This window comes from Rhinoderma darwinii, chromosome 3 (genome assembly GCF_050947455.1).
Source record: "Rhinoderma darwinii isolate aRhiDar2 chromosome 3, aRhiDar2.hap1, whole genome shotgun sequence".
NCBI classification, from domain to species: domain Eukaryota; kingdom Metazoa; phylum Chordata; class Amphibia; order Anura; family Rhinodermatidae; genus Rhinoderma; species Rhinoderma darwinii.
Window position 1 is genome coordinate 327,205,534 of NC_134689.1, and position 72,089 is coordinate 327,277,622.

Here is a 72,089-nt window from a genome sequence, read left to right on the forward strand (position 1 = left end):
GAACCCATAGCCAAATTTATTGATTTTTTATTTAAAACCATGTGTTCCAGCTACCTTCTTACATCAGGGATTCTGGTGATGTTTTGCAGAGACTAGAGGGGGTCACCTTGGAGTCAAATATATATTTGGTTTCCTGCGATGTCCCTCTACACCTGCATCGATCACCAGCATGGATTGGTGGCACCTAGATTTTTTCTATTGATGCAGCGGCACCATGTTGAATTTGTGAATTTTATCATGCAATTGCTGGAATTCGCACTGAATCATAATTTTTTTTTTAAGGACAGATATTTTTTTACAGACAAGAGGAGTGGCTATGGGTGCAGCATGTGCTCCATCTTATGCAAACCTTTTCCTGGGCTATTGGGAACGAGAACAGATTCAGGATTGTACTGAAGCAGGATCCGTTATATCATGGATGCGCTTTATAGACTATGTCCTCTTCATCTGGCAGGACACTTTGGAATCCCTGGAATGTTTCATTCAGCAGCTTAATGATAGTGAATTGAATATTCGTGTTACTCATGTTATCAGTCAAACATCTATTGACTTTTTGGATATTGGTATTTCAGTCGGTCATGACCACATAATACATACAACTATACATCGTAAAAAAAAACTAGTGTGAATTCAGTACTGCATGCGAGATCTGCCCATCCAGCTAATGTTATACGAGCTATACCTACCGGCCAATTTCTGTGGGCTAGAATAATCTGTGAGCTAGAAATCCTTAGAGCTAGAAAGACGTTTTTTCAAACGAGATTATAAACAACATGATATAAGACAAGGATATATAAGAGCTAGAAATGAAAACCAGGCTCAATTATTTGTGCCAAAAGCTCGTAAGCAAAATACTGGTGAGGTGAGATTGATCACTAACTTTCATACACGTTGGAATGAAATTATGCAGATTTATAAAAAATATTGGCCTATCTTGAGGCAAGACCTGGATCTTAATAGATTCTTGTCTTTGCAACCTAAAGTGGTGGCCAAAAGGAGCCAGACTGTGGGTGATATCTTGGTACATAGCCACTAGAGATGAGCGAACTTATCAAAAGTTCGGTTCGGCTAGTTCGCCGAATTTCACAAAAAAGTTAGATTCGGACCGAACTAGTTCGGACCGAACCTGTCACTTCCGTGCGCCGAGCATGCTACTGTCCAGGGTGCTGATAGAGTTAATGGGCTGCACTAACTCTTTCAGCAACCTTGACAGTACATGCTCGGCGCGCGGAAAATACAATTTAAATGTAATAAAAAATTTTAAATAATACGTTCGTACTTACTTTCCTCCTGTCCGGCCTCCAGCGATGACGTTTCATCCCTTTCGCCGCTGCAGCCAATCACAGGCTGTAGTGGCGGTCACGCACCTCAGGATGACGCTTTATCCCACGTGACCGCCTCTGCAGCCAATCACAGGCTGCAGCGGCGACATGGATGAAACATCATCGCTGGAGGCCGGACAGGAGGAAAGTAAGTATGAACGTATTATTATTATTATTTTTTTGGCATGTATGTATGTTGCCATGTATGTATGTTGTCATGTATGTATGTATGTATGTATGTATGTATGTATGTTGTCATGTATGTATGTATGTATATATGTGCATGTATGTTGGCATGTATGTATATATGTGCATGTTTGTATGTATATTTGCATGTATATATTTGCATGTATGTATGTATGTATGTATGTATGTTTGCATGTGTGTATGTTTGCATGTATGTATGTTTGAATGTATGTATGTTTGCATGTATGTATGTTGTCATGTATGTATGTATGTATGTATGTTGTCATGTATGTATATATGTGCATGTATGTTTGCATGTATGTTGGCATGTATGTATATATGTGCATGTGTGTATGTATATTTGCATGAATGTATGTATGTTTGCATGTATGTATGTTTGCATGAATGTATGTTTGTATGTATGTATGTTTGTATGTATGTATGTATGTATGTATGTATGTATGTATGTTTGCATGTATGTATGTTTGCATGTATGTATGTTTGCATGTATGTATGTTTGCATGTATGTATGTTTGCATGTATGTATGTTTGCATGTATGTATGTTTGCATGTATGTATGTATGTATGTATGTTGTCATGTATGTATGTATGTTGTCATGTATGTATGTATGTATATATGTGCATGTATGTTTGCATGTATGTTGGCATGTATGTATATATGTGCATGTTTGTATGTATATTTGCATGTATATATGTTTAGACAGAACCGATAAAAACAAGGGGACATATACCCCAGGTATTTTTCATTACTACGTATATCCGCTTCTCTTGGACACAGCTGGGTCTTTGATGCTGGGAGAGCATGGTGTGTTGTTGTTTGGCATAGCAAGCAGGGTAGCCCGCTCTATGAACTATCAAGGCGTCACAAATAGGCTTCTACCTGGCTATACATGTTGTGCCTCATGACATACACACTATCCCTCTATGTTTCACACACTTGCACCCCATTATCCATTTATTTCTATTGAGGCACTTCACTCATTACTGCCCCCTATATTTCACTTATAGTATTACACTTGCACACACACTATTCATTTATTATTTCTTACTACACATCCCATGCACCACACACCACTCCCCTCAAGACCTGTGGGAGTGGCTATTATTATTTAAAGCACCTGCTCACTCCTCCATCAGCGTTTCTGCCCTGGCTGTGTCCATTTGTAAGTATGGCCTTTTTCGGTGGTTTTGTATATGTCCCCTTGTTTTTATCGGTTCTGTCTGTACATCAGGAACATTCTGTTCCATTTAAGGAATTAGGGACTCGCAAGTCTGGGGATCCTTGTCGTGGATTGCGAGCTTGCGTCCTTTTGGCCAAAATGATTACTAATACCCCAGGTATTTTTCATTACTACGTATATTCGCTTCTCTTGGACACAGCCGGGTCTTTGATGCTGGGAGAGCATGGTGTGTTGTTGTTTGGCATAGCAAGCAGGGTAGCCCGCTCTATGAACTATCAAGGCGTCACAAATAGGCTTCTACATGGCTATACACGTTGTGCCTCATGACATACACACTATCCCTCCATGTTTCACACACTTGCACCCCATTATCCATTTATTTCTATTGAGGCACTTCACTCATTACTGCCCCCTATATTTCACTTATAGTATTACACTTGCACACACACTATTCATTTATTATTTCTTACTACACATCCCATGCACCACACACCACTCCCCTCAAGACCAGTGGGAGTGACTATTATTATTTAAAGCACCTGCTCACTCCTTCATCAGTGTTTCTGACCTGGCTGTGTCCATTTGTAAGTATGGCCTTTTTCGGTGGTTTTGTATATATGTTTGTTTGCATGTGTGTATGTTTGCATTTATGTATGTTTGTATGTATGTATGTATGTATATATGTGCATGTATGTTGGCATGTATGTATATATGTGCATGTGTGTATGTATATTTGCATGTATATATTTGCATGTATGTATGTTTGCATGTATGTATGTTTGCATGAATGTATGTTTGTATGTATGTATGTATGTTTGCATGTATGTATGTATGTATGCTGTCATGTATGTATGCATGTATGTATGTTGTCATGTATGTATGTATGTATGTATGTATGTATGTTGTCATGTATGTATGTATGTATGTATGTATGTATATATGTGCATGTATGTTTGCATGTATGTTGGCATGTATGTATATATGTGCATGTTTGTGTATATATTTGCATGTATGTATGTTTGCATGTATGTATGTTTGCATGTATGTTTGTATGTATGTTTGCATGTATGTATGTATGTTTGCATGTATGTATGTTTGCATGTATGTATGTTGTCATGTATGTATGTATGTATGTTGTCATGTATGTATGTATGTATATATGTGCATGTATGTATGTTTGCATGTTTTTATTTTTGCATGTATGTTTGCATGTATGTTTATATATATATGTGCAGGTATGTAATTATGTTTGCATGTATATTTGTGCATGCTTGTATGTATGTATCTTTGCATGTTTGTTTGTATGTATGTATGTATGTTTTCATGTGTGTGTATGCATGTATGTATGTATGATAGTTTGCATGTATGTATGTATATATGTGTGTATGTTTGCATGTATGTATAATTGCATGTATATATGTGCATGCTTGTATGTATGTATGTATGTTTGTATATATGTATGTATGTATGTTTGCATGTATGTTTGTTTGTATATATGTCTGTATGGCCATGTATGATACTGTCTGCTGGCGCCCTGTATCTAAGTCAACTTCGCGGCAGGCTTCTATACATGGTATAACAGTCAGTATCACACATTAAACTGAATCTAAGCCTCCGACATGTTTTATTTCATTTTTTACAGGTTTGGTGTTTGGACTACGTCGGTTTCGAGGACTACTTAGATGACGGGTTTTTTTTCTACAATAAAATGGTTAATGAGGCTTGTGTTGGGGGTGCTTTATTTCAATAAAATATTTTATCTATATCTTTGTCTTTTTCTTTTCAAATTTTATTACTACCACTTTAGTAATGGCCGCTGTCTGAGTGACAACATCCATTACTAAGGCGACGCTTAGTGTTAGCCGGTGCAGAGGCTAACACTAACCACCATTATTACCCCGGTACCCACCACCACCAGGGGTGCCGGGAAGAGCCAGGTACGATCCAGTACCCGACCATCTGTTGTGATGGTCGGGCTCTGGGGCGGCCGCAGGCTGGTATTATGAGGCTGGGAAGGGCCAAAAACAGTGGACCTTCCCACCCTTGTAATGCTAGGCTGCTGCTGCGTTGTTGTGTCTGGCTGGTTATAATAGTGGGGGGGACCCCACGTCATTTTTTATTTTTTTTTTAAAAGACATGGGGTTCCACCCAATTTATCATAACCAGCCACATACAACACAGTGTTATTAGCCTGGGAATGGACAAAACCAGTGGCCCTTCCCACCCATGTAATGCCAGACTGCTGCGGCCTTGTATATGGCTGGTTATTAAAAATGTGGGGGACCCGTCTATTGTTAAATTTGTTAAATTAAAAAAAAAAAACGACGTGGGGGCCCCCCCCATTTTTATAACCAGCCCGATACAACACAGCAACAGCAGCAGCAGCCTAGCATTACAAGGGTGGGAAGGTCCACTGTTTTTGGCCCTTCCCAGCCTCATAATACCAGCCTACGGCCGCCCCAGTACCCGACCATCACAACAGAAGTTCGGGTACTGGATCGTACCAAGCTCTTCCCGGCACCCCTGGTGGTGGTGGGTACCGGGGTAATAATGGGTGGTTAGTGCTAGCCTCTGCACCGGCTAACACTAAGTACTGCCTTAATAATGGACGCTGTCAATCAGCCATCTGCCATTATCTAGGCACTAATAAAGTTTAAAAAAAAACACAAAGACAATTCTTTTTTATTGAAATAAGAAATCCCCAACAAAACCCTCGTTAACCATTTTATTAAAATTAGAAAAAACGTAGATCTACGCAGTAGTCCAACGAATCGAAGATGTAGTCCAATCGGTACATCAAAATCTGCAACAACATAAAAAAACAGTTATCAATGTGAACAATACCAATACTTCTACTCACCTACACACATATATACACGCACACACAAACAAACAACCATACACAAACACACACACATATATACACAAACACAACAAGATATACACACACACACACACACACACACACACACACATACACAAACTCACACATATCCAAACAAAAACACACATATCCAAACACACACACATATACACAAACACACACATATACACAAACACACACATATACACAAACACACACATATACACAAACACACACATATACACAAACACACACATATACACAAACACACACATATACACAAACACACACATATACACAAACACACACATATACACAAACACACACATATACACAGTTATACACAAACACAACAAGATATACACAAACACACACACATATACATGAACTAACACATATACACAAACACATATACAAACAAAAACACACATACCCAAACACACACATATATACAAACAAACACACACATATACACAAATACACACATATACACAAACACATATACACAAACACACCCATATATACACACAAACACACACACATAAACAAGCACCCATATACACACATATACACAAACACACACATATACAAAAACACACACACACACACACACAAACATCTACACACAAACATATACACAAATACACCCATATATACACACCCATATACACAAACATATACACAAACACATATACACAAACACACCCATATATACACAAACACACATAAACACACACACACATATACACAAACACACATATAAAAACAAAAACAGACAAAGACACATACCCAAACACACATATATACACAAACATACACAAACACACACACTGTTTCTTTTAAATGCTGCTGGGGAACCTGCTCGATCCACTATATAAGGCTGCGCTACAGTGCAGCATTTAAAAGAAACAGGATCCTGACCTGTCCATAGAGTTTAAGGCAGCACAGAGTATTTCAGGAGATGAGCGTGCGGATCTTGTGTGGGGTGGTGACTTGCCAATCATGTGAAGGTGTTATTGAGGACAGGAGTGGAGGAGAGGTAACAGACTGAGCTACGTAAATGTAAGAGCAGAGTTCACAGCAGCACAGAGTATTTCAGGAGAGGAGCGTGCAGATTCTGTGCTGCTGTGAACTCTGCTCTTACCATTACGTAGCTCTCAGTCTGTTACCTCTCCTCCACTCCTGTCCTCAATAACACCTTCACATGATTGGCAAGTCACCACGTAATGGTAAGACCAGCGTTCACAGCAGCACAGAGTATTTCAGGAGATGAGCGTGCGGATCTTGTGCGGGGTGGTGTCTTGCCAATCATGTGAAGGTGTTATTGAGGAAAGGAGTGGAGGAGAGGTAACAGACTGAGCTACGTAATGGTAAGAGCAGAGTTCACAGCAGCACAGAGTATTTCATTAGAGGAGCGTGCAGATTCTGTGCTGCTGTGAACTCTGCTCTTACCATTACGTAGCTCTCAGTCTGTTACCTCTCCTCCACTCCTGTCCTCAAGAACACCTTCACATGATTGGCAAGTCACCACCCCGCACAAGATCCGCACGCTCATCTCCTGAAATACTCTGTGCTGCTGTGAACTCTGCTCTTACCATTACGTGGTGACTTGCCAATCATGTGAAGGTGTTATTGAGGACAGGAGTGGAGGAGAGGTAACAGACTGAGAGCTACGTAATGGTAAGAGCAGAGTTCACAGCAGCACTGAATCTGCACGCTCCTCTCCTGAAATACTCTGTGCTGCTGTGAACTCTGTTCTTACCATTACGTAGCTCAGTCTGTTACCTCTCCTCCACTCCTGTCCTCAATAACACCTTCACATGATTGGCAAGTCACCACCGCGCAAAAGATCTGCACGCTCATCTCCTGAAATACTCTGTGCTGCTGTGAACTCTGCTCTTACCGTTACGTGGTGACTTGCCAATCATGAAGGTGTTATTGAGGACAGAAGTGGAGGAGAGGTAACAGACTGAGAGCTACGTAATGGTAAGAGCAGAGTTCACAGCAGCACTGAATCTGCACGCTCATCTCCTGAAATACTCTGTGCTGCCTTAAACTCTGTGGACAGGTCAGGATCCTGTTTCATTTAAATGCTGCACTGTAGCGCAGCCTTATATAGTGGATCGAGCGGGTTCCCTAGCAGATTTTAAAAGAAACAAGATCCTGACCTGTCCACAGAGTTTAAGGCAGCACAGAGTATTTCAGGAGATGAGCACGGCCGGCCACGGGCAGCCGTTCGTTTTTCCGAGCCGTGCTCCCATTATGCACACGACCGTAAAAACACCCGTTATTGCGGGTCGTAATTACGACCCGCAATAACTGTCTCATAGACTTCTGTTACCCACGGGTACCTTCCCTGTAATGGCAGGGGGTAGGGAGACGGACAAGTGAGCCCTAATCTACCCACCACTCTGTCCCTGCCTACTTGCAATGACCCGCCCTAGGCGACGGGGTACAACTGGGCGGCGGTCCCTGCGCTCAGTAAGTGCACGACAAACACGACAAACATACAAAGGAACACGAGCAAGGAAAAGGGGCAGTTGCCCACGGCAACACCGTGAGCAACCAGAGTGGTGAACGAGCCGAGTCAAGCCAGGAGTGTGCGAGGTACAAAACGAAAAGCAGAAGAGTAGTCGGTGAGCCAGGGTCTGTATGGAGCAGGATCAAAAATAGCAGGAGCTGTAGCTGGGCCAGGAAACCACAAGGAAAGAATCACAAGCACCGAGGGACAGGAAGGGCAGGCTTAAATAGACCGAGGGCGGGAGCTAGCTGAGTCTGGCCAGGTTACGATAGGCTCTCCCACTCCTAAGCCTGCCAGCCTGAATGGTGGAAGCAGGAGTCAGTCTCAGGGATGTATTCTCAGGTGCTGACTGATTAGTTCTGGGAGTTAACCCCGAAGCTGTGCCTGGCAGATCCTTTACAGTACCCCCCCTTTTATGAGGGGCCACCGGACCCTTTCTAAGTGGACCTGGCTTACTGGGGAAATGCAGGTGGAACCTCCTGACCAATACCCCAGCGTGAACATCCCGGGCGGGTACCCAAGTCCTCTCCTCGGGCCCGTATCCTCTCCAATGGACCAGGTACTGGAGGGAGCCTTGGACCATCTTGCTGTCCACAATCCTGGCCACCTCGAATTCCACCCCCTCAGGGGTGAGGACGGGAACAGGAGGTCTCCTCGAGGGAGCCAAGGACGGGGAGCAGCGTTTGAGGAGGGAGGCATGAAACACGTCGTGTATCCGAAAAGACGGGGGTAACTCCAGCCGGAAGGAGACCGGATTGAGGACCTCAATGACCTTATACGGCCCAATAAACCGGGGAGCAAACTTCTTGGACGGAACCTTGAGACGCAAGTTCCTAGACGACAACCACACCAGATCCCCGACCATAAACAGGGGGTTAGCAGAACGTTTTTTATCAGCCTGAGTTTTTTGTACGCTCTGGGACACCTCTAGGTTTTTCTGAACCTGGGCCCAGACTGTGCACAGTTCCCGATGAACGACCTCTACCTCGGGATTGTTGGAACTACCAGGTGAAACGGAGGAGAACCGTGGATTAAACCCAAAATTACAAAAAAAAGGAGAGACCCCTGACGAGTTACTGACCCGGTTATTAAGGGAAAATTCGGCGAGGGGAATGAAAGAGACCCAATCAAATTGACAGTCAGAGACAAAACACCTTAAAGGGGTTGTCCGAGATACCAACATTTTTTCAAAAACTGTGTCATACATTACCCCTTATACAGACAACCTAAATAAAGCATTATTTAAAAAAAAAATTCTACTTCGCACATTTCTGCTTTGAGTTTAGCACGGTTTGTTTACATGCAGTTCAGCTCTGGTTTGTTGATCTTTCCTTGTTATGAAACTTTTTTCCCGTGCACGCTCATTGCAGGCTGCAATGAGCGTGCACGTACCTTCCAAGAGTTCACGTGAGCTGTCCCTGCTCCTCCCCGCTGACCTCCTTCACTGCACTTGTCTCCTTGCTGACATTCTTGAAGGATGATGAGCAAATGTTACCCCCCCATTATGTTTTTCACATTGATGTTTTCTTTCTCTTTTCAGGTCTATAAACCTCTTCGTGTCTCCCTCACCCTCGTCCACCCTCTTCTATCCCATGTCTCTCTCCACTAAGGCCATGTTCACACAGAGTTTTTTTGCAAGAGGAATATCTGCCTTAAAATTCCGTCTTGAAGTTTGCGGCAGATTTACCTCTCCCTGCACATTGATTTTTGCGTCGTTTTTCCCGGCGTTTTTTGTGCGCTGTTTGCGTATTTGTTTGCCGCTTTGTTCGGGGCGTTTTTCGCTTCGTTTATCTTGGCGTTTTTTGCTTGTTTGTTTGCGTCTTTTTTTGCGATGTTTTTTGCTGTGTTTTCCATTGCGTTTATCGTAGCCTTTTTCACGTCGTTTATCATTTCTTTTTTTGCGTCGTTGTTTGCGCCTATTTTTGCTGCGTTTTTCGTTGCGTCTTTCGTGGCGTTTTCCCAGTTGATTTTCGCTGCGTTCTTTGCCTGTTTGCGGCGTTTCTCGCGTCTTTTTCTGCGATGCTTTTCGCAGCTTTTTCCGTGGCGTTTATCGTAGCCTTTTTTGCGTCGTTTTTCGCGTCTTTTTTTTGCGTTTTTTTTTCTGCGTTTTTCATTGCGTCTTTCGTGTCGTTTTCCCTGTCGTTTTTTGTGGCGTTCTTTGCCTCTTTGTTTGGGGCTTTTTTCGCGGCTTTATTTGTGATGTTTTTCGCGGCATTTATCGTAGCCTTTTCGGCGTTTTTTTTTTGCGTCTGTTTTTTGCGGCGTTGTTTGTGGCTTTTTTTGCTGCGTTTTTTGCGTCGTTTTCCGTGGCGTTTTTCGCCCGCGGCAATTGAGCGCCGCAGGCATAAAACAACGCGAAATACGCTTTCTCTGCCTCCCATTGAAGTCAATGGGAGGTCAGAGGCGTAAACGCCCGAAGATGGAGCATGTTGCTTCTTTTTCCCGCAAGGCAGTTTTAATGCTCGATTTTAATGCTTGTTAGAACAAATTGCAGCATAAATCACGCACCAAACACGCTTGTTTGGTGCATGGTTTTCACGCATGCATCTACTTGAGTGTAGGTGCATGATAACGCACCAATAGAGGACATGCAGTATGTTTCACGCAGCGGACTCTCGCTGCGTGAAAACGGCCCCATTTAAATAAATGGGTCGCGTGTGCTGTGCGTGGTTTCGACGTGGTGTGAATGGGGCCTTATGCGCGTGTGTCAAGTCTGTGTGCTGTGCTTTGAAAAAACGCACAACACACGCAACCCATTTATTTCAATGGGGCCGTTGACACATGTGTGACTTTTCACGCAGCGAGAGTCCGCTGCGTGAAACATACTGCATGTCCTCTATTGGTGCGTTATCATGCACCTACACTCACATTGAAGTCAATGCATGCGTGAAAACCACAAACAGCACACACGTGTTTGGTGCGTGATTTACACAGCAATTTGTTGTAAAAAAGAAGAAAAAAATGGGCTGGCTTTGTGAGTGCGTGACTAACACATGGCAATCGAAAAGCACACTGATGCATAAGGGCGGATTTAAACGAGCGTGTGCGTTTTGCGCACACAAATACGGTGGCGTTTTGCGTGCGGAAAATGCACTTGACAGCTCCGTGTCATGTTCATACGGATGCGCGGCTGCGGTTTTCGCGCAGCCGCCATCATTATGACACTCTGGATGTTTGTAGCACGTGGTGCTTTTCTGTTTACATTCATTATTTTACTGCTGTTGCGCGAATCACGCTCGTCCCACGGAAGTGCTTCCATGGGGTGCGCCTGATTTTCACGCACCTATTGACTTCAATGGGTGCGTGATGCTCGAAAAACGCAGAAATATAGAACATGTCGCGAGTTTACGCAGCGGACTCACGCTGCGTAAAATTCACGGACTGTCTGCACTGCCCCATAGACTTGCATAGGTCTGTGCGACCCGCGTGAATACCACGTGGGTTGCAAGGACGTATAGCACGTTCGTGTTAATCCGCCCTAACGCAAACACACGGATGGGATTGACGCAAGTTTTTCACGCACGGAAAATACACACGCTAGTGTGCATGAAGCCTTACTAATGGACGCTGTTAGACAGTGGCCATTAATAATGAACTAATAATACATTTTTAAATAAATGAGAAGGACATAGAAAAAATATTGTAATAAAATAACACACACAACACTGGTTAACGATTTTATTAAAAATAAAAAAGGTGTCATTGAAGTAGTCCTTGAACTTGATGTAGTACCAAGGACCCAACCTGTAAAAAACACCTAATAACTAAGAAAAAAAAAAAAAGAGGGATGCTTAGATACACTGCTCATGTGTGATACTGTTAGACCATGTATCTAAGCCTACCACAAGGTAGCCTTAGTAACATTACCCAAGCAGACAGTGTCACACATGGGCCATGTATCTAAGAATACCACATGTTAGGCTTAGATACAGGGCTCCAAAACACTAATCTTAGGGTATGTTCACACGGCAGCGTCCGTAACGGCCGAAATTAAGGGGCTGTTTTCAGGAGAAAACAGCCCTGTCGTTTCAGCCGTAACGGCATGTGCAGGCGCTTGAACGCCGCGTCCATTACGGACGTAACTGTAGCTGGTTTTCCATGTAGTCCATGGAAAACGGCTCCATTTACGTCTGAAGAAGTGACATGACACTTCTTTGGCGCGGGCGTCTATTTACGCGCCGTCTTTTGACAGCGACGCGTAAATATACACCTCGTGTGAACAGACAAATTTCTTTCAATGGCCAGATGTTTGCCAACGATTTCAAGCCGTAATTTCGGACGTAATTCGGGGGTTAATACGCCCGAATTATGTCCGTAAATAGGCCATGTGAACATACCCTTATACAGGAATAAAAAGAATGTCATCTGGGGTCCTGTATCTAAGCCTACATTGTGTTAGGCTTAGATACAGGCTCCATGTGTGACACTGTTTGTTAGACCCTGTATCTAAGCCTAACAATGTAGGCTTAGATACAGGACCCCAGAAGATCTTATCTAGTTCAGGACGGGGCACCGTTTAGCCATTTTTAGCACGTTAGTTAAATGGCTATAACTTTTTTATTTGTTGGGCTAACGACGTTATTTTGCGACGTTTTTTCCGTAGACAATGCAGGTTTATTTTTTTATCGTTTTTATACACGCCTTTTTTGCCATTTTAGAATTTTCATTCATAATGTTTGAAAATAGTAAAAAAATAAGCTTTTTTACGTTTCAGCTATTTTTTTTTGGTAATAACATAGTTTTACCCTAAAATAGACCTTTTATTTGTGATCGTCATTGTCTACCGTAAATTTCTATATATTACATGTCTATATTAGGGTAATTGGGTCAGCGCTAGCGTTACAACAATGATTGACAGGGGGAACGGTATTTTTTGGGGTGGGTATTTTATGTGTATTTATTATTTAATTTTTTTTTTGTACTTTACTATTTTTTTATTATTATTGTCTGTCCCTCAAAGGTCAAAAAAGACCTTTGGGGAACATTATATTTTTTTTTACACCATCTTTTCCACTGTAACTGGAGCTGCACAGCAGCCCCAGTTACAGGGGAAATCAGCCCTCTCATAGTGACTATTGTCACTAATAGGGCTGTGCTGGGTCTAGTAAGAACCAGCAGCAGTCTGCCACTAACGGTACCCGGTGATCATGTGACCAGTCACATGATCACCGGGAGGAATAGAGACAGCGCCGCTGCTGCTGTCTCTATTCCTATACACAGCGTTCATTGAACGCTGTGTAAGAAGACATCGGAGAAGACAGAAGCAGCGAAAGCTGCTTCTATCTTCTCCTCCGGGTCCCCGGCAGTCACTGACAGCCGGAGACCCGACATTCCCGCAGGTGCCGTCCCTCTTCACTTTTTTCACTGTGAACACCCATAGGCGCGCTCACAGTGAAAAAAAGCTGCATAGGCTGGGCGGGCACCCGCAGAAACGACACGTCTCCAGTGACGTGTCGTGTCCCATCTGAGGTCTCGCTGGGGCGAGACCATGTGATCGGGACACGACACGACAGTGGAGGAGGAAGAAAACGTGACGTCAGAAGACAGGTGATCGGAAGAAAAGAGCTGCCAGAACGGAGAACAGAAGCAAGATTGCACAGGTAAGTATATTAGGGAATATTTAATGTGTGTATTGTGTGTTTAACTTTTAAATAAAAATTTATCTCGGACAACCCCTTTAAGTATTGTTCTAGAGATTGATTAGTCCTCTCCATTTGGCCATTGGTTTCAGGATGGAAGGCAGAGGAGAAGGACAGATCAATCCCCAACTTCATACAGAAGGCTCTCCAAAACAATGAAACAAATTGTACCCCTCTGTCCGAAACAATATTAACAGGGACCCCATGGAGACGCAGGATGTGTTTGACAAACAAGGTAGCCAATGTTTTGGCGTTGGGTAGTTTCTTGAGGGGCACAAAGTGGCACATCTTACTGAAGCGGTCCACCACCACCCACACCACCGACTTGCCTTGGGATGGAGGCAAATCGGTGATAAAATCCATGGAGATATGTGTCCAAGGTCTCTGGGGAATGGGCAACGAACGCAGTAAGCCCGCTGGTCGGGACCTGGGAGTCTTGGACCTAGCACAAACCTCACAAGCGGTGACGTAGGCCTTAACGTCTTTAGGCAACCCAGGCCACCAATAATTTCTGGTAATGAGGTGTTTGGTACCCAGGATGCCTGGATGGCCAGATAGTGCGGAGTCATGATTTTCCCTAAGTACCCTTAGCCGGAATTGCAGGGGAACAAACAGCTTGTTCTCAGGAAGGTTCCCGGGAGCTGCACCTTGATCAGCAGCAATATCAGAGACTAAATCAGAATCGATCGAGGAAATGATTATACCTGGAGGCAAAATACAAGCAGGATCTTCCTCCGATGGAGGGCTGGCCATGAAGCTACGCGACAGTGCATCAGCCTTAATATTTTTAGACCCAGCCCTATAGGTAACCAAAAAATTGAATCTGGTAAAAAATAACGCCCATCGAGCTTGTCTCGGGTTTAGCCTCCGGGCAGATTCTAGGAAAACCAGATTCTTGTGGACGATAATGACCGTTACCTGGTGCCTAGCCCCCTCCAGGAAGTGGCGCCACTCTTCAAATGCCCATTTAATGGCTAAGAGTTCGCGGTTGCCAATATCATAGTTACTTTCAGTTGGCGAAAACTTCCTGGAGAAGTAGGCACAGGGGCGGAGATGGGTGAGGGACCTGGTACCCTGGGACAAGACAGCCCCACTCCCACCTCAGATGCGTCAGCTTCCACGATAAATGGCTCCATTTGGTTGGGCTAAACCAGCACCGGGGCCGAGATAAAGCACTTCTTAAGGACCTCAAAAGCCTGGACAGCCTCAGGAGGCCAGTGGAGGAGATCAGCACCTTTGCGAGTGAGGTCCGTAAGGGGCTTAGCGATGACCGAGAAGTTAGCAATAAATCTCCTGTAATAATTAGCGAACCCCAAAAAACACTGTAACGCCTTCAGGGAGGCAGGTTGGACCCATTCCGCCACAGCCTGAACTTTGGCGGGGTCCATGCGGAATTCATGAGGAGTGAGGATTTGACCCAAAATTGGAATCTCCTGTACCCCAAACACACATTTTTCGGTTTTGGCAAACAGTTTGTTTTCCCGAAGGACCTGGAGCACCTTCCTGACATTCTCAATGTGGGAGGACCAGTCCTTGGAAAACACCAGTATGTCATCAAGGTACACTACCAGAAAAATCCCCAGGTAATTTCTCAAAATCTCATTTATGAAATTCTGGAAGACCGCAGGGGCATTACACAACCCAAAGGGCATGACGAGGTATTCGAAATGGCCTTCGGGCGTGTTAAACGCAGTCTTCCACTCATCCCCCTCTTTGATGCGAATAAGGTTATACGCCCCCCGTAGATCCAATTTAGAAAACCATTGGGCCCCCTGAACCTGATTAAAGAGATCAGGAATCAAAGGAAGGGGATAATGGTTCCTTGCCGTGACCTTATTCAGGCCACGGTAGTCAATGCATGGCCTAAGACCACCATCCTTCTTCCCCACGAAGAAGAAGCCAGCAGCTACCGGAGAAGAAGAGGGACGAATGTAACCCTTGGCCAGGGATTCCTGGATATACACTCTCATGGCTTCACGTTCGGGACAAGAAAGATTAAATATCCTACCCTTAGGAAGCTTAGCTCCTGGTACCAATTCGATAGCGCAATCGTATTCTCTATGAGGAGGTAACACTTCGGAGGCCTCCCTAGAGAAAACATCAGCGAAGTCCTGAACAAACTCGGGTAGCGTATTCGCCTCCTTAGGGGGAGAAATAGAATTAACAGAAAAACATGACGTACAACATTCATTACCCCATTTTGTTAGCTCCCCAGTATTCCAGTCAAACGAGGGATTATGCAACTGCAACCAGGGAAGACCTAGAACCAAATCGTACGATAATCCCTGCATCAACAGTACAGAGCATTGCTCCAAATGCATGGAGCCAACAAGGAGTTCAAAAACAGGGGTATGCTGTGTAAAATAACCATTAGCAAGAGGAGTGGAGTCGATACCCACTACCGGGACAGGTTTAGGCAAATCAATCAGAGGCATAGCAAGGGACATAGCAAATTCCACAGACATGATATTAGTAGAGGACCCTGAATCCACGAAGGCACTGCCGTTAGCAGACCTACCACCAAGAGACCTGAAAGGGAAGCAAGATCTTAGTACGTTTCCTATTTACGGGAAATACCTGTGCGCCCAAGTGACCTCCCCGATGATCACTTAGACGCGGAAGTTCTCTGGCTGCAATCTTACGCTTAGGACAGTTGTTCACTTGATGCTTTTCGTCCCCACAGTAGAAGCAGAGACCATTCTTCCTGCGGAATTCTCTACGTTGTTGGGGGGACACAGAGGCCCCGAGTTGCATAGGTATCTCTGAATCTTTCAGGGAGGAACGAAGCAACGGAGCTTCGGGAGGCATCATGGGGGAGTCGGAGGAGAAAACACATAAACGTTCACGTTGTCGTTCCCTGAGACGTCGGTCAAGTCGTACCGCTAAAGCCATAACCTGGTCTAGGGAGTCAGAAGAGGGATAGCTAACTAGCAGGTCTTTCAGGGCATTCGACAGACCCAACCTAAACTGGCACCTTAAGGCAGGGTCATTCCACCGAGAAGCTACGCACCACTTCCGAAAGTCAGAGCAATACTCCTCAACAGGTCTCTTACCCTGACTTAAGGTCACCAGCTGACTCTCGGCAAAGGCAGTCCTGTCAGTCTCGTCATAAATAAGTCCGAGAGCAGAAAAGAAACAATCAACGGAGGAAAGTTCAGGGGTGTCAGGAGCCAAGGAGAAGGCCCATTCTTGGGGCCCTTCCTGGAGCCGGGACATAATTATACCCACCCGCTGGCTCTCAGAACCTGAGGAATGAGGCTTTAAACGAAAGTAAAGCCTACAACTCTCCCGAAAGGAGAGAAAAGCCCTCCGGTCCCCTGAGAACCGGTCGGGCAACTTGAGGTGGGGTTCAAGAGGTGCGGTGAGGGGAACTACCAGGGTAGCATCAGGCTGGTTGACCCTCTGAGCCAGGGCCTGGACCTGTAGGGAGAGACCCTGCATTTGCTAAGCCAGGGTCTCACGGGGATCCATAGTGGTGTCAGGGACCAGGGTAGACTAGGTATGGGCTTGTGATTATGTAATGGCAGGGGGTAGGGAGATGGACAAGTGAGCCCTAATCTACCCGCCACTCTGTCCCTGCCTACTTGCAACGACCCACCCTAGGCGACGGGGTACAACTGGGCGGCGGTCCCTGCGCTCAGTAAGTGCACGACAAACACGACAAACTTACAAAGGAACACGAGCAAGGAAAAGGGGCAGTTGCCCACGGCAACACCGTGAGCAACCAGAGTGGTGAACGAGCCGAGTCAAGCCAGGAGTGTGCAAGGTACAAAACGAAAAGCAGAAGCGTAGTCGGTGAGCCAGGGTCTGTATGGAGCAGGATCAAAAATAGCAGGAGCTGTAGCTGGGCCAGGAAACCACAAGGAAAGAATCACAAGCACCGAGGGACAGGAAGGGCAGGCTTAAATAGACCGAGGGCGGGAGCTAGCTGAGTCTGGCCAGGTTACGATAGGCTCTCCCACTCCTAAGCCTGCCAGCCTGAATGGTGGAAGCAGGAGTCAGTCTCAGGGATGTATTCTCAGGTGCTGACTGATTAGTTCTGGGAGTTAACCCCGAAGCTGTGCCTGGCAGATCCTTTACAGTACCCCCCCTTTTATGAGGGGCCACCGGACCCTTTCTAAGTGGACCTGGCTTACTGGGGAAACGCAGGTGGAACCTCCTGACCAATACCCCAGCGTGAACATCCCGGGCGGGTACCCAAGTCCTCTCCTCGGGCCCGTATCCTCTCCAATGGACCAGGTACTGGAGGGAGCCTTGGACCATCTTGCTGTCCACAATCCTGGCCACCTCGAATTCCACCCCCTCAGGGGTGAGGACGGGAACAGGAGGTCTCCTCGAGGGAGCCAAGGACGGGGAGCAGCGTTTGAGGAGGGAGGCATGAAACACGTCGTGTATCCGAAAAGACGGGGGTAACTCCAGCCGGAAGGAGACCGGATTGAGGACCTCAATGACCTTATACGGCCCAATAAACCGGGGAGCAAACTTCTTGGACGGAACCTTGAGACGCAAGTTCCTAGACGACAACCACACCAGATCCCCGACCATAAACAGGGGGTTAGCAGAACGTTTTTTATCAGCCTGAGTTTTTTGTACGCTCTGGGACACCTCTAGGTTTTTCTGAACCTGGGCCCAGACTGTGCACAGTTCCCGATGAACGACCTCTACCTCGGGATTGTTGGAACTACCAGGTGAAACGGAGGAGAACCGTGGATTAAACCCAAAATTACAAAAAAAAGGAGAGACCCCTGACGAGTTACTGACCCGGTTATTAAAGGGGTTGTCCGAGATACCAACGTTTTTTCAAAAACTGTGTCATACATTACCCCTTATACAGACAACCTAAATAAAGCATTATTTTTAAAAAAAATTCTATTTAACACATTTCTTCTTTGAATTCAGCACAGTTTGTTTACATGCAGTTCAGCTCTGGTTTGTTGATCTTTCCTTGTTATGAAACTTTTTTCCCGTGCACGCTCATTGCAGGCTGCAATGAGCGTGCACGTACCTTCCAAGAGTTCATGTGAGCTGTCCTTGCTCCTCCCGCTGACCTCCTTCACTGGACTTGTCTCCTTGATGACATTCTTGAAGGATGATGAGCAAATGTTCTCCCCCCCATTATGTTTTTCACATTTATGTTTTCTTTCTCTTTTCAGGTCTATAAACCTCTTCGTGTCTCCCCTCACCCTCGTCCACCCTCACCCTCGTCCACCCTCACCCTCGTCCACCCTCTTCTATCTCATGTCTCTCTCCACTAAGGCTATGTTCACACAGAGTTTTTTTGCAGGAAGAATATCTGCCTCAAAATTCCGTCTTGAAGTTTGCGGCAGATTTACCTCTCCCTGCACGTTGATTTTTGCGTCGTTTTTACCCGTTTTTTGTGCGCTGTTTGCGTATTTGTTTGCCGCTTTGTTCGGGGCGTTTTTCGCTTTGTTTATCTTGGCGTTTTTTGCTTGTTTGTTTGCGTCTTTTTTTGCGATGTTTTTTGCTGTGTTTTCCATTTCGTTTATCGTAGCCTTTTTCACGTCGTTTATCATTTCTTTTTTTGCGTCGTTGTTTGCGCCTATTTTTGCTGCGTTTTTCGTTGCGTCTTTCGTGGCGTTTTCCCAGTTGATTTTCGCTGCGTTCTTTGCCTCTGTTTGCGGCGTTTCTCGCGTCTTTTTCCGCTATTTTTTTCGCAGCTTTTTCCGTGGCGTTTATCGTAGCCTTTTTTGCGTCGTTTTTCGCGTCTTTTTTTGCGGTTTTTTTCTGCGTTTTTCATTGCGTCTTTCGGGTCGTTTTCCCTGTCGTTTTTCGTGGCGTTCTTTGCCTCTTTGTTCGTGGCTTTATTTGTGATGTTTTTCGCGGCATTTATCGTAGCCTTTTCGGCGTTTTTTTTTTGCGTCTGTTTTTTGCGGCATTGTTTGTGGCTTTTTTTGCTGCGTTTTTTGCGTTGTTTTCCGTGGCGTTTTTCGCCCGCGGCAATTGAGCGCCGCAGGCATAAAACAACGCGAAATACGCTTTCTCTGCCTCCCATTGAAGTCAATGGGAGGTCAGAGGCGTAAACGCCCAAAGATGGAGCATGTCGCTTCTTTTTCCCGCAAGGCAGTTTTAATGCTCGATTTTAATGCTTGTTACAACAAATTGCAGCATAAATCACGCACCAAACACGCTTGTTTGGTGCATGGTTTTCACGCATGCATCTACTTGAGTGTAGGTGCATGATAACGCACCAATAGAGGACATGCAGTATGTTTCACGCAGCGGACTCTCGCTGCGTGAAAACGGCCCCATTGAAATAAATGGGTCGCGTGTGCTGTGCGTGGTTTCGACGTGGTGTGAATGGGGCCTTATGCGCGATTTACACTAGCGTGAATCAAGTCTGTGTGCTGTGCTTTGAAAAAACGCACAACACACGCGACCCATTTATTTCAATGGGGCCGTTGACACATGCGTGACTTTTCACGCAGCGAGAGTCCGCTGCGTGAAACGTACTGCATGTCCTCTATTGGTGCGTTATCCTGCACCTACACTCACATTGAAGTCAATGCATGCGTGAAAACCACAAACAGCACACACGTGTTTGGTGCGTGATTTACACAGCAATTTGTTGTAAAAAAGAAGGTAAAAATGGGCTGGCTTTGTGAGTGCGTGAATAACACATGACAATCGAAAAGCACACTGATGCATAAGGGCGGATTTAAACGAGCGTGTGCGTTTTGCGCACACAAATACGGTGGCGTTTTGCGTGCGCAAAATGCACTTGACAGCTCCGTGTCATGTTCATACGGATGCGCGGCTGCGGTTTTCGCGCAGCCGCCATCATTATGACACTCTGGATGTTTGTAGCACGTGGTGCTTTTCTGTTTACATTCATTATTTTACTGCTGTTGCGCGAATCACGCTCGTCCCACGGAAGTGCTTCCATGGGATGCGCCTGATTTTCACGCACCTATTGACTTCAATGGGTGCGTGATGCTTGAAAAACGCAGAAATATAGAACATGTCGCGAGTTTACGCAGCGGACTCACGCTGCGTAAAACTCACGGACTGTCTGCACTGCCCCATAGACTTGCATAGGTCTGTGCGACCCGCGTGAATACCACGCGAGTTGCACGGACGTATAGCACGTTCGTGTTAATCCGCCCTAACGCAAACACACGGATGGGATTGACGCAAGTTTTTCACGCGTGGAAAATACACACGCTAGTGTGCATGAAGCCTTACTAATGGACGCTGTTAGACAGTGGCCATTAATAATGCACTAGTAATACATTTTTAAATAAATGAGAAGGACATAGAAAAAATATTGTAATAAAATAACACACACAACACTGGTTAACGATTTTATTAAAAATAAAAAAGGTGTCATTGAAGTAGTCCTTGAACTTGATGTAGTACCGAGGACCCAACTTGTAAAAAACACATAATAACTAAGAAGAAAAAAAAAGAGGGATGCTTAGATACACTGCTCATGTGTGATGCTGTTAGACCATGTATCTAAGCCTACCACAAGGTAGCCTTAATAACATTACCCAAGCAGACAGTGTCACACATGGGCCATGTATCTAAGAATACCACATGTTAGGCTTAGATACAGGGCCCCAAAACACTAATCTTAGGGTATGTTCACACGGCAGCGTCCATAACGGCCGAAATTACGGGGCTGTTTTCAGAAGAAAACAGCCCTGTCGTTTCAGCCGTAACGGCATGTGCAGGCGCTTGAACGCCGCGTCCATTACGGACGTAACTGTAGCTGGTTTTCCATGTAGTCCATGGAAAACGGCTCCATTTACGTCTGAAGAAGTGACATGACACTTCTTTGGCGCGGGCGTCTATTTACGCGCCGTCTTTTGACAGCGACGCGTAAATATACGCCTCGTGTGAACAGACAAACATCAGCCCATTGCTTTCAATGGGCAGATGTTTGCCAACGATTTCAAGCCGTAATTTCGGACGTAATTCGGGGGTTAATACGCCCGAATTACGTCCGTAAATAGGCCGTGTGAACATACCCTTATACAGGAATAAAAAGAATGTCATCTGGGGTCCTGTATCTAAGCCTACATTGTGTTAGGCTTAGATACAAGCTCCATGTGTGACACTGTTTGTTAGACCCTGTATCTAAGCCTAACAATGTAGGCTTAGATACAGGACCCCAGAAGATCTTATCTAGTTCAGGACGGGGCACCGTTTAGCCATTTTTAGCACGTGTTAGTTAAATGGCTATAACTTTTTTATTTGTTGCGCTAACGACGTTATTTTTGCGGCGTTTTTTCCGTAGACAATGCAGGTTTATTTTTTTATACACACCTTTTTTGCCATTTTAGAATTTTCATTCATAAAGTTTGAAAATAATAGTAAAAAAATAAGCTTTTTTACGTTTCAGCTATTTTTTTGGTAATAACATAGTTTTACCCTAAAATAGACCTTTTATTTGTGATCGTCATTGTCTACCGTAAATTTCTATATATTACATGTCTATATTAGGGTAATTGGGTCAGCGCTAGCGTTACAACAATGATTGACAGGGGGAATGGTATTTTTTTGGGGTATTTTATGTGTATTTATTATTTAATATTTTTTTGTACTTTACTATTTTTTTATTATTATTGTCTGACCCTCAAAGGTCAAAAAAGACCTTTGGGGAACATTATATTTTTTTTTTACACCATCTTTTCCACTGTAACTGGAGCTGCACAGCAGCCCCAGTTACAGGGGAAATCAGCCCTCTCATAGTGACGATTGTCACTAATAGGGCTGTGCTCGGTCTGATTAGACCCAGCAGCAGTCTGCCACTAACGGTACCCGGTGATCATGTGACCAGTCACATGATCACCGGGAGGAATAGAGACAGCGCCGCTGCTGCTGTCTCTATTCCTATACACAGCGTTCATTGAACGCTGTGTAAAAAGACATCGGAGAAGACAGAAGCAGTGAAAGCTGCTTCTATCTTCTCCTCAGGGTCCCCGGCAGTCACTGACAGCCGGAGACCCGACATTCCCGCAGGTGCCGTCCCTCTTCACTTTTTTCACTGTGAACACGCATAGGCGCGCTCACAGTGAAAAAAAGCTGCATAGGCTGGGCGGGCACCCGCAGAAACGACACGTCTCCAGTGACGTGTCGTGTCCCATCCGAGGTCTCGCTGGGGCGAGACCATGTGATCGGGACACGACACGACAGTGGAGGAGGAAGAAAACGTGACGTCAGAAGACAGGTGATCGGAAGAAAAGAGCTGCCAGAACGGAGAACAGAAGCAAGATTGCACAGGTAAGTATATTAGGGAATATTTAATGTGTGTATTGTGTGTTTAACTTTTAAATAAAAATTTATCTCGGACAACCCCTTTAAGGGAAAATTCGGCGAGGGGAATGAAAGAGACCCAATCAAATTGACAGTCAGAGACAAAACACCTTAAGTATTGTTCTAGAGATTGATTAGTCCTCTCCGTTTGGCCATTGGTTTCAGGATGGAAGGCAGAGGAGAAGGACAGATCAATCCCCAACTTCATACAGAAGGCTCTCCAAAACAATGAAACAAATTGTACCCCTCTGTCCGAAACAATATTGACAGGGACCCCATGGAGACGCAGGATGTGTTTGACAAACAAGGTAGCCAATGTTTTGGCGTTGGGTAGTTTCTTGAGGGGCACAAAGTGGCACATCTTACTGAAGCGGTCCACCACCACCCACACCACCGACTTGCCTTGGGATGGAGGCAAATCAGTGATAAAATCCATGGAGATATGTGTCCAAGGTCTCTGGGGAATGGGCAACGAACGCAGTAAGCCCGCTGGTCGGGACCTGGGAGTCTTGGACCTAGCACAAACCTCACAAGCGGTGACGTAGGCCTTAACGTCTTTAGGCAACCCAGGCCACCAATAATTTCTGGTAATGAGGTGTTTGGTACCCAGGATGCCTGGATGGCCAGATAGTGCGGAGTCATAATTTTCCCTAAGTACCCTTAGCCGGAATTGCAGGGGAACAAACAGCTTGTTCTCAGCAAGGTTCCCGGGAGCTGCACCTTGATCAGCAGCAATATCAGAGACTAAATCAGAATCGATCGAGGAAATGATTATACCTGGAGGCAAAATACAAGCAGGATCTTCCTCCGAAGGAGGGCTGGCCATGAAGCTACGCGACAGTGCATCAGCCTTAATATTTTTAGACCCAGCCCTATAGGTAACCAAAAAATTGAATCTGGTAAAAAATAACGCCCATCGAGCTTGTCTCGGGTTTAGCCTCCGGGCAGATTCTAGGAAAACCAGATTCTTGTGGACGATAAGGACCGTTACCTGGTGCCTAGCCCCCTCCAGGAAGTGGCGCCACTCTTCAAATGCCCATTTAATGGCTAAGAGTTCGCGGTTGCCAATATCATAGTTACTTTCAGTTGGCGAAAACTTCCTGGAGAAGTAGGCACAGGGGCGGAGATGGGTGAGGGACCTGGTACCCTGGGACAAGACAGCCCCACTCCCACCTCAGATGCGTCAACTTCCACGATAAATGGCTCCATTTGGTTGGGCTGAACCAGCATCGGGGCCGAGATAAAGCACTTCTTAAGGACCTCAAAAGCCTGGACAGCCTCAGGAGGCCAGTGGAGGAGATCAGCACCTTTGCGAGTGAGGTCCGTAAGGGGCTTAGCGATGACCGAGAAGTTAGCAATAAATCTCCTGTAATAATTAGCGAACCCCAAAAAACACTGTAACGCCTTCAGGGAGGCAGGTTGGACCCATTCCGCCACAGCCTGAACCTTGGCGGGGTCCATGCGGAATTCATGAGGAGTGAGGATTTGACCCAAAATTGGAATCTCCTGTACCCCAAACACACATTTTTCGGTTTTGGCAAACAGTTTGTTTTCCCGAAGGACCTGGAGCACCTTCCTGACATGCTCAATGTGGGAGGACCAGTCCTTGGAAAACACCAGTATGTCATCAAGGTACACTACCAGAAAAATCCCCAGGTAATTTCTCAAAATCTCATTTATGAAATTCTGGAAGACCGCAGGGGCATTACACAACCCAAAGGGCATGACGAGGTATTCGAAATGGCCTTCGGGCGTGTTAAACGCAGTCTTCCACTCATCCCCCTCTTTGATGCGAATAAGGTTATACGCCCCCCGTAGATCCAATTTAGAAAACCATTGGGCCCCCTGAACCTGATTAAAGAGATCAGGAATCAAAGGAAGGGGATACTGGTTCCTTACCGTGACCTTATTCAGGCCACGGTAGTCAATGCATGGCCTAAGACCACCATCCTTCTTCCCCACGAAGAAGAAGCCAGCACCTACCGGAGAAGAAGAGGGACGAATGTAACCCTTGGCCAGGGATTCCTGGATATACACTCTCATGGCTTCACGTTCGGGACAAGAAAGATTAAATATCCTACCCTTAGGAAGCTTAGCTCCTGGTACCAATTCGATAGCGCAATCGTATTCTCTATGAGGAGGTAACACTTCGGAGGCCTCCCTAGAGAAAACATCAGCGAAGTCCTGAACAAACTCGGGTAGCGTATTCGCCTCCTTAGGGGGAGAAATAGAATTAACAGAAAAACATGACGTACAAAATTCATTACCCCATTTGGTTAGCTCCCCAGTATTCCAGTCAAACGTGGGATTATGCAACTGCAACCAGGGAAGACCTAGAACCAAATCGTACGATAATCCCTGCATCAACAGTACAGAGCATTGCTCCAAATGCATGGAGCCAACAAGGAGTTCAAAAACAGGGGTATGCTGTGTAAAATAACCATTAGCAAGAGGAGTGGAGTCGATACCCACTACCGGGACAGGTTTAGGCAAATCAATCAGAGGCATAGCAAGGGACATAGCAAATTCCACAGACATGATATTAATAGAGGACCCTGAATCCACGAAGGCACTGCCGGTAGCAGACCTACCACCAAAAGAGACCTGAAAGTTAAGCAAGATCTTAGTACGTTTCCTATTTACGGGAAATACCTGTGCGCCCAAGTGACCTCCCCGATGATCACTTAGACGCGGAAGTTCTCTGGCTGCAATCTTACGCTTAGGACAGTTGTTCACTTGATGCTTGTCGTCCCCACAGTAGAAGCAGAGACCATTCTTCCTGCGGAATTCTCTACGTTGTTGGGGGGACACAGAGGCCCCGAGTTGCATAGGTATCTCTGAATCTTTCGGGGAGGAACGAAGCAACGGAGCTTCGGGAGGCATCATGGGGGAGTCGGAGGAGAAAACACATAAAAGTTCACGTTGTCGTTCCCTGAGACGTCGGTCAAGTCGTACCGCTAAAGCCATAACCTGGTCTAGGGAGTCAGAAGAGGGATAGCTAACTAGCAGGTCTTTCAGGGCATTCGACAGACCCAACCTAAACTGGCACCTTAAGGCAGGGTCATTCCACCGAGAAGCTACGCACCACTTCCGAAAGTCAGAGCAATACTCCTCAACAGGTCTCTTACCCTGACTTAAGGTCACCAGCTGACTCTCGGCAAAGGCAGTCCTGTCAGTCTCGTCATAAATAAGTCCGAGAGCAGAAAAGAAACAATCAACGGAGGAAAGTTCAGGGGCGTCAGGAGCCAAGGAGAAGGCCCATTCTTGGGGCCCTTCCTGGAGCCGGGACATAATTATACCCACCCGCTGGCTCTCAGAACCTGAGGAATGAGGCTTTAAACGAAAGTAAAGCCTACAACTCTCCCGAAAGGAGAGAAAAGCCCTCCGGTCCCCTGAGAACCGGTCGGGCAACTTGAGGTGGGGTTCAAGAGGTGCGGTGAGGGGAACTACCAGGGTAGCATCAGGCTGGTTGACCCTCTGAGCCAGGGCCTGGACCTGTAGGGAGAGACCCTGCATTTGCTGAGCCAGGGTCTCACGGGGATCCATAGTGGTGTCAGGGACCAGGGTAGACTAGGTATGGGCTTGTGATTATGTAATGGCAGGGGGTAGGGAGACGGACAAGTGAGCCCTAATCTACCCGCCACTCTGTCCCTGCCTACTTGCAACGACCCGCCCTAGGCGACGGGGTACAACTGGGCGGCGGTCCCTGCGCTCAGTAAGTGCACGACAAACACGACAAACATACAAAGGAACACGAGCAAGGAAAAGGGGCAGTTGCCCACGGCAACACCGTGAGCAACCAGAGTGGTGAACGAGCCGAGTCAAGCCAGGAGTGTGCGAGGTACAAAACGAAAAGCAGAAGCGTAGTCGGTGAGCCAGGGTCTGTATGGAGCAGGATCAAAAATAGCAGGAGCTATAGCTGGGCCAGGAAACCACAAGGAAAGAATCACAAGCACCGAGGGACAGGAAGGGCAGGCTTAAATAGACCGAGGGCGGGAGCTAGCTGAGTCTGGCCAGGTTACGATAGGCTCTCCCACTCCTAAGCCTGCCAGCCTGAATGGTGGAAGCAGGAGTCAGTCTCAGGGATGTATTCTCAGGTGCTGACTGATTAGTTCTGGGAGTTAACCCCGAAGCTGTGCCTGGCAGATCCTTTACATTCCCGTTTAAAAAATAGAACATGTTCTATTTTTCTATTTTACGGGCCGTGCTGCTATAATTATAATGACAGCACGGTTCGCAAAAGCGGCCGGCTGCCCGTGGCCAGCCGTGCCCGGCCGTGCTCGTAATTACGAGTCGTAATTACGAGCACGGCCCAGTCAAATTAAAAAATAGAACATGTTCTATCTTTTTAACGGCACGGGCACCTTCCCGTGAGAAAACGGGAAGGTACCCGTGGCTAACAGAAGTCTATGGGCTATTTTGGGTCGTAATTACGACCCGTAATAACGGGTGTTTTTACAGTCGTGTGCATGAGGCCCCGTAATGACGGGTGGCTACATGTGTGCACCCGTCATTACGGCAGCGTTGCTAGGCGACGTCAGTAAATAGTCACTGTCCAGGGTGCTGAAAGAGTTAACTGATCGGCAGTAACTGTTTCAGCACCCTGGACAGTGACTACCGATCACAATATAGAGTAACCTGTAAAAAAAAAGACGTTCATACTTACCGGGAACTCCCTGCTTCCTCCAGTCCGGTCTCCTGGCCATTGCCTTGGTGACGCGTCCCTCTCGACATCCAGCCCGACATTCCTTGATGACGATGCAGCCCATGTGAGCGCTGCAGCCAATCACAGGCTGCAGAGGCCTCTGCAGCCAATCACAGGCTACAGAGGCCTCTGCAGCCAATCACAGGCTGCCGCGTCAGAAAAGAAGGTCGGACTGGAGGAAGAAGAGGGACTCGTCACCAAGACAACGACCAGGTACGTATGAAATGCTTTTTATTTTATTTTTAATCAGCAGCCTCTTTTCTCTATCAGTGATTGATAGAGACAAGTGGCTGCCGATTTGTATAATATTTTTGACCGGGTTCGGTCAAAACGGGTTCGGCCGAACCCGGTGAAGTTCGGATTCGCTGCGAACCGAACTTTTCCGGAAGTTTGGACCGAAACCGGGTTCGGTTGTCCCGGTTCGCTCATCTCTAATAGCCACTATGTGGCTCCAAGATCTGGCTTCATTTTTTATTCACATTGCCCTAAGGCCTCATGCACACGAACATATTTTTTTCCTCACGTAAGTACTGGCGTAAATACGGGTACTTTGTCACACGTATTTGACCCGTATTCCACCAGTATTTATGGACCCGTGCCCGTAATACCAGTTTTCTCTGCAAAATTGCATTGCACTAATGGGCAGCCCCATCGCTCTATAATTGGTGGATAGAGAGAAGGGGCAGCCATTTCAGGCAGAGTTTCCGCAGCGGAACGCAGCGATTCTAAGTAAAAGAAGTTCATACGTACCCCGGCCGTTGTCTTGGTAACGTTTCCCTCTTTTGACATCCAGTTCGACCTGCCTGGATGTCGCGGCAGTCCATGTGACCGGTGCAGCCTGTGATTGGCCTGTGATTGGCTTCAGCGGTCACATGGGATGATACGTCATCCCGGGAGGCCGGACTGGAGGAAGAAGCAGGTAAGTTAACTTTTAATACTATTAACTCCAGCGGTAGTCACTGTCCCGGGTGCTGAAAGAGTTACTGCAGATCAGTTAACTCTTTCAGCACCCTGGACAGTGACTGTCCCCTGACGTCGCCTAGCAACGCTCCCGTAATTACGGGTGCACACACGTAGCCACCCGTAATTACAGGAGCCCCATAGACTTCTATGGGCCTGCCTGTGCCGTAAGTACGGCCTGAAATAGGACATGTTTCATATTTTTCAACGGCCCGGGCACCTTCCCATAAGCAAACGGGAAGGTACACGTGTCCATTGGAAGTCTATGGGCCCGTAATTACGGCACGTAATTATGGGCGTTTTTACGTTCGTGTGCATGAGGCCTAAATGGGGCTCGTTACCATGTGGACATTTTTCCATTTGTCAATATGTGGTCAAGACAGATTGTTTTACCAATTCCATCATGATCGTAACTACAAAATTGTGCATCATATAAATTGTCGTACATCTTCAGTGGTTTATTACCTCACATGTCCCTGTGGACTTATTTATGTTGGCCTCATGTCGAGGGAATTGAGAGTTCGAATTCAAGACCATATTGGAGATATTAAAAGGGCACATGCATTATCTCCGATGGAAAAAGATAAAATAAGGAAGCTGAAACCAGTAGCGAAACATTTTAGAGAATTCCATCATGTCCAATGGAATAAACTACAAGTGAGGGGCATTGATCATGTTACCTGGGATCCAGAGGAGGGAACCTGATGCAAAAACTACTGTGGATTGAATGTAAATGGTTCACTGTACTTAGATCTCACCAATGAGGCTAAATGAAAGATTGGCGTTTTCATCATATTTGTGAGTAGTATATGATCCTCCGTGACATCTGCTTATTAAATAATTTTGATAAAACATTAATATTTTGATATAACATAATAATATAATATATATGGGATTATTGTTTAATAAATGTTGTGATTCTTTAATAGAACCACTTCTTTTTGGGTGGGCAGGACTTTGAGAGGTTGGTTTGTGTGTTTTTTTTAGGGTATACTGACAAGGGGCCATTTTTGAGTCTAACACGCAAAGTTTTCTCTATAGGGCTGTGGATATCAGTGTGGATGTTCTTATGAGTCTTATATTTTCATTATTATGAGTTATGGACTGTCCCTGAACATTATATATTCTAATTTTCATCCTATTATGCTTTATAATTTTTTCTTAGTATGGAATAGGAATAAGTGATCTACACCATACAGGACCAAAAGATGATGATGGATAATGCGGATGATTCCATCAATCAACATATATCTCCATCAAGATTATAACAATATTTTTATGTTATATTATTAATACCCACTTGTATTGGTATTGGAATTGTTTATTTATCTAATATATATTTTAGAAAGTTTGTTTGAAACCCGATTTTTCATTGGTTTAACCCCTTCCCCCTTTAGCCACTTTTGACCTTCCCGAGAGAGCCTCATTTTTAAAATCTGACATGTTTCACTTTATGTGGTAATAACTACGGAATGCTTTCATTTATCCAAGCGATTCTGAGACTGTTTTCTCGTGACACATTGCGCTTTAAGTTACTGGCAAAATTTGCTCAATATGTTCAGTATTTAATTGTGAAAAATTTAGCGAAAAATTGCAAAAATTAGCATTTTTCTCAATTTTAATGTATCTGCTTGTAAGACAGGCAGTTATAATACACAAAATTCTTGCTAATTAACATCCCCCATGTGTCTACTTTAGATTGGCATCGTTTTTTGAACATCCTTTTATTTTTCTATGACATCACAAGGCTTAGAACTTTAGCAGCAATTTCTCACATTTTCAAGAAAATTTCAAAAAGGCTATTTTTACAGGGGCCAGTTCAGTTGTGAAGTTGCTTTGAGGGCCTTATATATTAGAAACCCCCAAAAAGTCACCCCATTTTAAAAACTTCACCCCTCAAAGTAATCAAAACAGCATTTAGAAAATTTCTTAACCCTTTACACATTTCACAGGAATTAAAAGCAAAGTAGAGGTGAAATTTACAAATTTCATATTTTTTTGCAGAAATAAATTTTTAATACAATTTTTTTTATAACACAGAAGGTTTTACCAGAGAAATGCAACTCAATATTTGTTGCCCAGTTTCTGCAGTTTTTAGAAATATCCCACATGTGGCTCTAGTGTGGTAATGGACTGAAGCCCCGGCCTCAGAAGCAAAGGAGCACCTAGTGGATTTTGGGGCCTTATTATTGTTAGAATATATTTTAGGCACCATGTCAGGTTTGAAGGGCTCTTGCGGTGCCAAAACAGTGAAAATCCCCCAAAAGTGACCCCATCTAGGAAACTACACACCTCAAGGAAATTATCTAGGGGTATAGTGAGCATTTTGACCGCACAGGTTTTTTGCAGAAATTATTGGAAGTAGGCCGTGAAAATGAAAATCTATTTTCAAAGAAAATGTAGGTTTAGCGATTTTTTTTCTCATTTCCACAAGGACTAAAGGAGAAAGAGCACTGCAAAATTTGTAAAGCAATTTCTCCCGAGTAAAACAATACCCCACATGTGGTAATAAACGGCTGTTTGGACACACGGCGAGGCTTAGAAGCGAAAGAGCGCTATTTGGCTTTTGGAGTTCACATTTAGCAGGAATGGTTTGCGGAGGCCATGTCACATTTACAAAGCCCCTGAGGGGACAAAACAGTGGAAACCCCCCACAAGTGACCCCATTTTGGAAACTACACCCATTGAGGAAATTATCTAGGGGTAAAGTGAGTGTTTTGACCCCACAGGTTTTTTGCATAAATTATTGGAAGTAGGCCCTGAAAATGACAATCTAAATTTTTTCAAAGAAAATGTAGGTTTAGCTAATTTTTTATCATTTCCACAAGGACTGAAAGAGAAAAAGCACTGTAAAATTTGTAAAGCAATTTCTCCCGAGTAAAACAATACCCCACATGTGGTAATAAACGGTTGTTTGGAGACACGGCATGGCTGAGAAGGGAAAGAGCGCTATTTGGCTTTTGGAGTTCACATTTAGCAGGAATGGTTTGCGGAGGCCATGTCACATTTACAAAGCCCCTGAGGGGACAAAACAGTGGAAACCCCCCACAAGTGACCCCATTTTGGAAACTACACCCATTGAGGAAATTATCTAGGGGTAAAGTGAGTGTTTTGACCCCACAGGTTTTTTGCATAAATTATTGGAAGTAGGCCCTGAAAATGAAAATCTAAATGTTTTCAAAGAAAATGTAGGTTTAGCTAATTTTTTATCATTTCCACAAGGACTGAAAGAGAAAAAGCACTGTAAAATTTGTAAAGCAATTTCTCCAGAGTAAAACAATACCCCACATGTGGTAATAAACGGTTGTTTGGAGACACGGCATGGCTGAGAAGGGAAAGAGCGCTATTTGGCTTTTGGAGTTCACATTTAGCAGGAATGGTTTGCGGAGGCCATGTCACATTTACAAAGCCCCTGAGGGGACAAAACAGTGGAAACCCCCCACAAGTGACCCCATTTTGGAAACTACACCCATTGAGGAAATTATCTAGGGGTATAGTGAGTGTTTTGGCCCAACAGGTTTTTTGCATAAATTATTGGAAGTAGGCCCTGAAAATGACAATCTAAATTTTTTCAAAGAAAATGTAGGTTTAGCTAATTTTTTATCATTTCCACAAGGACTGAAAGAGAAAAAGCACTGCAAAATTTGTAAAGAAATTTCTCCCGAGTAAAACAATACCCCACATGTGGTAATAAACGGCTGTTTGGACACACGGCAGGGCTTAGAAGCGAAAGAGCGCTATTTGGCTTTTGGAGTTCACATTTAGCAGGAATGGTTTGCGGAGGCCATGTCACATTTACAAAGCCCCTGAGGGGACAAAACAGTGGAAACCCCCCATAAGTGACCCCATTTTGGAAACTACACCCATTGAGGAAATTATCTAGGGGTATAGTGAGTGTTTTGGCCCAACAGGTTTTTTGCATAAATTATTGGAAGTAGGCCCTGAAAATGACAATCTAAATTTTTTCAAAGAAAATGTAGGTTTAGCTAATTTTTTATCATTTCCACAAGGACTGAAAGAGAAAAAGCACTGTAAAATTTGTAAAGCAATTTCTCCCGAGTCAAACAATACCCCACATGTGGTAATAAACGGCGGTTTGGACACACGGCGAGGCTTAGAAGCGAAAGAGCGCTATTTGGCTTTTGGAGTTCACATTTAGCAGGAATGGTTTGCGGAGGCCATGTCACATTTACAAAGCCCCTGAGGGGACAAAACAGTGGAAACCCCCCACAAGTGACCCCATTTTGGAAACTACACCCATTGAGGAAATTATCTAGGGGTAAAGTGAGTGTTTTGACCCCACAGGTTTTTTGCATAAATTATTGGAAGTAGGCCCTGAAAATGACAATCTAAATTTTTTCAAAGAAAATGTAGGTTTAGCTAATTTTTTATCATTTCCACAAGGACTGAAAGAGAAAAAGCACTGTAAAATTTGTAAAGCAATTTCTCCCGAGTAAAACAATACCCCACATGTGGTAATAAACGGTTGTTTGGAGACACGGCATGGCTGAGAAGGGAAAGAGCGCTATTTGGCTTTTGGAGTTCACATTTAGCAGGAATGGTTTGCGGAGGCCATGTCACATTTACAAAGCCCCTGAGGGGACAAAACAGTGGAAACCCCCCACAAGTGACCCCATTTTGGAAACTACACCCATTGAGGAAATTATCTAGGGGTAAAGTGAGTGTTTTGACCCCACAGGTTTTTTGCATAAATTATTGGAAGTAGGCCCTGAAAATGACAATCTAAATTTTTTCAAAGAAAATGTAGGTTTAGCTAATTTTTTATCATTTCCACAAGGACTGAAAGAGAAAAAGCACTGTAAAATTTGTAAAGCAATTTCTCCCGAGTAAAACAATACCCCACATGTGGTAATAAACGGTTGTTTGGAGACACGGCATGGCTGAGAAGGGAAAGAGCGCTATTTGGCTTTTGGAGTTCACATTTAGCAGGAATGGTTTGCGGAGGCCATGTCACATTTACAAAGCCCCTGAGGGGACAAAACAGTGGAAACCCCCCACAAGTGACCCCATTTTGGAAACTACACCCATTGAGGAAATTATCTAGGGGTAAAGTGAGTGTTTTGACCCCACAGGTTTTTTGCATAAATTATTGGAAGTAGGCCCTGAAAATGAAAATCTAAATGTTTTCAAAGAAAATGTAGGTTTAGCTAATTTTTTATCATTTCCACAAGGACTGAAAGAGAAAAAGCACTGTAAAATTTGTAAAGCAATTTCTCCAGAGTAAAACAATACCCCACATGTGGTAATAAACGGTTGTTTGGAGACACGGCATGGCTGAGAAGGGAAAGAGCGCTATTTGGCTTTTGGAGTTCACATTTAGCAGGAATGGTTTGCGGAGGCCATGTCACATTTACAAAGCCCCTGAGGGGACAAAACAGTGGAAACCCCCCACAAGTGACCCCATTTTGAAAACTACACCCATTGAGGAAATTATCTAGGGGTATAGTGAGTGTTTTGGCCCAACAGGTTTTTTGCATAAATTATTGGAAGTAGGCCCTGAAAATGACAATCTAAATTTTTTCAAAGAAAATGTAGGTTTAGCTAATTTTTTATCATTTCCACAAGGACTGAAAGAGAAAAAGCACTGCAAAATTTGTAAAGAAATTTCTCCCGAGTAAAACAATACCCCACATGTGGTAATAAACGGCTGTTTGGACACACGGCAGGGCTTAGAAGCGAAAGAGCGCTATTTGGCTTTTGGAGTTCACATTTAGCAGGAATGGTTTGCGGAGGCCATGTCACATTTACAAAGCCCCTGAGGGGACAAAACAGTGGAAACCCCCCATAAGTGACCCCATTTTGGAAACTACACCCATTGAGGAAATTATCTAGGGGTATAGTGAGTGTTTTGGCCCAACAGGTTTTTTGCATAAATTATTGGAAGTAGGCCCTGAAAATGACAATCTAAATTTTTTCAAAGAAAATGTAGGTTTAGCTAATTTTTTATCATTTCCACAAGGACTGAAAGAGAAAAAGCACTGTAAAATTTGTAAAGCAATTTCTCCCGAGTCAAACAATACCCCACATGTGGTAATAAACGGCGGTTTGGACACACGGCGAGGCTTAGAAGCGAAAGAGCGCTATTTGGCTTTTGGAGTTCACATTTAGCAGGAATGGTTTGCGGAGGCCATGTCACATTTACAAAGCCCCTGAGGGGACAAAACAGTGGAAACCCCCCACAAGTGACCCCATTTTGGAAACTACACCCATTGAGGAAATTATCTAGGGGTAAAGTGAGTGTTTTGACCCCACAGGTTTTTTGCATAAATTATTGGAAGTAGGCCCTGAAAATGACAATCTAAATTTTTTCAAAGAAAATGTAGGTTTAGCTAATTTTTTATCATTTCCACAAGGACTGAAAGAGAAAAAGCACTGTAAAATTTGTAAAGCAATTTCTCCCGAGTAAAACAATACCCCACATGTGGTAATAAACGGTTGTTTGGAGACACGGCATGGCTGAGAAGGGAAAGAGCGCTATTTGGCTTTTGGAGTTCACATTTAGCAGGAATGGTTTGCGGAGGCCATGTCACATTTACAAAGCCCCTGAGGGGACAAAACAGTGGAAACCCCCCACAAGTGACCCCATTTTGGAAACTACACCCATTGAGGAAATTATCTAGGGGTAAAGTGAGTGTTTTGACCCCACAGGTTTTTTGCATAAATTATTGGAAGTAGGCCCTGAAAATGACAATCTAAATTTTTTCAAAGAAAATGTAGGTTTAGCTAATTTTTTATCATTTCCACAAGGACTGAAAGAGAAAAAGCACTGTAAAATTTGTAAAGCAATTTCTCCCGAGTCAAACAATACCCCACATGTGGTAATAAACGTCTGTTTGGACACACGGCGAGGCTTAGAAGCGAAAGAGCGCTATTTGGCTTTTGGAGTTCACATTTAGCAGGAATGGTTTGCGGAGGCCATGTCACATTTACAAAGCCCCTGAAGGGACAAAACAGTGGAAACCCCCCACAAGTGACCCCATTTTGGAAACTACACCAATTGAGGAAATTATCTAGGGGTAAAGTGAGTGTTTTGACCCCACAGGTTTTTTGCATAAATTATTGGAAGTAGGCCCTGAAAATGACAATCTAAATTTTTTCAAAGAAAATGTAGGTTTAGCTAATTTTTTATCATTTCCACAAGGACTGAAAGAGAAAAAGCACTGTAAAATTTGTAAAGCAATTTCTCCCGAGTAAAGCAATACCCCACATGTGGTAATAAACGGTTGTTTGGAGATACGGCATGGCTGAGAAGGGAAAGAGCGCTATTTGGCTTTTGGAGTTCACATTTAGCAGGAATGGTTTGCGGAGGCCATGTCACATTTACAAAGCCCCTGAGGGGACAAAACAGTGGAAACCCCCCACAAGTGACCCCATTTTGGAAACTACACCCATTGAGGAAATTATCTAGGGGTATAGTGAGTGTTTTGACCCCACAGGTTTTTTGCATAAATTATTGGAAGTAGGCCCTGAAAATGACAATCTAAATTTTTTCAAAGAAAATGTAGGTTTAGCTAATTTTTTATCATTTCCACAAGGACTGAAGGAGAAAAAGCACCGTAAAATTTGTAAAGCAATTTCTGCCGAGTAAAACAATACCCCACATGTGGTAATAACTGGCTGTTTGAACACATGGCGAGGCTTAGAAGGGAAAGAGCGCTATTTGGCTTTTGGAGTTCACATTTAGCAGGAATGGTTTGCGGAGGCCATGTCACATTTACAAAGCCCCTGAGGGGACAAAACAGTGGAAACCCCCACAAGTGACCCCATTTTGGAAACTACACCCATTGAGGAAATTATCTAGGGGTATAGTGAGTGTTTTGGCCCAACAGGTTTTTTGCATAAATTATTGGAAGTAGGCCCTGAAAATGACAATCTAAATTTTTTCAAAGAAAATGTAGGTTTTGCTAATTTTTTCTCATTTCCACAAGGACTGAAAGAGAAAAAGCACTGCAAAATTTGTAAAGAAATTTCTCCAGAGTAAAACAATACCCCACATGTGGTAATAAACAGCTGTTTGGACACACGGCAGGGCTTAGAAGCGAAAGAGCGCTATTTGGCTTTTGGAGTTCACATTTAGCAGGAATGGTTTGCGGAGGCCATGTCACATTTACAAAGCCCCTGAGGGGACAAAACAGTGGAAACCCCCACAAGTGACCCCATTTTGGAAACTACACCCATTGAGGAAATTATCTAGGGGTATAGTGAGTGTTTTGGCCCAACAGGTTTTTTGCATAAATTATTGGAAGTAGGCCCTGAAAATGACAATCTAAATTTTTTCAAAGAAAATGTAGGTTTTGCTAATTTTTTCTCATTTCCACAAGGACTGAAAGAGAAAAAGCACTGCAAAATTTGTAAAGAAATTTCTCCAGAGTAAAACAATACCCCACATGTGGTAATAAACAGCTGTTTGGACACACGGCAGGGCTTAGAAGCGAAAGAGCGCTATTTGGCTTTTGGAGTTCACATTTAGCAGGAATGGTTTGCGGAGGCCATGTCACATTTACAAAGCCCCTGAGGGGACAAAACAGTGGAAACCCCCCATAAGTGACCCCATTTTGGAAACTACACCCATTGAGGAAATTATCTATGGGTATAGTGAGTGTTTTGACCCCACAGGTTTTTTGCATAAATTTTTGGAAGTAGGCCCTGAAAATGACAATCTAAATTTTTTCAAAGAAAATGTAGGTTTAGCTAATTTTTTATCATTTCCACAAGGACTGAAAGAGAAAAAGCACTGTAAAATTTGTAAAGCAATTTCTCCCGAGTAAAACAATACCCCACATGTGGTAATAAACGGTTGTTTGGAGACACGGCGTGGCTGAGAAGGGAAAGAGCGCTATTTGGCTTTTGGAGTTCACATTTAGCAGGAATGGTTTGCGGAGGCCATGTCACATTTACAAAGCCCCTGAGGGGACAAAACAGTGGAAACCCCCCACAAGTGACCCCATTTTGGAAACTACACCCATTGAGGAAATTATCTAGGGGTATAGTGAGTGTTTTGACCCCACAGGTTTTTTGCATAAATTATTGGAAGTAGGCCCTGAAAATGACAATCTAAATTTTTTCAAAGAAAATGTAGGTTTAGCTAATTTTTTATCATTTCCACAAGGACTGAAAGAGAAAAAGCACTGTAAAATTTGTAAAGCAATTTCTCCCGAGTAAAACAATACCCCACATGTGGTAATAAACGGTTGTTTGGAGACACGGCGTGGCTGAGAAGGGAAAGAGCGCTATTTGGCTTTTGGAGTTCACATTTAGCAGGAATGGTTTGCGGAGGCCATGTCACATTTACAAAGCCCCTGAGGGGACAAAACAGTGGAAACCCCCCACAAGTGACCCCATTTTGGAAACTACACCCATTGAGGAAATTATCTAGGGGTATAGTGAGTGTTTTAGCCCCACAGGTTTTTTGCATAAATTATTGGAAGTAGGCCATGAAAATGACAATCTAAATTTTTTCAAAGAAAATGTAGGCTTAGCTAATTTTTTTCTCATTTCCACAAGGACTGAAAGAGAAAAAGCACTGCAAAATTTGTAAAGAAATTTCTCCCGAGTGAAACAATACCCCACATGTGGTAATAAACGGCTGTTTGGACACACGGCAGGGCTTAGAAGCGAAAGAGCGCTATTTGGCTTTTGGAGTTCACATTTAGCAGGAATGGTTTGCGGAGGCCATGTCACATTTACAAAGCCCCTGAGGGGACAAAACAGTGGAAACCCCCCACAAGTGACCCCATTTTGGAAACTACACCCATTGAGGAAATTATCTAGGGGTATAGTGAGTGTTTTGACCCCACAGGTTTTTTGCATAAATTATTGGAAGTAGGCCCTGAAAATGACAATCTAAATTTTTTCAAAGAAAATGTAGGTTTAGCTAATTTTTTCTCATTTCCACAAGGACTGAAGGAGAAAAAGCACCGTAAAATTTGTAAAGCAATTTCTGCCGAGTAAAACAATACCCCACATGTGGTAATAACTGGCTGTTTGAACACATGGCGAGGCTTAGAAGGGAAAGAGCGCTATTTGGCTTTTGGAGTTCACATTTAGCAGGAATGGTTTGCGGAGGCCATGTCACATTTACAAAGCCCCTGAGGGGACAAAACAGTGGAAACCCCCACAAGTGACCCCATTTTGGAAACTACACCCATTGAGGAAATTATCTAGGGGTATAGTGAGTGTTTTGGCCCAACAGGTTTTTTGCATAAATTATTGGAAGTAGGCCCTGAAAATGACAATCTAAATTTTTTCAAAGAAAATGTAGGTTTTGCTAATTTTTTCTCATTTCCACAAGGACTGAAAGAGAAAAAGCACTGCAAAATTTGTAAAGAAATTTCTCCAGAGTAAAACAATACCCCACATGTGGTAATAAACAGCTGTTTGGACACACGGCAGGGCTTAGAAGCGAAAGAGCGCTATTTGGCTTTTGGAGTTCACATTTAGCAGGAATGGTTTGCGGAGGCCATGTCACATTTACAAAGCCCCTGAGGGGACAAAACAGTGGAAACCCCCACAAGTGACCCCATTTTGGAAACTACACCCATTGAGGAAATTATCTAGGGGTATAGTGAGTGTTTTGGCCCAACAGGTTTTTTGCATAAATTATTGGAAGTAGGCCCTGAAAATGACAATCTAAATTTTTTCAAAGAAAATGTAGGTTTTGCTAATTTTTTCTCATTTCCACAAGGACTGAAAGAGAAAAAGCACTGCAAAATTTGTAAAGAAATTTCTCCAGAGTAAAACAATACCCCACATGTGGTAATAAACAGCTGTTTGGACACACGGCAGGGCTTAGAAGCGAAAGAGCGCTATTTGGCTTTTGGAGTTCACATTTAGCAGGAATGGTTTGCGGAGGCCATGTCACATTTACAAAGCCCCTGAGGGGACAAAACAGTGGAAACCCCCACAAGTGACCCCATTTTGGAAACTACACCCATTGAGGAAATTATCTAGGGGTATAGTGAGTGTTTTGGCCCAACAGGTTTTTTGCATAAATTATTGGAAGTAGGCCCTGAAAATGACAATCTAAATTTTTTCAAAGAAAATGTAGGTTTTGCTAATTTTTTCTCATTTCCACAAGGACTGAAAGAGAAAAAGCACTGCAAAATTTGTAAAGAAATTTCTCCAGAGTAAAACAATACCCCACATGTGGTAATAAACAGCTGTTTGGACACACGGCAGGGCTTAGAAGCGAAAGAGCGCTATTTGGCTTTTGGAGTTCACATTTAGCAGGAATGGTTTGCGGAGGCCATGTCACATTTACAAAGCCCCTGAGGGGACAAAACAGTGGAAACCCCCCATAAGTGACCCCATTTTGGAAACTACACCCATTGAGGAAATTATCTATGGGTATAGTGAGTGTTTTGACCCCACAGGTTTTTTGCATAAATTTTTGGAAGTAGGCCCTGAAAATGACAATCTAAATTTTTTCAAAGAAAATGTAGGTTTAGCTAATTTTTTATCATTTCCACAAGGACTGAAAGAGAAAAAGCACTGTAAAATTTGTAAAGCAATTTCTCCCGAGTAAAACAATACCCCACATGTGGTAATAAACGGTTGTTTGGAGACACGGCGTGGCTGAGAAGGGAAAGAGCGCTATTTGGCTTTTGGAGTTCACATTTAGCAGGAATGGTTTGCGGAGGCCATGTCACATTTACAAAGCCCCTGAGGGGACAAAACAGTGGAAACCCCCCACAAGTGACCCCATTTTGGAAACTACACCCATTGAGGAAATTATCTAGGGGTATAGTGAGTGTTTTAGCCCCACAGGTTTTTTGCATAAATTATTGGAAGTAGGCCATGAAAATGACAATCTAAATTTTTTCAAAGAAAATGTAGGCTTAGCTAATTTTTTTCTCATTTCCACAAGGACTGAAAGAGAAAAAGCACTGCAAAATTTGTAAAGAAATTTCTCCCGAGTAAAACAATACCCCACATGTGGTAATAAACGGCTGTTTGGACACACGGCAGGGCTTAGAAGCGAAAGAGCGCTATTTGGCTTTTGGAGTTCACATTTAGCAGGAATGGTTTGCGGAGGCCATGTCACATTTACAAAGCCCCTGAGGGGACAAAACAGTGGAAACCCCCCACAAGTGACCCCATTTTGGAAACTACACCCATTGAGGAAATTATCTAGGGGTAAAGTGAGTGTTTTGACCCCACAGGTTTTTTGCATAAATTATTGGAAGTAGGCCCTGAAAATGACAATCTAAATTTTTTCAAAGAAAATGTAGGTTTAGCTAATTTTTTATCATTTCCACAAGGACTGAAAGAGAAAAAGCACTGTAAAATTTGTAAAGCAATTTCTCCCGAGTAAAGCAATACCCCACATGTGGTAATAAACGGTTGTTTGGAGACACGGCATGGCTGAGAAGGGAAAGAGCGCTATTTGGCTTTTGGAGTTCACATTTAGCAGGAATGGTTTGCGGAGGCCATGTCACATTTACAAAGCCCCTGAGGGGACAAAACAGTGGAAACCCCCCACAAGTGACCCCATTTTGGAAACTACACCCATTGAGGAAATTATCTAGGGGTATAGTGAGTGTTTTGACCCCACAGGTTTTTTGCATAAATTATTGGAAGTAGGCCCTGAAAATGACAATCTAAATTTTTTCAAAGAAAATGTAGGTTTAGCTAATTTTTTCTCATTTCCACAAGGACTGAAGGAGAAAAAGCACCGTAAAATTTGTAAAGCAATTTCTGCCGAGTAAAACAATACCCCACATGTGGTAATAACTGGCTGTTTGAACACATGGCGAGGCTTAGAAGGGAAAGAGCGCTATTTGGCTTTTGGAGTTCACATTTAGCAGGAATGGTTTGCGGAGGCCATGTCACATTTACAAAGCCCCTGAGGGGACAAAACAGTGGAAACCCCCACAAGTGACCCCATTTTGGAAACTACACCCATTGAGGAAATTATCTAGGGGTATAGTGAGTGTTTTGGCCCAACAGGTTTTTTGCATAAATTATTGGAAGTAGGCCCTGAAAATGACAATCTAAATTTTTTCAAAGAAAATGTAGGTTTTGCTAATTTTTTCTCATTTCCACAAGGACTGAAAGAGAAAAAGCACTGCAAAATTTGTAAAGAAATTTCTCCAGAGTAAAACAATACCCCACATGTGGTAATAAACAGCTGTTTGGACACACGGCAGGGCTTAGAAGCGAAAGAGCGCTATTTGGCTTTTGGAGTTCACATTTAGCAGGAATGGTTTGCGGAGGCCATGTCACATTTACAAAGCCCCTGAGGGGACAAAACAGTGGAAACCCCCCATAAGTGACCCCATTTTGGAAACTACACCCATTGAGGAAATTATCTATGGGTATAGTGAGTGTTTTGACCCCACAGGTTTTTTGCATAAATTTTTGGAAGTAGGCCCTGAAAATGACAATCTAAATTTTTTCAAAGAAAATGTAGGTTTAGCTAATTTTTTATCATTTCCACAAGGACTGAAAGAGAAAAAGCACTGTAAAATTTGTAAAGCAATTTCTCCCGAGTAAAACAATACCCCACATGTGGTAATAAACGGTTGTTTGGAGACACGGCGTGGCTGAGAAGGGAAAGAGCGCTATTTGGCTTTTGGAGTTCACATTTAGCAGGAATGGTTTGCGGAGGCCATGTCACATTTACAAAGCCCCTGAGGGGACAAAGCAGTGGAAACCCCCCACAAGTGACCCCATTTTGGAAACTACACCCATTGAGGAAATTATCTAGGGGTATAGTGAGTGTTTTGACCCCACAGGTTTTTTGCATAAATTATTGGAAGTAGGCCCTGAAAATGACAATCTAAATTTTTTCAAAGAAAATGTAGGTTTAGCTAATTTTTTCTCATTTCCACAAGGACTGAAGGAGAAAAAGCACCGTAAAATTTGTAAAGCAATTTCTGCCGAGTAAAACAATACCCCACATGTGGTAATAACTGGCTGTTTGAACACATGGCGAGGCTTAGAAGGGAAAGAGCGCTATTTGGCTTTTGGAGTTCACATTTAGCAGGAATGGTTTGCGGAGGCCATGTCACATTTACAAAGCCCCTGAGGGGACAAAACAGTGGAAACCCCCACAAGTGACCCCATTTTGGAAACTACACCCATTGAGGAAATTATCTAGGGGTATAGTGAGTGTTTTGGCCCAACAGGTTTTTTGCATAAATTATTGGAAGTAGGCCCTGAAAATGACAATCTAAATTTTTTCAAAGAAAATGTAGGTTTTGCTAATTTTTTCTCATTTCCACAAGGACTGAAAGAGAAAAAGCACTGCAAAATTTGTAAAGAAATTTCTCCAGAGTAAAACAATACCCCACATGTGGTAATAAACAGCTGTTTGGACACACGGCAGGGCTTAGAAGCGAAAGAGCGCTATTTGGCTTTTGGAGTTCACATTTAGCAGGAATGGTTTGCGGAGGCCATGTCACATTTACAAAGCCCCTGAGGGGACAAAACAGTGGAAACCCCCCATAAGTGACCCCATTTTGGAAACTACACCCATTGAGGAAATTATCTATGGGTATAGTGAGTGTTTTGACCCCACAGGTTTTTTGCATAAATTTTTGGAAGTAGGCCCTGAAAATGACAATCTAAATTTTTTCAAAGAAAATGTAGGTTTAGCTAATTTTTGATCATTTCCACAAGGACTGAAAGAGAAAAAGCACTGTAAAATTTGTAAAGCAATTTCTCCCGAGTAAAACAATACCCCACATGTGGTAATAAACGGTTGTTTGGAGACACGGCGTGGCTGAGAAGGGAAAGAGCGCTATTTGGCTTTTGGAGTTCACATTTAGCAGGAATGGTTTGCGGAGGCCATGTCACATTTACAAAGCCCCTGAGGGGACAAAACAGTGGAAACCCCCCACAAGTGACCCCATTTTGGAAACTACACCCATTGAGGAAATTATCTAGGGGTATAGTGAGTGTTTTGGCCCCACAGGTTTTTTGCATAAATTATTGGAAGTAGGCCCTGAAAATTACAATCTAAATTTTTTCAAAGAAAATGTAGGTTTAGCTAATTTTTTCTCATTTCCACAAGGACTGAAGGAGAAAAAGCACCGTAAAATTTGTAAAGCAATTTCTGCCGAGTAAAACAATACCCCACATGTGGTAATAACTGGCTGTTTGAACACATGGCGAGGCTTAGAAGGGAAAGAGCGCTATTTGGCTTTTGGAGTTCACATTTAGCAGGAATGGTTTGCGGAGGCCATGTCACATTTACAAAGCCCCTGAGGGGACAAAACAGTGGAAACCCCCACAAGTGACCCCATTTTGGAAACTACACCCATTGAGGAAATTATCTAGGGGTATAGTGAGTGTTTTGGCCCAACAGGTTTTTTGCATAAATTATTGGAAGTAGGCCCTGAAAATGACAATCTAAATTTTTTCAAAGAAAATGTAGGTTTTGCTAATTTTTTCTCATTTCCACAAGGACTGAAAGAGAAAAAGCACTGCAAAATTTGTAAAGAAATTTCTCCAGAGTAAAACAATACCCCACATGTGGTAATAAACAGCTGTTTGGACACACGGCAGGGCTTAGAAGCGAAAGAGCGCTATTTGGCTTTTGGAGTTCACATTTAGCAGGAATGGTTTGCGGAGGCCATGTCACATTTACAAAGCCCCTGAGGGGACAAAACAGTGGAAACCCCCCATAAGTGACCCCATTTTGGAAACTACACCCATTGAGGAAATTATCTATGGGTATAGTGAGTGTTTTGACCCCACAGGTTTTTTGCATAAATTTTTGGAAGTAGGCCCTGAAAATGACAATCTAAATTTTTTCAAAGAAAATGTAGGTTTAGCTAATTTTTGATCATTTCCACAAGGACTGAAAGAGAAAAAGCACTGTAAAATTTGTAAAGCAATTTCTCCCGAGTAAAACAATACCCCACATGTGGTAATAAACGGTTGTTTGGAGACACGGCGTGGCTGAGAAGGGAAAGAGCGCTATTTGGCTTTTGGAGTTCACATTTAGCAGGAATGGTTTGCGGAGGCCATGTCACATTTACAAAGCCCCTGAGGGGACAAAACAGTGGAAACCCCCCACAAGTGACCCCATTTTGGAAACTACACCCATTGAGGAAATTATCTAGGGGTATAGTGAGTGTTTTGGCCCCACAGGTTTTTTGCATAAATTATTGGAAGTAGGCCCTGAAAATTACAATCTAAATTTTTTCAAAGAAAATGTAGGTTTAGCTAATTTTTTCTCATTTCCACAAGGACTGAAGGAGAAAAAGCACCGTAAAATTTGTAAAGCAATTTCTGCCGAGTAAAACAATACCCCACATGTGGTAATAACTGGCTGTTTGAACACATGGCGAGGCTTAGAAGGGAAAGAGCGCTATTTGGCTTTTGGAGATCACATTTAGCATTTGCGGAGGCCATGTCACATTTGCAAAGTCCCTGAGGGGACAAAACAATGAAAACGCCCAAAAAGTGACTCCATTTAGGAAACTATACCTCTTGAGGAATTCATCTAGGGGTGTAGTGAGCGTTTTGACCCCACAGATGTTTCATAGAACCTATTAGAATTGGGCAGTGAAAATAAAAACAATCCTTTTTCTTCAATAAGACGTAGCTTTAGCGCAAATTTTTTCATTTTCTCAACAAATAAAGGAAAAAAAGAAACCAACATTTGTAAAGCAATTTCTCCCGAGTACGGCAATACCCCATATGTGGTCATAAACTGCTGTTTGGGCAAACGGCAGGGCTCACAAGGGAAGGACCGCAATTTGGAGTGCAGATGTTGCTGGATTGGTTTCTGGGCGCCTGTGGGCCCAAAACTGGAAACCCCCCAGAAGTGACCCTATTTTGGAAACTACACCCCTCAATGCATTTACCAAGGGGTGTAGTAAGCATTTTAATCCTGCAGGTGTTTTGTAGAAATTAGTGTGCACTCGATTTTGCAGAGTGAAAATAGGATTTTTTTTCCATAGATATGCCAAAATGTGGTGCCCGGCTTGTGCCACCATAACAAGACAGATCTCTAATTATTATGCGGTGTTTCCCGGTTTTAGAAACACCCTACATGTGACCCCAATCTTTTACCTGGACATATGACAGGGCTCAGGAGCAGTGGCGGATTAAGTAGACCATGGGCCCTGGGCTGTTATCCAAACTTGGGCCCCCCTTCCTCACCGCCGCCCTGCCGCGCCGTAACTATTTTTAACACTACCTTTTTGGGCAAGCATTAACAGTGTTACGATTTCCCTTGTCACAGCGCGGTGTCCCTACATACTGACAGTATCACACTGTGCAGGGACACAACCTCCTGACAAGGGGAATTGTCTATCAGTCCTGGACTGCAGAAAGACTTTTTGTGAAATACAAGGATTTCCTATAATAAACATGTCAGGAGAGGTGACAGATTCTCTATAAATCTAGTGACTCACAGGTGACGATGTCTCAGATTCTAGTAGTTTTTTTCCTCTTTTCTTCTCCATCCGGTCCAGCGCTCATGACGACTTCTCCCGGCCATGACTCATTTCTGCAGAATTTGCCACTCAGACGTCTCCTCACTTTTCCAACATTTCCACACCTATAAACGAAAATAAAGTTATTATGGTGCCACATACTGTACCCCTAAATATAATAGCACCAAACACTGCGCGCCTGAATATAATACCACACACTGTAAAACGCCACATACACACAGCCCCCTGTACATAGTGCCACACACAGCCCCTGTAGATATTACACACCCCCATAAGTATCGCCATACACAGCCCCCTCTATATATCACACATCCCCCTCGTAGAGAGCGTTACACACAGCCCCCTATAGATAGTGCCATACAGCCCCCCTGTAGAGAGCGCCACACAGCCCTCCCCTCTTGTAAATAGCACCAAATAGCCCCCCCTATAAAGAGCGCCACACACATACCACTGTGGATAGCACTACACAGCCCCCCCTTGTATATAGTGCCACACAGCGCTCCCCCTTGTATATAGTGCCACACAGCGCTCCCCCTTGTATATAGTGCCTCACAGCGCTCCCCCTTGTATATAGTGCCACACAGCGCTCCCCCTTGTATATAGTGCCTCACAGCGCTCCCCCTTGTATATAGTACCACACAGTGCTCCCCCTTGTATATAGTACCTCACAGCGCTCACTCTTGTATATAGCGCCACACAGTGCTCCCCCTTGTATATAGTACCTCACAGCGCTCACTCTTGTATATAGTGCCACACAGCGCTCCCCCTTGTATATAGTGCCTCACAGCGCTCCCCCTTGTATATAGTGCCACAAGGTTATGTACACATTTAAAAACGTACTTGAAACTTTTATTGTTTTCAAACTTTTATATTTTGCACTTTTTTTTATACTTTTTTTACACTTTTTCTCAAGTCCCACTAGGGGACTTGAAGGTCCAACGGTCAGATTTTTTTTTTTCTAATACATTGCACTACCTATGTAGTGCAATGTATTAGATCTGTCAGTCATTCACTGACAGCAAGCCGATTAGGCTTCGCCTCCTGGCGGGGCCTAAATCGGCTTCCGTAATGGCAGAGCAGGAGACCATTGTGTCTCCTGTTGCCATAACAGCAGTCGCCAGTCCTGAATGCCTGTCAGGGCTGGCGATCTGCTAGTAACCGCTACGATGCAGCAATCGCTTTTGATTGCTGCATCGAAGGGGTTAATGGCAGGGATCGGAGCTAGCTCCGGTTCCTGCCGTTACAGGTGGATGTCAGCTGTACAGTAAAGCTGACTTCCACCGCTGATGACGCTGGATCAGCTCCTGACCCGGCGCCATCTTGCCGGCAGCTACGAAAGCCGATCAGGCTCCGCCGCCGGGCGGATCTTGACCGGCTTCGGTGCTAGGCAGACCAGGAGGCCAGTATTAGGCCTCCGGTTGCCATTGCAGCCACCGGAACCCTGGCAATTTCATTGCTGGGGTTCCGATGAGCTGCAAACACCTTAAGTGCAGCGATCGCGTTTGAGCGCTGCACTTAAGGGGTTAATGGCGGGGATCGAAGCTAATTTCAATCCCTGCCATTACAGCCGGATGTCAGCTGTAAGATACAGCTGAGATCCGGCGATTATGGCACCGACTCAGATTCTGAGCCGGTGCCAAACATTTGGCGTAAGTATACGACATTTTGCGGGAAGCACTGGCTTTCCATGACGTATATTTACGGCAAATGTCGGGAAGGGGTTAAAAGCAGTCCATGTGACCGCTGCAGCCTGTGATTGGCATATGATTGGCTGCAGCGGTCAGGGGCATAGCTAGGGGAGGGGAGGCAGGGCATGTTCCCCGGGCGCAACTAGTTGGTAGGGAAGGGGGGGGGGCACCGAAGAGCAGCTGATCGCTGCTGACAGGCGCCCCGTATGTTGGACACTTGCAGCAGCTTTAGGAAGAGCCAGGAAATTACACAGCGGCCTTCTGACTGGCGTCTGTGACGGCCAGGGAGTGGACCAGTCCAGTCACCTTACCTGTCACCTGACCTCAGTCAGTGACATGAGGTCAGATGACTCAGGTCAGGGGACAGGTCCACTTCCGTGCTGCAGCCTTCCAGCTCTGCCTGTACTCTGTGCTCTGCTGTTACACACAGCCGACAAGCAGAAGAGGAAGCTCCGCCCACAGCCCGTCCTGACCTGTCAGCAAGGAGACATGGTGAGTGTCTGTGTGTATATGTATGTGTAGTGTGTATACAGTGTGTGCCTCTGTCTTAGTATGTGTATATGTTACAGTGTGTGTGTGTGTGTGTGTGTGTTTGTGTGTGTGTGTGTGTGTGTGTGTGTGTGTGTGTGTGTGTGTGTGTGTGTGTGTGTGTCTCTGTGTCTGTGCATGTGTTTGTCTCTTACATCTACAACATTATCTGTAGTCAGAGAGTTATCACTGTGTGTTACCTGTGGTGTTACATAGGACTGCAGGTAACACTACTACATTATCTGTACTCAGAGTGTTATCACTGTGTGTTATCTGTGGTGTTACATAGGACTGCAGGTAACACTACCATCTGTATTTAGAGAGTTATCACTGTGTTATCTGTGGTGTTACATAGGACTACAGGTAACACTACCATCTGTATTTAGAGAGTTATCACTGTGTTATCTGTGGTCTTACATGGGACTGCAGGCAACATCTACCACATTATCTGTAATCAGAGAGCTATCACTGTGTTATCTGTGGTGTTACATAGGACTGCAGGTAACATCTAATACATTATCTGTAATCAGAGAGCTATCACTGTTTTATCTGTGATGTTACATAGGACTGCAGGTAACACCTACTACATTATCTGTAATCAGAGAGTTATCACTGTGTTATCTGTGGTGTTACATAGGACTGCAGGAAACATCTACCCTATTATCTGTACTCAGAGAGTTATCCCTGTGTTATCTGTGGTGTTACATAGGACTGCAGGTAACATCTACTACATTATCTGTGCTGTGTACATGTGTGCCTGTGTGCGTATATATGGGTCTGTTTGTGAATGTGTCTTTGTGCTTGTATATTTGTGCCTTTTATGTATTTGTATATGTCCCTGTCTGTATATTTATCTGCCGGTGTGTTTGTGTGTGTGTGTGTGTGTGTGTGTATATATGTCTGTACGTCTATATAATTACCTGTATGTATGTATTCCAGAATGTGTGTATGTATATTTGCCTGTATGTCTAAATATCTGTCATTATGTATGTACAGTATATATGTTCCAGCGTGTCCATATATGTGGTTCATTTTTGGTTTGTGTAGGGGGCAGCAATAGAGAGTCCCGCACAGGGCGCTATCCAAGCTAAGGCCGGCCCTGGCTGTCACCAACCCTAGTCAGAAGGAACTCTGCCGCTGCCTGCGCCGCATGACCTCCACGGCTCCTCCGGTAAGTCACACCAGGCAGAGCGGAGAGTGGTAGCGGTAGGCTACCGCTCACCGCTCTATTCACAGTGTGGCACTATTTAAAAGGTGGGGAATGTGGCACTTTTTACAAGAGGGGGGGAAATGTGGTGCTATTTACAAAGGGGCAGCGGGCTGTGTGTGGCACTATTTACAAGGGGGGCTGTGTGGCACTATTTACAATGGGGGCTGTGTGGCGCTATTTACAAGGGGGGCTGTGTGGCGCTATTTACAAGAGGGGCTGTGGCACTATTTACAAGGGGGGCTGTGTGTACGCTATCTACAAGGGGGGATGTGTGTGGCACTATCTACAAGAGAGGGGCTGTGTGTGGCGCTATCTACAAGGGGGGATGTGTGTGGCACAATCTACAGGGGGCTGTGTGTGGCCTCTAATTTATTTTCTTTTAATTTATTTTTATGTTAATTACATTATAGAACTATATCGCTCGTAAAATGTAGAAATGCTTTTATACTCGAGTTACATTCAAAAAATTGTGAAAACCAATTACACCTCGTTGATTGGTAAAGAAAGCAAACATGGCGAGGGGGAAGGAGATGTCGGGAAATAAGTTGGGGGGGGGCGCCAATCTGAATCTTTGCCCCGGGTGCAGGAGAACCTAACTACGCCTCTGGCAGCGGTCACATGGGATGACTTAGGCCTCATGAACACTTCCATCCCCTTTTTCACGGCCGTTTTTTCACGGATCCGTGTGTCCGTGATTGGAACCGTGTGCTTCATGTGTGTACTCCGTGTATACTTCCGTGTTTCAGTTTCCGAGAGGAAACTGAAACCCGTTCACACTATGTACACGATATTGTGAGCACCGCACATGCTATTCCCTGTCCAGCGGTACTCACTGTCCAGGGTGCTGAAAGAGTTAATGCCGATCAGTGCAGCCCCTTAACTCTTTCAGCACCCTGGACAGAGACTACCGCTCTATCATGTGCGGCGCTCACAATATAGATTAATGGTTCATTAACAAAAACCTGCAACAAAAAAAAAGTTACTACTTATCCAGAACTCCCTGCTTGCGTGCTTCTTCCTCAAGTCTGGCCTCCTGAGATGATGTTTCAGACCATGTGACCACTGCAGCCAATCACAGGCTGCAGCGGTCAAATGGACTGCCGCGTCATCCAGGGAGGTCGGACTGGATGTCAGAAGAGGAAACACGTCACCAAGACAACGGCCGAGTACGTATGAACTTATTTTTCTTATTATCTTTGCGTTCCATTACTGACCAGCAGCCTCTTCTCTCTATCAGTGCTGACAGAGAGAAGGGGCTGCTGATTAGTGAAGTGCAGTATCTGTCTGTATGTGTACCTCTGCCCGCCCGGCAGTTGCTAGGCAACGGCTCCATCACACACGAACGGCACACGGATGCCTTCCATGTGCCTTCAGTTTTTTTGACGGCCCCATTGACTTGCATGGGCCTCACGGTCACGGAATCTCGGACCAAAGTAGGACATTCTCTACTTTTGTCAGAATGGAGCAACGGGACCGTCAAAAAAACTGAAGTGTACATGGCCCCATTGAAATGAATGGGTCAGGGTGCTAGCCGTCTGAAAAACGGCTAGCACCCTGAAGAAAAAGACTGAAGTGGGCATGAAGCCTTATATGGGCCTGCCCGTGCCGTAATTACGGCTTGAAATAGGACATGTTCTATATTTTTCAACTGCCCGGGCACCTTCCCGTAAGCAAACAGGAAGGTACCCGTGGCCAATAGAAGTCTATGGGCCCATAATTACGGCCCGTGATTACGGGCATTTTTACGTTCGTGTGCATGAGGCCTAAATCTGTAATGAATATATTGCTTCATTTCATTTCTTTTATGCTTCCAATAACATTATTTACACTCTCTAGCAATTAAATTAATATCGAGAGGTAGCAATTAAATTCAGAGAGGTATTTAAATAGTGAGCTTTTACTCTATCCATACCGTAAGTCAACCTCCCGAGCAACGCCGGGTATAAAAGCTAGTTAACATATATTATTCTTCATATTATTTTTCTGCACTTCACATGTTTTTTTTGTTTTTTTTGTTTTATTCATTTTTTATTTCTCCCTTTTATTAGCACTGGCATGATTATGTTTTATTACACTTTTGTGTATATTTATTTATACGCTTCACTTTTATGCATGGATAATTTAGGTAAACATCAATGTCATTTTTTTCATATACAGTTTTCATATATGCATATATTTATATATTTTTATATAATTTATATACAGAGATATCACCATCACCACACATTTTTGTTTTTCTTCACACCTTATTATCACTGTTAATATCTGGCTTTAGTGGATAATTATTGTTATTATCCATTATATATGTTTATATAGATTTATTATCCGCAATAATATTCCAATATTTTGGGATTAATTTGGTTCATTAGATACTGTTTCGATCACATACAGTACATCCAGAATTATACTTAATTGTGTATATATATAACTTTTATTCTGTAGATATATTGGTCTGCTATTAGTCCAGTGTTTATATGGTTGTTCCCATATATTGCCCCTATTGATTTTCCACGTACATATGAAATGCCCTTAACTAAAATAGTGATTCTTGCTAAATTGTCCCTAGATGGCCACTGTGTTATTGTGCACTCACTGCGCAGGCGCTGTCCCGCCGCTGGGATGGATGTCGTCATATCCACTTCTCTGAGCGTGCCGACGGAGCGGTTTGGCGGAAGTGGTGGCCGTCACCAGATTCCCTTGGCTCGGGATGGCGTGGATACATGGCGAGCGCCATGTTGGTAACATATTCATAATACCACTAAGTATCTGTAACATCTATGGCCAGGGTCCGTCGTTCTGCCTTAAACCTCGACGGCCGTGGCCATGGACATCTTACCTCTGTGCAGCGTCGTCCTCCTGTGAGGCACCGGCACTCACTTCCGGACTTCGAGACTGTTTCCGGAGGGCGCGCACGCCCGCGCGTGCACGGTCTTAAAGGGCCAGTGCGCGCATTTTGCAGGAAGTCTGCAATCTAGCCCAGGATGCCATGGGCTATAAAAAGGGCTCTGCCCTTTTGCTCTTTGCCAGAGCGTTGTTTGTTACCCATAGTTTGTCGTGCTAATGGTCCCCCAGTGTCTTCCAGTTTCCCAGTGTACCTTGTTCCTGTATCCCGTATCCTGTTTCCGTGTTACCCAGTTCTAGTGCCATGATGTGCTGTTGCCGTGCTGTGCTACAGTCTCGCTTGAATTGCTACGCCTCACCTGACGTCTTCCAGCCGCCTGGTCCAGGACGTGCCTGCCTTGCTACTGTCTACGATTGCCTCAGGTATCCTCCCTGAACTATTGAACTCTGTACTTATCTGTTTGGCCAGCTGCCATCCCGCTACACGGTACGGCCCAGTGGGTCCACACCCCGCCTCTTGACAGTATGCTCTGGCCATGGACTCCGCTAGTCAATTCAGAGGCTTGGCACCCTCCCAAGCCATGCAGGCGGACCTGCTGGATCTCCGAGCTAAGCAGGATCAGCTCCTTGTGGCAATGGACTCTATGGCGCAGCAGCTAGGGACGCTAGTTGCTTCTCTTCCTGCCTCTATGCAAGTCCTTCAAGCTGGTCCTCCTGTTACTCCTCCTGGCAGTTCCTGTCCGGATCCTCGGTTCTCGCTGCCATTGCCCTCTCGGTTCGATGGAGACGCCAGTGCTTGTCGGGGGTTTCTGAACCAATGCCACATTCATTTTACCCTGCACTCTCGAGCATTTCCGTCGGACGGAGCCAAGATCGCATTCACCATATCCCTCCTGACTGGCAAAGCCCTGGCATGGGCTAATCCTATCTGGGAATGTCAGGGACCCGAGACCCAAGATTTCCAGGGGTTCGTGCGAATATTCCGAACTGTTTTTGAAGAGCCTGGGCGAGTCTCATCGGCAGCCACTGCCATCTTCAACCTTCGCCAAAAGGACACCTCCGTGGGCGAGTATACGATCCACTTCCGGACTCTGGCAGGAGAATTATCCTAGAACAATGAGGCCTTGGTGGCATCCTATTGGCATGGCCTGTCGTCCGAGATCAAGGATGAACTGGCCGCTTGAGACCTGCCTCCTGCCTTGGACGACTTGATTCTGCTTGCCACTCGAGTAGACATAAGGCTGAGAGAGAGAGATCTCACGGGGTTCGTCAGGAGCGTCGGCGCCCTAGACTGGCGCCTAACTTCCAGCAACCCCTCTTGCCAGCTTCTATTGCTTTGCCCGAGGTCCCGATGCAAATAGACCGACTAAAATTATCGATCCAGGAGAAACAGTGCAGGCACACCTCTGGACTTTGCTTATATTGTGGCCTCGCTGGCCATGTTGTGCGTCTGTGCCCTCACAAGCCAATAAACCCCAGCACCTAGGTTTAATTGGAGAGACAACCCTGGGCGTCAACACATTGAATCATGAACTCTCTTCCAAACTATTCATTCCCGTAACCATCATTGCTGGCGAGAGGTCCCATTCGGTCTTTGCCTATCTGGACTCTGGCTCTGCAGCCAACTTCATCTGTCAGGACCTTGTGGATCTCCTTCAGTTGCCTACTACCGCTTGAAAGGCCGTTGATCGTTGCCTCGGTGGATGGACTGCCATTGCCTGACCCAGTTGTGTCTGTAACGAAGCCGTTGAGACTCTGAATGGGAGCCCTTCATGCTGAACTCATCTCCCTGTTCGTCCTGTCCAAGGTTGTCAACCCCGTGCTGCTGGGTTTTCCTTGGCTCCGTCTGAACGCCCCCGTCCTGGATTGGAACTCTGGAGAGGTCCTCCAGTGGGGCCCGAAGTGTCTTGAACAGGGTTGCCTTCTTGTTTCTCCATGTTCGCCGATGTTTTCAACAAAAAGGAGGCTGAGACCTTGCCGCCACACTGGGCACATGACTGTCCGATCGACCTGGTTCCTGAATCGTCTCCTCCTTGTGGTAGAGTGTACCCTCTCTCCTTGTCTATTCCATATAATAAGTAATATGGTATCTTTACACATTGGAGCAGCATCCATTTCAATTTGGAAATGACAAGGCAAAATGGTCTGGCATCTGGTGTTTTCTTTATATACAATTTCTTTTTATACAATCCTCATTCTAGATCTTATAAAAGTTATGTTCTAGTTGGTGCAATATTGATGGATACTGTGTAAATAAAAAAGCACAGTTTCATCATATGTGATAAAGATCACAATCATTGGTGGTTGCAAGACCATAGAAACCTTACTATCTAGTGGAAAATACTAAATATTTACTTCGCTTTAATGATTACTTTTTAAATGGGACATTACTGCAATATCTGATGTCTCCTAAAATGTAGACATAACCTTGTAGGCTGTCCCATCCCTCTAATCTCATTACCCATCGCTGTTCCCAGTCACTTCAGGGTGATCTGAGAAATATTGGTGTCTTCTCAATAAGCCTAGAGACAATAATTAGCACTGGGAATAGCAAACTATACTAAAAGAAGAGGATGTTTCTTTTACAACATGATGGCCAGCATAACACTTTTAATCTAAGCCGTTTTTCCCCAGGTAAAAAGAATAAAAGAAGATTAATAATAATAAAAGAAAAGGTATAAAAGAAACTAGGAGTATGGTAGTAACTAAGTAAAAAAATAAGTGAAATTCAGGTTACATGTGATGAAAATGTAAGTTTAATAACTCAAAATTGTTTATTTATTTTTTATAGCACCCACAAATTTTGCAGCGCTGTACAGAAACCAGAGAAACTTGAGGAATCCCACGCATGTTGTCCATGGTTGTATTTAAACCCAGGGCCCCTTAGGGTATGTACACGGCTTAGCAAAATATGTCTGAAATTACGGGGCTGTTTTCAGGCGAAAACAGCTCCTGAATTCAGACGTTTTTGCAAGTACACACGGTTTTTGCGGCGTCTTTTACAGACGTAATTGGAGCTGTTTTTTAATGGAGTCAATGAAAAACGGCTCAAAAAACGTCCCAAGAAGTGACATCCACTTCTTTGATGCGGGAGTCTTTTTACGCATCATAAAACCCATTGAAACAGAACATCATAAAACCCATTGAAAGCAATGAGCAGATGTTTGTAGGCGTAATGGAGCCGTTTTTTCAGGCGTAATTCGAGGCGTAAAACGCCCGTATTACGTCTGAAAACAGTGTGTGTGAACATACCCTTAGTGTTGCAAGGCAGTAGTGCTACCCACCAAGCCACCATGCAAAAACACTCTCTGCAGCTGGACGGAGAGACTTCTCTCTTTACAAAGAAGATTCCAGGCTGCCAAGGCTTATAACACTCTATTATAGAGTCACTCTTACAAGCTACACACGGAGCTATGGATGGGGACGAGCGGTCGTTACTCGGATCGCTCATCCCTATACATTATTATCATGTCGGCAGCGCGTCTCCCTGTTTACACATAGAGACGTTTTCACTTTTTTTAAAACGATACGACCAGCAGATGAACGAGTGTTTGCCCGTTCATCTGCTAATTGTTTCCCTCTTTACACATGACAATTATCGGCAACGAACGTTATATTAACGCTCGTCTGCCCGATAATCGTCCTGTGTAAAACCCCCTTTGGTATCAAGCTGCTCCTCTGGATCTATGGAGCTGACGCACAGTTCATGTAAGTTGAAGAATTCCTCTTGGTAATTAATTTGTTAGTCTGAAGCTGATTAGAGTTTCTGAAGGACTTTACAGCTCAGATATGGAATGGTGAAGACGAAATCAGATGTGCTTGAGAGGTCATATGAGCAAATCCATTGAATTACTTTGGAGCCTGCCAAAACGTGCAGACGGACTGCTCATTAACCTCTAAAAAGGTGGACCAGAGCTTATAACACTCTCATGACTGAGAGTATAGAAGCAATGTGCTGTGAACCCTGTTCATAATGGATATTGATCTACAGCAAATATAATATTTGGAATTAATCAAATCACAACAATAATCCGCACTTTCAGCAATATAATTACTTATATAACATGCAGCACATTGGCTCAGTGGTTAACACTGTTGCGTTGCAGCACTGGGGTCCACGGTTTAAATCCGACCATGGGAAACTCGGAATTTGTGTGGGTTTTCTCTGGGTACTATGGTTTCCTTCCACACATTTCAAAAACATTCTGATTAATTTGCTTCCTATTAAATTGATCCTAGTGTGTGTCTGAGATTAGATTGTGGGCCCCATTGTCTATACATTACTAAACTGCTTTTTTACTAGTTGTTCTTTTCTTAAATCATAGGTCAATCTCATTGGGTTCTGGTGCAATAGTAAGTTGGCAGATATAGAAGAACTTTTAATGTTCACAAGGGCTCTGGCACATTGCCCTATTACAACTTTGATTTTAATGGCGCTGTAATATGGTACCCATAGCAGTCCATGGAGCCAATGAATCTGTATGTGTATGCCTCCAATTTCATACAGATAGCATTGTCTTTATGTACTTCTTGACGATGGTGATGTTATGCTATATAAATGTATATAAATTCCATATAAAGTAATATAGCTAGAAATATAAAATCTACTCAGTCTTTTAGAGCACAGCAGGCTGCATAAATACATTTTGCCAATGATGATTCCAACAAAGCAAAAAAAATAAAAAATAGCATCTATAGCTTTAAGTTAACTTTAACACATAACTAAGTGTTATGGATACCACTCCCAGTGGAGGCCTCTCTGTAATACACATTTGTGATGATCATTTTACCATTTTTCAATCTGCATTTTACATTTAAAAGGGTCAAAGGCCACGTAGAAGTATAAATCTAATCGTAAATGAATTTTCCTTCCTAGTAAAAAAAAATGTCCTAATAAAATTCTTCAGAAAATAGTGTTGGAGCAGCTTTCTGTTGATAAATGCAGAACATTACATAGGTCTTTAACCAAAGACAAGTTTATCTTCATTTGTTACCTTTTTCCCACAAAAGAAAATAAATAATATAAACTCTTCACCATTTTAAGGGCTTTAGAAATCAGCAGAATGAGTACCAAGAGCAAGACAAATAGACTTATAATGCAAATAAGGAATTCCTGATTGATCCCAATTTGTCTGTAAAACCTTTGCCCCCCTCCTCCCCCCCGTGATTTCTTTAATCTATTGTCCAGAAAAACAAAATCAGGTTGTAAACCCTGCTCCTAACCCTGCTCCTTAGGCTAGTTTTAAACTATTAGTTGCATGCCACTGTCAGCACTTTGTGGGCATTTGTGGCTTTTGAGGAATGTTGAGGCTAAAAAAAGGCAATGAGAAAATTTATCATGCTACTTTTGATTTTGCGTTGACTCAGGTGGTGGGGCTTCTTTCCCATTTTCAACTGTTGGGAGGTATAAAAATATTTTGCAAGGGGGGAGGGATTGATGAAATGGTTCATGAAATCTCTGAAATGTACTGGGCCCACAAATGTGTTAAAATGGGCCCTAGTGTGATTCGCATTCTGGGAAAGGGATAAATGGAGAAAGTAACATATAATCATATGTGTCCTCCATCAGAGTACAGCAACAACATTTGTTTTGCCATCAACACTCAGAAACTCATTATCAGTCTACAGTACTTATTGTCCCCTATCTCTTCCCTTTCCTGTCCCAATCTGGCTCTCAAAAATGCCTTGGATGAATCAGCCCCACTTTGTCTTCTGCTTACTGTCAGCAAGAAATTCTAGCAAGTGGGGGATTGTTCAAAGCAGAGAATTACTTTAAACTGGGTGTAAAAATTGCTAATCTAACTTCTACATCTATATATATCCCTGGGTTCTCAGCTACCTAATAGACTTCAAGCCCTTCAGGGCAAAAAGTAGTCCAAGTATCTAATGCTACTGTTTCCAGTTTCCTTGTCATGCAAATTGTATACACATAATATATTGTACTAAAACTGTAATGCAATTTCTGCAGATTTTTCACCCGGCTTTGCGGGTGGTAAATAAACAGCGTATTACAGTAGCAGCAAAATGGATGAGATTTAATAAATCTCAAGAAAACAATGCGGAAAATTTCCATGCAGAAATTTATATTCAACTCCCGGGTCTCCCGTAGCGGCGCCTCACTGATCCCCTGGCTATTATCTGTGCTGTTGACCCTCTGTCAGCCACTTGTGACCATTGCAGCCAATCACAGGCTTTAATGGTAACATGTGACAAAACCTCTTCCCCGGAGACTGGTAGAAGGCACACCAGCCTAGGGAGCAGGGATACGTCGCTATGGAAGACCACGGTCAAACATGACCAAAAACCTGCCCTCAATGAATCATATTTTGGTGCGGACTTTCGGACTGAATTCCAAGCGGAATCTGGTTCAGATTTTCTGCAGAGTTTTCTGCATCAAATCTCATGTGAACATAACCATACTCTATAATAATGAATAATAGCTAGGTATAAAACATTTAGCAAACGTCTACAATAAAAAATGAATACAACTTTCGGAATTTGTTACAATATAATGTTCCTATGTAAATAATATCAGTGTAGTGCTAAGAGAAAACAGATGTGCTGATTAAAGGCAAAAGATACATTCTTAGGGGAACGTGTTCAGCAAGTCACAATAATACGGCAGTCTCATACGGCATTCTTATTCCCTGATGCCAGAGCTTAAATTCCAGGTAGCAACAAACAAGAAAATGATGTAAAGGCTTCATGGCTAACTTCAAAGTGGGGGAGAAGCCGCTTTTCCCGAGACAGAAATTTTCTCAATTGTTTAACAGCTAAAGTAAGATCTTTTGGCAGAGTTATAACTCTAGTTAACTACCCACTAAATAAGATTAGTGAGAAGCTGGTAGATTACAGTGTAAACAATGATCGCATCACTAACTTCACAGCTACCAGATATAAGTCATTAGCAAGGGTGTACGTACCATAGAGGCAAACCACGGGGAGCTTGGAAAGAGGGTGGACCATTCCAGCTTTTCCCAGCCCCATTTTAATGGATGGTGAGAAATTACACATGGATATGGACTCCTCAGGTGCTACAATGTTAATATACAAGAAAGAAGAAAATGTACACAAGTCATGAAAATTGGAGGTGGAACCAGAACTCTCTGTTGCAGGTGGTTAGGAGTGTGGTGCTCGAAGAGCGCTCGAAGGTGTCATTTGGAGAGAGGATGGACTCGGGATCAGCGCCTGGCAGGTAAGTCGAGGGTAACACTGTGGTGAACGCCTCCGAGCTGCTTATGGCGTTTCCTGGTGTGGGTCGGCTTGCTGAAGTATCGGGGGAGTGCACCTTGTCACACGAGTCTGGTCGGAGAGGTGCGGTGGAAGATGACAGTTGGGCCCCTGAAGCTATGGCCGGGCCTCCGTATGGGGGTTAGCGGTGGGAGAGGGGAGTATGCAGTTAGTTCTGGTGGACCGTGATTGTTTGGATGATGTGGTGTATTTTTCTCAAAGGACCCGAGGATGGCAGGAGCTGTCGTGTCACTCACCGGTGGGTGGACGGTAAACCTCAGGATTGCGGCGGTCTATGTCGGAATGCCGATGCAACCCTGAGGTTTACCATGGTTATTTGGATGGTGGGAGAGGTGCGGCTAGGAAGGACCTGGAGGCCTTGTCACCTGTATGGAGTGCGAGACGATCCTCATGGATGGAAGGGGCAACTGGAGTCTCGCCCGTGTACCGGGGTGCAGTGGAGCAAGCTAAGGGGGCCAGCTCCGTTTTGCAGAAGAGCAGTGCCACAGCCAGGTCATCTTCAAGATCTCCCGATGAGTGAGTCTGGCTTTTCTGTGGGTGATTTGTTATGGGTCTTGGTGGATGTTAAGGAATTGTTGTCTGCAAAGGTGGGCCAGGAGGCGGAGCAGGCTGATGTTGGGGTAGCGTGGGCTTGGAGGGAAGTTCGGAAGTCAGTGGGTTCTTCCCCACTGGGTAGCAATGGGTTCAGCTTTAGGCAGCTCCCAGGTGGGGATTCAGGAGCCTCCTGTGGTGGGTCTGGGAACCGTGCCAGATGTGGCTCGCAGGGGCTCTTATTGTGCTTTTTTGGGCCCTCTGGGTGCGCATTTGAAGGAAGAGGCTCGGCAGAAAAATGGGAATGGGGAATATGTAGAACTTTTTTCCCTGCTGCCACTTGAAAATCTTCCCGAAACAAAGGACACGGATACGGGCGAGAAGTTGAAGAAAGAGGAAGAACGTAAACGTAGGTACAGGAAGATTCCCAAGATATTTGGGAATTGGTTAAGGGCTCTTTGTATTTATGCGAGCATTCGGGGGCTAAATTCCAGGAACGTTGTGCATCTTTGTTTGTTACATTGAGGGTATTTGGGATGCAAATAAGACCTATGGCGGTCTGGCGTGGTGGCATTATGACGAGAAGTTTCATCAGCGCCGGGCGGCTTGCCCTGCCATATGGTGGGAACAATTGGATCTGCCATTGTGGATGAGTCCGATGATGTCTCAGCGACCTGCGCCCTTTCACAGCGGGGCTGGAGGGCAAGGATCTGCCAAACTGGCCCTTAATAGAAAAGGTGTGTGTTGGCCCTTTAATGAGGGACAGTACAAAGCGGGTTTGTCGTGTAAACGTCTTGGAAAGCGACTGGGGGATGCTGCTGGCAAAGGGGAAGACCCCAGTGAAGCTAGGTGCAATGCTGCTGTGGCTTGAGCATTACGGCAATAGGGCTCACGCAAGCTTATTGAGGGACGGTTTTAAGAATGTTTTTTCTATTCCAGTTTCCTTTTGTAGGGGTAGTTCTGGCTTTCCGGCGTTCTAGCGTTCCGGCAAATTTGAAAAATGCGATTCAATTTCCAGAGGTGATTAGGGTTACTTAGAGCAGGGGTGGTGCAGGGCTGGATGGCGGGCCCCTTTCGGACTTTCATGTTTCTCCGTTGGGGGTGGTTCCGAAGAAGGAGCCTGGAAAGTTTTGGGTGATCCATCATCTGTCCTTTCCAAAAGGATTATCGGTGTATGACAGTATAAACAAGGAACCTTGTTCTGTGTCGTATGCTTCTTTCGATAGGACGATGGATCTAGTGAGATGGGCAGATTCGGGGGCCCTATTGGCAAAAGCGGATGTGGAGGCAGCTTTCAGGCTGCTTACTATTCACCCGGACAGTTACCATTTTCTCGGCTGCTTCTTTGACGGTAGTTATTTTGTAGACCTTTGTTTACCCATGGATTTTTCTCTGTCATGCTCGTACTTTGAGGCTTTTAGCTGTTTTGAGGAGTGGGTAGTTAGGGAGTCATCTGGCTTTGGTAGTATCATCCGCTCCCTGGACGACTTCCTGTGCGTGGGCCCGGCTGGGTCTCCTGTTTGCCGGAACATACTGGACACTTTGTTGAACGTGGCGAAGGAGTTTGGTATTCCTATGGCAACGGACAAAACAGTGGGCCCCTTACATTTCTAGGTTTAGAAATTGACTTGAGTAAGGGGATCTATCATTTACCAGCAGAGAAGTTGGAAGACCTGAGGGCGGCGATTGGTCATCTCGGGAGTTTGAAGAAAGTCAGACTTCTGGAATTGCAATCAGTATTAGGGAAGTTAAATTTTGCGTGCAGGGTTATTCCTATGGGGAAGATCTTTAGCAGGCGCCTGAGCAGTGCCACGACAGGTATTTCTGAACCTCACCATTTTATCAGGGTGACAAGGGAACATCAGGAGGATCTGGAGTTGTGGGGCTCGTTCCTGGCATCCTTTAATAGTGTTTCGGTTTTTCAGTCGGGTTTGGTTGATTCCGTGGAGTTGGGTCTCCAGACCGATTCGGCTTCTAGCGTGGGATTTGGGGCATTACTTGGTAGGAGATGTGTGTCGCCAGGTGGCCGTCTTCATGGGATGGCTCCTCGTTACTGTGGAATTTGACGTTTCTGGAGTTGTTCCCCATATTGGTGGCAGTTGACATTTGGGGGGAGGATTTTTGCAACCGGAGGGTGGTTTTTCTGTTGGATAATATGGGAGTGGTCCATGCGGTTAACAAGTTGTCTGCTGGGTCGGATCCTGTAGTCCGGCTTCTGAGGGTGTTGGTGCTGCAATGTGTTCACTTGAATCTGCTGTTTCGGGCAGCACATATATCGAATGTTGCTGCTGCTCTCTCCCGTTTTCAGTGGGCGCGGTTTTGGAAAGAGGCTCCGGAAGCCATGGAGACGGGGGATGCCTGCCCAGCTCATCTGTGGAACATTGTCAAGTTGTGATGTGTAATTTGGTCTGGAGGTCGCTGGTATTGTCTACTTTGATGTGCTATGAAAAGACTTGGCGAGAGTTTGCGGTGATGTCTCCACCTTTCCGGCCTGAGTCGCTGGTCGGGGCCGCTCGAGGGATATGTTGTTCAATTGGTGGACATGGGATTGCCAGCACCAGCCGTGGGAAAGCGGCTGACTGCTTTGGTCTTTTATTTTAAGTTGTCCGTGTTGGAATATTACAACATCTGCAGCTTAATGCTGGAGGAACTATCTTGAACTGACAGTAGATGGCGCTGTGTTAACTATTAGTTATTATCTATGTGTAGCTCCTCTAGTGATGATGTGTATTTTATCTCTTGTATTCTCCATCTTGATATTGCTACTGATGTTGGTTGCTGGCTGTTTGTGCCAAGTAAAAAACAGTTTGATTCTCCCACAATGTCTGAGTGCTGTTGAAAGCTGCAAATACTGCAACAGGTTATGGGCCCAGTCACAGACAAGGAACAGAACAGCACATCTTGGTGATCAGACTGATACCAGGAATTATCCAGAGGTCTCATCTCCTGAATACAAGTAACATATAAAGGAAGATGGCGGCAGCTCAGAGCAGAGACTTACAGTGGCCAAACTGAACAATGACAAGTACCAGCTATGGAAGTGTAAAGTGGAAATGTTACTATCCAGACAAGACGTGAGGCAGAATTTGTGAAGACCAGGCTAGTAGATGAATATCAGCGAAGAAATGAAATCATGCAGGACTCCACATCAAGTGACACTGGAATATATCTTAAACTACAGAGACAAAATATCAAAAGAAGGAAACAAGAGCATGTTTCAGATGCAACAAACAGGGACACCTAAAGAAAGACCGTACAATATGGGAAGCAGAACAGCAGAAACTATTTCCAAAAGGGTCTAAACAAAAAGTCAAAACCATCTCCAATCCTTTTGCAGATAATTGGAATGGCACCTTTAAAGTGACAAATGGTCAGACATTGCGTGCCTGGTGTATTGACTCCGGAGCAACAAGTCACATGACAAGTGATAAAAGTTTTTTTCACAGAACTTGACTTAAATAACAAGGAAACAATTTATCTTGTAGATGGAAGCACAATAAATACAGAAGGGACCGGGCATGGGATCTTAGTAAGCCCCAGTCAAAATTGACACAAATTAGCTGTACCAGTAAAAGACGTGCTATATGTCCCAGTCTAGAAGGAAGACTGTTATCTGTGAAACGTTTGACAGCTAAAGGACTCACTGTAAAATTCCAAGGCGACAAGTGTGTCATCCTGCACGGAAAGCGGGTGATAGTCAGTGTCAAAGCAGATGAGCATTTATATAATCTCAACACTGTGAAGGAACAGGTGGGAATCTGCACGCATGGACACAATGACTGTATTCACATGTGGCACAGACGTTTAGGTCACAGACATCCAGAAAGTATGCAGGAACTGCAAAAGTGGAACCTAACAAAGGATCTTATAGTGTCCACTTGTCCAGTCACTGTTAGATGTGAATGTTGCATTAAATCTAAAGCTACAAGTGCAAAACTTTCTAAAGAAAGCAAGGCCAGAGCCTTACAACCACTTGACCTAATACACAGTGATGTTTGTGGTCCTATGAAAGTGCCTACACCGAGCGGTAACAGGTATATAGTGACCTTTATAGATGAGCATTCAAGATACAGTCACTTATCTAATGAAGAACAAAAACAACGTTTTGGATAGACTACAAGACTATGTAACAAAGACAAACAACAAGTTTCAGAGGAAGCCTCTTATACCTCATAGTGATAATGGAGGGGAATTCACAGACACAAAATGGAAGACTATTTGAAACAACATGGGACAGAGCATCAAAAGACAGTTCCATATACACCAGAGCAAAATGGGGCAGCCGAAAGGAAGAACAGAACTCTGACTGAAATGATCAGATGCATGCCAACAGATTTTGGATTACCTGAAAAATATTGGGGTGAAGCCGCAATGACAGCTACTTATTTACAAAATAGACTGTTCTCCAAAACCGTGGAGAAAACCCCATATGAACTGTGGCATGGCGGTAAGCCAAGTGTAAAGCATTTAAAAGTTTTTGGATGTAGAACATTTGTGTATATTCCACAAGAAAAACGCACCAAACTCCAAAACAGAGCAGTAGAAGGAATCTTTGTCGGATACAGTGACTACTGTAAAGGTTACAGAATCCTAAACCCTAAAACAGACAGACTATCAGCAACAGTGTAACTTTTGCTGAGGATCTGAAAGATGGTGTGATGACATCACTGGAATCAAGAGCGGAACAGATGACTGACACTGATCAGACGACCTGTATGTATCCTGAGCAAATGGCTGAAGTTAGTGGAGGCCCAAGCCCTGCCAATGAACAGACGCTACCAAACCCAGATACAGAACCAAGGCGTTCAACAAGAGAAAACAAAGGTAAACCACGTGTACGTCTCTCATACAAGGAAAGCACCGCAACTGTATATGAACCCACATCTGGGGGAGACGTATCCCAGCTACCAAAAGGGGAAGCCAATAAATGGATCAAGGCTGCAGAAGATTAAATTAGATCCATGATTGACACCAAAACATGGGCGTTAACAGAGCTGCCACTAGTTAGAAAAGCCATAGGTTGTAAATGGACTTTTAAAGTTAAATACAATACAGATGGCACGGTGGAGCGATACAAAGCAAGGCTCGTTGCCAAGGGATATTCACAACAATATGGAGTGGACCATGATAAGCCATTTTCTCCACTAGTCAAACATGCTACCATCAGAACCTTGCTCGCAGTAGCAGTTACAAGAAAAATGCAGGTTAAACATTTTGATGTGAAAACAGCATTTCTGCACGGTGACCTAACTGAGAACATTTACATGGAACAACCACCAGGATTCAAAGATGAACAAAGACCTGACTTAGTGTGCAAACTCCAGAGAAGTATATATGGTCTAAAGCAGGCTGAAAGGGAATGGAATGTTAAAATAAATTAAGTGCTTACAGATGAAGGATTCCAGAGGAGTAAGGCCGACCCCTGCCTATTCACAAAGAGGCTGACAGATGAAGGCTTCCAGAGGAGTAAGGCCGACCCCTGCCTATACACAAAGAGGCTGACAGATGAAGGTTTCCAGAGGAGTAAGGCCGACCCCTGCCTATACACAAAGAGGCTGACAGATGAAGGATTCCAGAGAGGTAAGGCCGACCCCTGTCTATACACAAAGAGGCTGACAGATGAAGTTTTCCAGAGGAGTAAGGCCGACCCCTGCCTATACACAAAGAGGCTGACAGATGAAGGCTTCCAGAGGAGTAAGGCCGACCCCTGCCTGTACACAAAGAGGCTGACAGATGAAGGCTTCCAGAGAAGTAAGGCCGACCCCTGCCTATACACAAAGAAGCTGACAGATGAAGGCTTCCAGAGGAGTAAGGCCGACCCCTGTCTATACACAAAGAGGATGACAGATGAAGGCATCCAGAGGAGTAAAGCTGACCCCTGCCTATACACAAAGAGGCTGAAAGATTAAGGATACCAGAGGAGTAAGGCCGACCCCTGACTATACACAAAGAGGCTGACAGATGAAGGCTTCCAGAGGAGTAAGACCAACCCCTGCCTATACATAAAGAGGCTGACAGATGAAGGATTCCAGAGGAGTAAGACCGACCCCTGCCTATACATAAACAGGCTGACAGATGAAGGCTTCCAGAGGAGTAAGGCCGACCCCTGCCTATACACAAAGAGGCTGACAGATGAAGACTTCCAGAGGAGTAAGACCGACCCCTGCCTATACATAAACAGGCTGACAGATGAAGGCTTCCAGAGGAGTAAGGCCGACCCCTGACTATACATAAAGAGGCTGACAGATGAAGGCTTCCAGAGGAGTAAGGCCGACCCCTGCCTATACACAAAGAGGCTGACAGATGAAGGCTTCCAGAGGAGTAAGGCAGACCCCTGTCTATACACAATGAAGTGCTTATAGATGAAGTCTTCCAGAGGAGTAAGGCAGACTCCTGCCTATACACAATGAAGTGCTTACAGATGAAGGCTTCCAGAGGAGTAAGACAGACTCCTGCCTATACACAAAGAAGTGCTTACAGATGAAGGCTTTCAGGGGAGTAAGGCAGACCACTGCCTATACACAAAGAGACTGACAGACAGATGGATTTTTGTGCTCATATATGTGGATGATCTTCTAGTCTGTTTTGAGCAAGAAGGGGATGAAATAAAAATACTACAAACTCTAAATGAGAATTTTGAGACCAAAGATCTTGAAAACATAAATCATTACCTCGGTATTCAAATTGAAAGAGAGGAAGACCGCGGTTTTCTTTTGAACCAAAGGAACAAGATTAGAAAAATGATCAAAATCTTTGGACTTAAGGATGCAAAACCAGTAAAGTCTCCTATGGAAACCAACTACTTGAAGGAGATGAACAGCCAAGGTACTCTGCTACCAAATGACAGTCAGTACGGGAAGGCAATAGGAAAATTGCTATATGTTACCACTGTTACAAGGCCTGACATTGCAGCAGATGTAGAAAGGTCTCAATGCCAAGTCAGATGGACTGGAATGCTGTAAAAAGAGTCATACGTTATTTAAAGGGAACCTTGCATTTCAAACTAAGGTTACCAGCAAGTGATGAATGTAACCTGACTGGGTATGTGGATGCTGACTGGGCCGGAGACTCCTGTGGCAGAAAATCCACCAGTGGAGATCTGTTTTTTTTCTTCCAGGTGGCGCTGTCCGTTGGACTATTAGAAAACAACTCTCTGTAACTCTTTCATCAACAGAAGCAGAGTATGTTGCAGCAGCACAGGCAAGTCAAGAAGTTATATGGCTGAGACAACTGTTGGCAGATTTGGGTGAACAACTGTCAGAACCAACAAAGGTCTTTGAAGACAACCAAGGTTGCCTTGCACTTGCACAGATGGAAAGGGTTAATCCCAGAACTAAGCATATTGATGTAAAGTTCAATTTTCTGGAGGATGTTCAAGAACAAGGACTTCTGGACTTGCAGTACTGCCAAAGTGAAGACATGATCGCAGATATATTCACAAAGCCCCTGAACGCTGAAAGACATTCCGGGCTAGTGAAGAAGCTGGGACTTATGGATTAAACCTTAGCTGTTGAGAAGGGGTGTTGGAATATTACAACATCTGCAGCTTAATGCTGGAGGAACTATCTTGAACTGACAGTAGATGGCGCTGTGTTAACTATTAGTTATTATCTATGTGTAGCTCCTCTAGTGATGTGTATGTTATCTATTGTATTCTCCATCTTGATATTGTTACTGATGTTGGTTGCTGTTTGTCCCAAGTAAAAACCAGTTTGATTCTCCCACAATGTCTGTGCTATTGAAAGCTGCAAATACTGCAACAGTCCGGGAGGCCGGATGCGTCCAAGGACTTTAGAATACGGCAGGCCCTGAAAGGGTTGAAACGCCAAAAGAGGTCAGTGGATTCCAGACTGCCGATTACAGTAGCGCTGCTTACAACGTTGTTGGGGGTGGTGGGCGGGGTCTGTTCGTCCAGTTTCGAATCTTTGATGTTTTCTTTGGTTTTTTCTTGGGCCTTCTTCGGGGCTTTTAGGTTGGGGGAATTGGTAAGATTGAGTAAGATTTGGTCAGGGAGTGTGTTGTTTGAGGATGTGAATTGGGATTCTGTTTCTGTGAACATTTGACTCCGGGTCTCCAAGACGGATCAAGAGGGGAAGGGAGTGTCAGTTTCGTTGTCCGCCATTGCGGATAAACGGATCTGTCTGGTTTTTCTTTTTCACTCCTTTCGTAAGGCCAGTATTCCTGTCAGTTTGGGCCCTGTTTTTGTTCATTCTGATGGGTCTTTTCAGTCCAGCTTTCAATTTTTGGAGATTCTTCAGAAGGCCATTAGTCTTCTAGGAGAATGCGGCGGGGGAGTTCGTCACCCATTCATTTAGAGTATTTGAAAGTGGGGCGGGAGTATGGGGTTTTGATGTGGGGCTGATGATTTTGGTGTTGGTACATCTCTCTGCAGCCTCATGTCCTGTAGTGGCATGGATCGTTGGACACTCATACATTTACTGGGCACAGAGAGCTGGAGTAAGGAGGAAAGGCGAACGGCTCGGTTTCTCGAGGTACCAGTTGGAGCTGCGGTGGTTCGGCTGCAGAGGTCTTTGGTGGGACACTCTGGTGTCGGAAGTGGTCAGCCTGTACCGGTTGGTTGGAGCCCCGAAGATATTGGTGCTGCACGTGGGAGGTAACGACCTCAGAAAATGGTCTCTGCGAGACTTAATACAAGGCAATGAAGAGGGATGTCGTTCGCCTGCTGGGTCTCTTGCCGGGTGTACGGTTGGTCTGGTCAGAGATGGTGGCGAGGTTGGTGTGGCTACATGCCAGGGACCCGTTGGCATTGGCTAGGTCCTGGGGCAAAGTCAACAAGGAGATGGCGGCCTTTATTTGTCTCCTACGGGGTGTGGTGATGCGTCACCGCCTATTGGAAGGCGTGGCGACCGGTTTGTTCCGCCCGGATGGGGTTCATCTGACGGAAATTGGGTTGGTGGGGCTGCTAAACGGCCTTGAGGAGGCCTTGGCTATCGGTGGGGGAGCGCAGTCGGCATGTCATACAACTGGCTCTTGGCGGGGGTAGTCAGGCTGGGGGGTGCTTTTAGGCTGGAAATGGGGGGAGTCTGAGCGCATGCTCACTAAAACTGGGTAAAACTGGGTGGGGCATGATGACGAACCCCTTCCGGTATGTTATTAATTTACATGTTTATTTATGTTAACAAATTTTATACGATTGATATGGCTGGCTAACTTTTTTTGTACGCAGGTACAATTGGTTTACAATTGATAAATAGCCTTGGCCAAAATTTATACCACATTCAGGTTTCTGTGTATTATTGATAAAGTGGTTATTAGTTATCAGTTATGTATTGAGCAAGGTATCCTGTACATTGGTCGTAACTTTTTCACCTCATGTGTCTAGTTTATTCGATTGGTATCTGAACGTGCTTAATTAGGCCTAGATGTGAGCATCTACTCCCCTATAAATTTAGTTGTAGCATAAGGGGAAGGCACTCATGCAGGGGTGGCACAAGTGCAGAAGTCATCTTTGTCTAAGTGTCATATTGTCAAAGTGTCCTGGCAGTTAGACAGGTCATGAGACAGGTAAGCTATGTGGACTAAACATACAGACTTGCTTACGTTATAATTATTACTTTAGACTTTTTATCTGTTTCCTACGACAAAACCCCATGTTTACTGCCTCACTCATCATTGTAGCTGTGGTTTGTTTACAATCCTACTGTCCATTTATGCCTTTGCTTAATTCTATCCACATCAGCTCCCATGCACTATTCACTTTCCTGAATCACTTTAAACCATCTCATCCCACTGCTCAACACCAAAGTCACTCTCATAAATCTATGAACCATTTGCTGTCTCTCTCCATTCTCCTGCTATCATTTGCAGGGGACATCTCTCCCAACCCTGGTCCTCCCTTTTCTTCTGCCAAGCTCAACCCCTTGCCTGCCACACATAGAAACCCTGTAAATGTTCTTACCATTCCTTGTATGTCTTCTCCTCAGTAGCGTAGCTAGCGGGGGGGGGGGGGGGAGGAGGGTAAAGGGGGCGGTGGCTCCGGGCCCACCGCTCTGCTCTTCTACCACCGCTCTGCTCTTCTCTCACCACTCCCGTTGCCCTCACCATGACTGTGCGCGGCCACACAGTCATTCAAGCTAGCAGACGTGCACGCATGCTAGGCACGTCTGCTAGTGCACGCTTCAAACGCTGCCCGCCTGGAACAGAAGAAGCCTGCGTGTGAGGAGAGGGTGAGCAAGCACCCCTCCCTGATGTATCCCGTTCTGAAAATATACAGGGATAATGGCTGCTTTAAGCAGGGATGATGGGGGTTAATACAGGGATGATGGCTGGACTACCCAACATCCCTGTATATAACCCCTATCATTCCTGGATATATCAACCATCATCCCTGTATATAACTGTATATAACCCCCATCATCACTGTATATAACCCCATCATACCTGTATATACCAGCCCGGCTGGTATATACAGGGATGATGGAGGTTATATACAGGAATGATAGCTGGCGTTTGGTTTGGAATGCAGAGCAGCCCGCTTTAGCTAACACTAGCGGCGTTACAAATAGGCTGTTATTCGGCAAGATACGCCATGCCTGACGACCAGCACATTATCCCTCCACGTATTACACATAGTACTGACACCCCATGTACTATTCACAGCACTGACCCCTATTCATCACATTTATTTTATTTATTTTTATTACATTATTACACAGTTCTGACACTTTCATACATACATATTTATTTTTTACCATCCATTCACACCCTAGCACTACACTGACACACATTTATCGCACACCTTTGAGCACTTAGTCCGCCACTCCCCTCAAGACTAGTGGGAGGGGCTATCACTATTTAATGCACACTCCTTCTGCAGCATTCTTTGACCCGTCTGCGTCCTGATGGGAACGGGTTTTCACCCACCCACCTACCTAGTGAGTATGGCCTTTTTTGTGGTTTTGATATTTATGTCCAATTTTTTCTGTTTGTGTTTTTAAATTAGGAACGAAAAGTTCTGGTTAGGGACTCGCAAGGCACTGGGGACCCTTGACGTTGGGTTGCGAGCTTTGCGTATTTTGGCCAAAATAACAACTAATACCCCATGTTTCATGGATATTTCTTACTACGTATACTACACTTTTTTTCAGGACGCAGCCGGGTCTTATATGCTGGGAGGGCATGATGTGCTGGCGTTTGGTTTGGAATGCAGAGCAGCCCGCTTTAGCTAACACTAGCGGCGTTACAAATAGGCTGTTATTCGGCAAGATACGCCATGCCTGACGACCAGCACATTATCCCTCCACGTATTACACATAGTACTGACACCCCATGTACTATTCACAGCACTGACCCCTATTCATCACATTTATTTTATTTATTTTTATTACATTATTACACAGTTCTGACACTTTCATACATACATATTTATTTTTTACCATCCATTCACACCCTAGCACTACACTGACACACATTTATCGCACACCTTTGAGCACTTAGTCCGCCACTCCCCTCAAGACTAGTGGGAGGGGCTATCACTATTTAATGCACACTCCTTCTGCAGCATTCTTTGACCCGTCTGCGTCCTGATGGGAACGGGTTTTCACCCACCCACCTACCTAGTGAGTATGGCCTTTTTTGTGGTTTTGAAAATATACAGGGATAATGGCTGCTTTAAGCAGGGATGATGGGGGTTAATACAGGGATGATGGCTGGACTACCCAACATCCCTGTATATAACCCCTATCATTCCTGGATATATCAACCATCATCCCTGTATATAACTGTATATAACCCCCATCATCACTGTATATAACCCCATCATACCTGTATATACCAGCCCGGCTGGTATATACAGGGATGATGGAGGTTATATACAGGAATGATAGCTGGTATATACAGGGATGATGGTTGATATATACAGGGATGATGGGGGTTATATACAGGGATGATAGCTGAAGCAGCCATCATCCT